At 43.4% G+C, this 71,266-nt stretch overlaps 2 protein-coding genes across 5 annotated transcripts; one reads left to right on the forward strand and one right to left on the reverse strand.

The window, feature by feature from the left end:
- Positions 1–323: 323 nt before the first annotated feature.
- Positions 324–39,626, forward strand: LYPD6 (LY6/PLAUR domain containing 6). Of its 4 annotated transcripts, none has more exons than XM_074873836.1 (5): positions 324–441; positions 28,730–28,891; positions 30,406–30,504; positions 37,344–37,474; positions 38,799–39,626. In XM_074873836.1, exons 2-5 carry the CDS (start codon positions 28,774–28,776, stop codon positions 39,000–39,002), a joined length of 552 nt encoding a protein of 183 aa, XP_074729937.1. In that variant the 5' UTR covers positions 324–441; positions 28,730–28,773; the 3' UTR covers positions 39,003–39,626. The 4 variants fall into 4 exon arrangements, with proteins under 4 accessions (XP_074729937.1, XP_074729935.1, XP_074729934.1 ...); XM_074873834.1 differs by lacking the exon at positions 324–441 and adding an exon at positions 532–987; XM_074873833.1 differs by lacking the exon at positions 324–441 and adding an exon at positions 4,769–4,891.
- A 13,193-nt stretch (positions 39,627–52,819) lies between these two features.
- On the reverse strand, positions 52,820–66,562 carry MMADHC (metabolism of cobalamin associated D). Its single transcript, XM_074873832.1, has 8 exons — positions 66,497–66,562; positions 66,193–66,243; positions 63,521–63,665; positions 63,062–63,279; positions 60,464–60,569; positions 59,820–59,950; positions 56,779–56,865; positions 52,820–55,453 (listed from the first exon to the last, which is right to left on the reverse strand). Exons 2-8 carry the CDS (start codon positions 66,199–66,201, stop codon positions 55,259–55,261), a joined length of 891 nt encoding a protein of 296 aa, XP_074729933.1. The 5' UTR covers positions 66,202–66,243; positions 66,497–66,562; the 3' UTR covers positions 52,820–55,258.
- Positions 66,563–71,266: the final 4,704 nt, after the last annotated feature.

The following is a 71,266-nucleotide window of genomic DNA, read 5'->3' on the forward strand; positions in this document are numbered from 1 at the left end:
GCTAGTATGTGCAAACAAAAGGCTGGAAGTCACAGCTTTTCTTCAATATTTTATCTAATCTTTGCATTCTCAGGGACGGGGCATTCCTTGTTATCTAAAAGCCACTTAACTGAGCTAAAATGTGATGTCATGCTTCTCTAAATATGTGTAGGTATTTATGCTCGGTCTGTTGAGAAACAGGCTTGAATATAGTGAGATATACGTAATTATGTTCTTTTAATGATAACAAAACCCACTTGAAATTGGCAAGAGATGAAAACCCACAGCCTCCTATGTGGAGTTTTGCTTGAGTAAAGCATTCTGTAACATTATGCTGGGATAAACTGGCGTGATTCATCGCTGGAAGGACACTCCCAGCTGGAGCAGATAGAAATCACTCGCTATTGACCCTTGTGAAGAGCGGCGTCAGCCCCTCCGAGCGGAAAAGCTGCTGGGAATAAGGTAACCCCGCAGCCAGGAGTGTTTCTGTTTCATATTCGAGTAGTGCTGGCGAGGCGCTCGGCTTGCTCTCCGCTGCGGAGGGATGCTGTTCCTCTTCCCGTTCCCCGTGCTTTTGAATTTATGCTTTATTGTCCATAGATTAATTTTTTTTTCTCCCCGAAACAAAGACGACTTGTGTAAGAGAGTAGAATAACAACATAGTTGTTTGATCTGTGTCTATATATACGCTTGAAATAATCCAGCATCTAATTTTTAATGAAGCATGAAAGAAAACTAGAGCTCAGCACAATGCGTGCCCGGCGAAGATCCTAATCTTCCCTTGCCACCCGAGGAGAGCCAGGGACAGGCACGCTGGTCCCATGCCCCGGGAGGGTGACCGAGCCGGCAGCCGGGGCTCCCACCACCGGACCCGGGGAGCCGGGTCACGGTAGAGAGCAGCACCCGGCCGGGGGGCTCCGGGGAACACCGGGCTCTCCCCCCACCGGCTCTGCTGAGGGCGCGATGGAAACCCCCTGATCGACGAGCCAGAAAATACGTGCTGCAAAGGTACATCTCTCTCTTTTCTAAAAAATGGTGTTCTCTTCTCTCTAACCTTTTTCTCTGTTACAGAAAAAAAAAAAAAGCGGTGTTCTCGGTCTAAAAGTCACTTCGGTTGACACGTTTAGCAAAACCTACCGTGTGCTGTGGGAGGGTAAAGCTAAACCTGAGCGTTTGCAGTCCCTTCAACTCTCAGTCGAGTTATTTAAACTCAATATCGGGATTAGTTGTTCCGTGAAGGGAGCAGACCCGCACCCCGGAGCTGCGAGCGGGGCAGGGACTGGGGGGGGGACGGGACGGGGGGGGTGGGGGACAGACACGACACTGTCCCGTCGAGCCTCTCCTGCCCACCCGTTTTGGGGTGGAGCCCCCCCTCCCCACGAAACACCCTCCCTTTCCGCAGCCTCAGTTTTTTTGGCTTTGTTTTTTTGTTGGTTTTTTTTTGTTTTTTCGGGGGGGTGGGCGGGAGGGAATCGAATTTTTTTTTTGGATGAGAGCACGCCCGGGGGGAAGCCGGGCTCAACCCGCGGTGAGGCAGGACTTCAGGGCAGAGTCGTGTGTTGCTTTGGGGTTTTTTGTGGTTTGGTTTGGTTTTGTGTTGTTTGGTTGATTTTTTTCTTCTTTTTAATAAAATGGAGTGTTTTGGGGGGGCACTTTTTGCCAGAAAGGGGGGGTGATGGGGCGGGCAAGGCACGGTTCTAAGCCTGGCTGCTCCTGCCCTGCTCCCCAGTGGGATCACTGGGATTTGGCAGGAGACTGTGGGTGTGATTTTTCATCTGAGAGCCTGCTTCTGAAAAAGCAGGGCTTTACAAATTGCTTTCCAAGTAAAAGCACATGAAATAATTCTGTATGTTGTGAGGCTGCAAAAGAACACCATATCACTGACGCAAAAGAGCTTCCCACTCTAACTTGTTATTTAAAAAAAAAAAAAAATCACTATGTAAAAAATTAATTTCTTAGGCAGAAATGGTTGTGTTTCCAATAGTAGCCGGTGCGTGCGCTCTTTTCTGCTAAAATAAGCTTTCTTTGGAGGGAAATATCAGCAGTTTCTTAATTATAATGACAGTCTATAGCTAGTGTGCTGGAAAACACTAAATTACATCACTTGCCAATAAAATAGGCAAGCTGTATAATTCTTTCATACATCCACAGGATTTCTTTTATATTTTGGACACTTTTCTTTGGTAATGGATATTGCCAGGTATGAAAGCCTGCCCAAACTGTGGGGCTACCCGCAGGAGTATCCGTTGTGTTTAATATGGCACGTTGTTAGGTGTATATTTGTTGATTTTTATAGCAGCAGAAGCCCAGCCTGTGCAAAAGGGCTGCAGTTTTTCAGTCTGTTTGAGATTCGTTGTAAGGCCACGCCAGAGCACAGGGCTGGTGGTTATCATGGGTTGTGAACTTCCAGTGGGCAGAACTGGCACAATATATGTATTCTCTCTCAAAAAATAAAATTATGTTGCCTCCGAGAGCTTGTTCTGTGGAAATTAGTGGTAAATAACAAAAGATCGCAGTGTGAACTGGGTGGAGATCCCCAGTGTGGCCATTAACATACCTTTAGAATGATCTCTGTTGAATTTTTGTTGCTTTTATTGCTGTGGAAACCCCGTTTTGCAAGGAGATACGACTATCTCAATGCATCAGAACTCAGGGCTGCTGCTGGACAGTGCTGTTGGGAGGCCAGACTGGCTCTCGCGTCCTGCTCCGGCTTCACGGCTGCGGAGCCGCGAGGATTTCAGACCTCTGCGCTTGGCGAGGAAACGTAATGACTGTCCGCTGTGTAACAAGCCCTTAAGGAAGGATAGCTGAAATGAAAAATATAAATATTTCTGCTTTAGTAAGCGGTGAGCTTGCAGGCCTCATGCATTGGTAGAGAGGTACCGGGACGAGGTTTCTCCACTAGATCCATGTTTGCTTTGCTGTGGATCAAAGTAAAAATAAATCATTGGTGAGGCGCTTATGGGTGGGTGATCACTGCAATAATAATAGTGATTTAGCTCATTAGTACTGCTCAGCTAAAATGATTCCTAACACTCAACTGATTAGTTATGCAAACACCGAGGACAGGCTTTTAATCAGGCTGGTCCTTGGGTCTAACCCTGCTGCCTGCCATAGAACCCTGGGAGGTGCCAGCAGGGAGGGAATCTGACCCTTACAGTTTCCACTGGATTTTTTTTAGGCCAGTACTGACATAAAAACATTTGAAAAGTTATCCTGGTTGTATTACAGTAGAAGACTTGTTCGCTGCAAATCTCAAAATTTATTTATGCATCAGTGATCTGCTTGTTTAATTATCTGGCATTTGCGTGTCTGATCTTGAGTCTGATTTCCTCCGACTCTCTGGTGTAAAGGGTGAAGTGTAAGTTACAATGTAGTTTGGAAACAGAATAAATTATTTTTTCAGTTTTTGCTCGTGAGCAGGGCTGGGGTTTTCCATTGGAAATCCAAGTCTGAATCACTTGATTTGTCCCGGCTTCCCACTGCCATTAGAAACTGGATTGATGGGCAAGTATAGCGGTTTAAGGAGCACTGAAATAATTGCTGTACATCTTTCAAGATGCTATTTAGTCATGTATAAACCAGACCACAGTAACCTATAACCCCCCCCTCCTTTTCCTGGCCCCCACATTGCACGTAGCGTCTGTCAAACTGATGTGATGGAATAGGCAGGACAACGCGCGGGGGTCAAGTGGTACAAGAGGCGAGCTCGGGCGGTGGCGAGCGCTGCAGGAGAGATTGAAGTATGGATTGGTGAGCCTGATGGTTTGGTTCAATAAAGCTCAATAAGACGTATTAAGTTAAAATGAACTCATTTACCTTGAAAACAAACTCTTATTTTAATCCTAGGGCGGCTGACGTGGTCCCTGGGTAAAAACATGGTGTGTCTCGATTGCTGATGGGTATCTTCCTTTTGTAAGAAGATATTTACTCAGTGAGAGTAGCACAAAGTAGGGGGTAAGGTAGAATTGCTGGTACTTCTTTGGCGCTCTGAATGTTTTTTGACATTAGACAATACCTTCTTGTGATATAATTGGTGAGGAAGGACATGAGTACAAATATATCCCGTGTTTATTTCACCTTTTTTTAAAAAATTATTTTGGATTCCATGATTTTGTTGGGGAGGACAGGTTACTCTGAACAATAAGACTGCCTGCTTGTTGTTCAGCCTTTTTTCTCTTATAAAGTGACTAATTCTTCATAGTTTTCCTTGTTGCCAAGTATTATAGCTGTAGCAGACCTTAGATGCCCATTTTTCCCTGGTGAATTTACTGTGCTCTTCATTATGTGGTGTGACCTACTCGAAGAGGAGTGTAGTTCTTAGCCCTCAGTCGCCATATGTTTGCAGCAATAATCATCGTTTTTCATAAGTGCCAGTATTTTGTCTGTTGTGCATACATGGTATTTTATTGTCTCTGATACAGTTTTTATAAAGCTCCTGTTGAAATTGGGGCTTTCACGGGAGAGGTGTATATGTGTAGGCAGGACCATGTATCATTGTTAACTTCTTAAATACTTTTGACATTTGTATACCAGATAAAATCACAGTTTATCACTTGGCACATGTTAAAAAAGGGAAAAGTTCTCTATAAATGGCGCCACCATTTGTACGTTGCCCAGCTTTGCGCCTACGTGAGCCCCAGTTCAGACCCTTCTTTAGTGCTGCAGGGTGTGATTGGGTCTGAATCCACAATATTGCTATTTATTTGGCTCACAGCGATGCCAAGGCAGGGTGTTAAGACTCGGGTCTCTCTCCAAAGGGACACTGCAGATGCGCACAGCAGGAGCTGCGCCTCGTGCCAGGACTCCACTTTGCTGCGATGCACAGAAAATTCTTCGTGGAAACCTTCAAGTTAAATATTGGGATGTACTTAGGATGAGGACATAAAGTATCCTGTGTGCTCGTCCATCGGTGTGTATTTTGGAGTAAGCTGTTGCGGGGGCTCGCCTTGCTGCCTTGCCTGGCTTTATAAACAGCTAAATATGCTGTATAAACTGCTAAGCGTGATAGGAAGGGGTGGGAGGAGTAGAGTCAATTATAATTAAAAGTTTTACTGTATCCTTTTTTCTTTTACGTGTTCATATAGTATATAAAATTCCTTGTGCATACTATTTAAATTCAGAGGGTTTTATCTGACCTTTCGTTCTCTTCCTATACAATTGCCTTTCCTTTAATAGAATTACATAAATTACTGTCATCAAATTCTGCCTGCAATTACTTTGTATCAGTCAACCTACTGCTTTTGTGTGTATCTTCTCTCATCTCATTAGCTGTTGTACAGACGAATTATGACCTGTAGGTAGTTGACTGACGAGCTGTCGGATGATTCCTTTGTATACTGAAGGTATTTGGCTGGCAAAATGTTAATGTAAATATTCCAGCATTAGGCAGGTTTCAAAAATTACTGGGGTTTGTATTGACAAGGGTGTTTCTATACTAAGGGATTTGCTGTACAAAAGAAGAGCATGTAAACAGATTAACAGACCAAATTATTGGGGTTTAGAAAATCAGTTTATAGTGCAGTGAATGAAATGATTCTGGGAAACTGGAAGTCACACAAACAGGATATTTTCCTGGTATTTTATATTCAGAAATGCTGAAAGCTGCATATTCATGACCTTCCCTAATTTTGACCTTATTAGATATGGCTATTAAGTGCCCAAGGGCAATTAAAAAAAAGTTCCTAAAAAAAATAGCTTTTCACAGGAACTTGCATGAACTGCTGCTGTATTAGTGTTGGTTGTTTTTTTTTTTTAATCCCCCCCGTATAGTTGGAAATTTCTAACTCCAGTCCCCGTTCCCTTTCACTGTTATAATTTCTTTATTCATGCAGAGATTTTCAGATGAAATAACTTTGCAGTGTGAGTCCACGCTGTTTTCCAGCACTCGTACTGAAGCACAGTTGGGGTGATTGCAGCTTGTCCTTTTATGCCACGATATTCATGTTACTGTTATGAAAATCAATAGGGTTTTTTGTCTGGGTGGTGGAGGGAGGGGCCTGACAAGCTCATTTCTGCAGTTTAATCAGCCATAGGATAGGGTTTTTTTAAGTAAATAATGCGTCTACAGTTGTGCTTTGGAAGATAAGGTACGGCTATGCCATAAAGATTTCAGTCACCTGAAAATAAGGTTGGTAGGAAGGTGAAGGACAATCAAACCAAAATATTGTTCAGTTAAACCACTGGATTTCTGTTTGCCAGCTCCAAGCTTTCTTGTGCAGATTTTCATTTGTTTGTTGTTTCATACTGATGTAGGTGATTTTTAAAGTAAATGAAGTAGATTCAGTTAGGTTACTTTTCAGATGTTAGTTTTGAATAATTGAGTACAAACTAATTTAGGCAACTGTGTGTATGACCAGTTTCCCAAAATAGTGCTGATGTGAGTGGAAACAATAGCTCTTGTCTCCAGAATAATGGAAGTCCTTGATAAAATTTTAACATCTTAAGATTTCTTTCTGTGCATCTGTTGCTTAAGTCATACAGTCCCATGAGCTTCCACCCACCAAAATCCCAAGGAGCAGCAGTTTAATTTCAGCATCCCAAATAAACTTGAACATTTTCACCTGGCGGTCTCCTTTCCGGTGAGTGCATGCGCTTTATTTAAACACAGTAAGCAGAAACCATATCTGATTGGGTGGCCACTGATATGGTGTGATATGTTTAGCTCTGTTTCTCAGGCACGTTGTCAGGGATGAAACGTGTTTGGTTTGGAAATGCTTCCCTAAGTCACAGCGGTGCTCACCTGGTTTGAGTTGATCGGTAGAGCGTGTTTAGGATAATTGGTTTGATAGTTCCGATGTGTACATGTGGTTGATTTAGACTTGATTCATATATGTTGTATAAATACCCATCTCATGATATTTGCTTGAGTGTCCCCATATAAGTTTTATGGCACTTCTGTAGGTCTAAATACATGAAATAAAATAGATTATTTGTATTTTCATAAACAAGGCAAACCTTCAGATAAAGATGGTTTTGACATGAGCACTAGTGGGCTTTCATGACCAGTTTGGCTAATACTGTTATTGTGGTATTGCGTATGTTTCAATATTTAATGGTGTTTAAGTTAGTTTTATATATTTTATTTTTCCTACATCTGTTGAGCTCTTTGGTTTTGTGGATGCTAATGATCAAAAGCATTCTCAGACTTTTCTGGCCTTAAATATTTAGCCAAGGGAGTTTGTTTGCCTGGGATTCTTGTGTTAATATAACAAGAGTCTAAAGCTAAACCAGTACAGGCCTGGATTTCATTAGAAATCCCAACTGGTTTTAGAGCGCTCTACCCAGACAAACATTTGGGGCTAAACTGCCGAGGAAGCAGATGCCAGTCTGCAGATATTAAGAGTTAATATCTCTTGAGATGTGTTCATTCTCTTAAGGAGCTTCCAGCCGTCAGCGAGATCAGAGGGGCTGGCGAGGGCGGTGGCCAGCGTCTTCGGTCACAGTGTCGCGCGGCGCTGGAGGAGCGGGTGCGTGTAGGGTACGGATATATCTTTCGGAGCCAACTGTAAATGTTGAACTCAGACTCCAAAGACTAAGAGTCCTTGTCCTCCTTGTTTGTCCTCCTGTCTCTGCTGAATGAGAAGTGTGTCTGCATGCTTATATATGTGTATGCATGCTTACATGTACGTGTTTTTGTGTATATATATATAAAAAAAAAAAGTATATTTGTTAGTTGGTCTTCAAGGATTGAAAAGATTTTAAAGTTGTTTTATCAGCATCAGGCAAGCTGTTATGTAAGTATGAAAGTTTCATTGCTATTAAGTTGTTTTCAACAAGAGTTTAGCTTGCATATACCAAACTGTACACTACTTTAACATATAATAGAGTACAGAGGGGTTTGGGGGGTTTTAAAGTGTTTTTAAAATTTATATCATAATTTTTTTTCTTTTTCCCAGATAAAAGAGGTTTTAAACAGCTTCTACCTTGGTATACCTTGGTTCTAGATCTGATATTCAGATAAAAGAGGTTTTAAACAGATTCTACCTCGGTATACCTTGGTTCTAGATCTGATATTCAAGTGGCAAAAAGGAAGAAGACTTTCTCATTGGTTTTTGTTCTCATGAGTGTTTTTCTGTGGCACTGCTTTATTGAGCAAATTTCAGTGGAGGCAGCCAAGAGCATTGTTAAACCAGTGAATATTTACCTGCTTAACAAAGGTAGAATTTTATGTACGCTAAAATATTTTATCTGGGAATAACATTTGGTATTATTTGGTTTGGTGTTCAGACAACCAATTATTTGGATTGTTGTTCTAGAACTGATGAAATAAAAATCTCTGAGTGTGACCCAGTTTGACAGCAAACCAGCCAGCGATGTGCCTTGCTCCAAGTAGACTGTGAGCCCCATGTCTGATAAAGCCTGTTTTCTTACAGTTTTGTGTCTTACGTTGGTTTGTGGTTTGTAATTCATTTTTTTCCGTGATCAGGCCATCTAAAAGTTTTCTCTCTTTCGTTCTCTGCTGTGTTTGATTGTTGTGGTTTGGGTTTTTTTGTTTGGGGGGCGGGGCTTGGATTGTGGTTTTTTGTGTTTAATGATGTAACTAATGCAAGCTGCAGTGTTTCCTTAACTGAGGCACTTGGAGGATGTTCCCAGTGTGTGTTCACTAATTTCTCAGCCTCTACCTTCATGTCCAGCCTGGCCGAATGCCACCGATGGGTCTGAGCGATGCTTTGGATGGGGGAGGGAATGGAAAGGCACATAGTGAAACACGGTCCCGTATGATGGCAAAACCCTCCTTTCCCTGGGAAATCATGCTGAAGACATGATCAAGAGAAGGATGAAAAAGAGAGAGAGAAGCAATAGGCTGCATCAGATTGCTTTTTAGCCCGTCTCCAGTGAAAGGGTACGGGAGTGGTAGGTAACCGTTGGGTGACTCCATGAGTGTATTGGCTGGTGGTGGGATTTGAGGTGGGAAATCCTCCCATGTGGAGCTGGGGGGTGTTTCCCTCACCTTGAGAGGCTGATGTCATTAAAACTTTTTAGCACTTCTAATAATAGAAAAATATTTCTTTCCTAGCTGGCTCTTAAATGTCTTTTAGTGGATTAGTTTGAATCACATCAACTAAGAGCTTGATCATCTGCCAGCCGCTAGAGTTGGGCCAAAGCTTGGTAAATTAATGAGCTCAAGGTGATTAGTACAGGTGTTAGTGCTTTGGACTGTGCACCAAATTATTGCCATGCGAGGTGTGTAGCACAGTACACTCATCACTCTTTTCCTCTTTTAATTCTTATGCTGTGGGGATGTTTGTCTGGCTTGACAGTCAAAATAAACATGAGAGGCTCTGTCCATGATACCACAATGAATGAATTTTATATTGAGGTTCTAAAAAATAGGATCAACATTATAATTAATGACTGCTTTGTTACAGAGATGCTTATTGCTGTGATAATTCTGACTCTGGTTCTGATTCAAGACCATTGTGTGTTTAGTGGGTTGTATCTGGTATCCATTCACAGGACGTGTTACGGGAAGGGGTTTTCAAGTCTTGCAGTGACACTTCTGTGTTGCTTTTGTGAAAGGAAAAAGGTCTTTGTACAAATGTGCTGGTACCTCTGTTGTATAGAGCTGTGGAAGCTACACAGAGCTTCTGTGGGCAACAGCACATCTTACTGATTAACTGTAGACTGTTACTGAATCAAGGAGAGAAGTGAGCGGTTGCTGTCACCCAACAGGGCAAGTTCTGGTGATGTCTTTCACGCACACATTGTCTGCAGAATTTTTTAAAAATATAGGAACTTTCAGTAAAATGTAGCTTGCTTTGTAGGCAGGAAAGACTCTTGCATTTCATGAGCTCTAAGACGGCTTCGGATGATGGAAAAATGATGTGCGCTGTATCTCCAAATTCACTCTGGCATTTGTGGTCCAGTGACAGTTTGATGGATTTGGCAGTGTATGCTCACATTTCTGAGGCTAATCCCAGACCTGCCTGCTAGCTTGTATCCAGCATCTTCAGGAACAGAGAGCACTTTCAAGCCATTTGGTTGAGTTTTGTCCTGTTTGGTCCTGTGTTTGTTGATGCCAGCCTTTGTCTTCACTCCGTTTTTCTCTCTGATCAGCACCCATACTATATATAATTGCTTTTCCAAGATATGTACAATCTTCCTCTTTCTGTAGGTGTCTGAAAACGGTTTACATTTGTTGGATATCATAAGCTTTCTTGAGGGAGGATTATTTTCAAGGTGATTTGTCTTGATTATATGTGCTTTCAGCAACTGTCAACAGCATCTGGCAGGGCTGGACCACCAGTTAGCAGTCTTAACTAGATCTGTCTGAGCACCATTCATTTGTTGGATTTTTTGCATTATTCTCAAGTGTTTCAAGTAAGACTTTAATATCTGCTTGTTCTTTTCAAATCCAAAATACCTGCAGATCTGTGTGGTATTTCTCAGGGCACTGTGTCACACAACAGTTCCATTAAAATTGGTTCATTGATGAGGAGTGAGGCTGTAACTGTGGCCTCCAGTGGGGCACTAAGTCTCCTTGTACCTCCAGGAGGTGTAAGTATCTATTTTGTCAGATGGTTGCCCCATCTCCTGGGGTTCAGGTTCATCTTGTCAGATTCATTGAACATGGGACATACTTGGGGTCCAAAGCATGATTGTGCACGCAGCAGCTCCCTTGTTGCTGCTGGGTGGCCTGAAAGAGCAGCCAGGTGCCATTGAAGTACTAGAAAAGACATGTCCCATGGACAGACCTTGCAAGACATGAGACTTGACTGTATAATACACCACTTCCTGACATTTTTTTGGTCCTCTGACACTTAAAACGACACATTAAGGTTGCTTAAAGAAAACTTTACCAGATCTTTGGCCATCGTTTGCTGCTGTTGCTGAGCCCAACTCAGGCTGTGTGAGATAAACCTACAGAGACCAGTCCCTCAGGGGTGGCATCCTCCATGGCCCATGCCTGGGGTCAGCTGGGCAACAACAGAGCGTTTGTGCAGGTAAAATGCTGTTCAAGTCAAGCAGCCATTGGCCTTGGTGTGAGTTGTAGCATTCTGCTTTGCAGATTCTCTCCAAATCTGACCCACAATCATACTCTTGGTTATAACTTCTGGGTGTCTACAGCTATCAGGACTGCTTGGCGGTGGTGTTAAATTAAGATCTAAATGATTTCTCGTGATTCAGAACAAATAGTAACTCCTCTGTCTCCCATCAGGGTTTGAGATTACGTCTTCTACCCCGTGCTCCACGTTTGGGGAATGAGCAGCTGGGCAGGACCGTCCTGTGGTGGGCAGATCTGAGCTGGTGACTTGCTGCCGGCCACTGGTTTGAAGTCTCTCCCCGTCTGTCTGCACTGACTTAAATATAGTCACGTTATGTAAGAGCCCACATTGTATTTTTGTTCTGTGCCTGTAGAAGCTGATAGTGTGATAAGATGGTAACTGTGCCTTGAGTCGGACATATGTATTTCTATTAACCCTGAGGGTAGCGTTGTAAAAGTGTTCTTTTGTTTCCAGTTTAGCACAGGAAGCTAATTTTGGCTTCATTTAATGTTACTGCTCAAACTGGCAGGGAATCAGAAATTTAGTTACATGACATCATATCTCTGGCACAGCAGCATGGCTTGGAGCTTCATAGAAACCAGCCCCCCTGAGAATAAATCAAAAACTGAAATATCTGTGCAAGTCTGTCATAACAAGAGAAGGTTGTATGGTGCATTTTTTAATTTCTTCTCTTCTGCTTTGAGAAGACAGATAAAATTTTAGATAAAATTTTCTGAACTGTTGCAATGACCTGGATACCAGAGCATAAACAAGCGCAGGGGATGGAGTTACGGAGTTTGTGCTCTGGGGATGGGGGCCTGCTCCATCCCCCGCTGCTGCTGTCAGGGCTGAAAATTCACCAGCGTGGTGCCTCCGCTTTGGCCTGGGTCTGCCGATTTATGGCAGAATGGTCATTGTGAAGACTGCACGTGTTTCCACTTATGCAAAAAAAAAAAAAAAAAAAATACGCTGGCAGATAAAAACAGATGGCAGTTTAGCTTGCAGGAGTTGTAGCTACTTTGTTTCTAGTGTAAAGCTGATTTTTTTTTTTTTTTTTTTTAGCTGAAAGAATATAAAGCAAAAACTTAAACTGCCAATTACTTTGCTTTCTCAGGTGAATAATTCTCATGGCTTCGATGTGCAAAGTTTTAGGGTTTATAGTGGGTAACCCTGGAAGAAACAAATCACTGTTGGAGGGGTGAGACCTTTTCAGCTTTCCTGTTAATTTTATAGCATGAGGGGGAAGCACGGATGTGCACAGAGAATAAATATAAGAGCAAGCTCTACAAACTTTTATCCAGTATTTTTTTTTCTTTACTTCTCTAACATTTTTATCCTGAGCAATGCTTTTTTTATTTTATTTTTTTTTCCTCCTCTGCAGGAGTGTACATAGAGCAATAGGTGTCAGCTTGTTCTCGAGGAGTCAGGTCTGGTGCCCGTCTTCCTTGTAAACAAAGCTGTAGCAGAAAGAGCAGACACCTGATCAGACGTGGAAACCTGTTTTCTAATTAATTCCTGATGCTTCTCACGCTGCTGTATAACTTTATAAGGAGTTCAGAGAGATACTGTTCCCCTGGTTCGGGAGGCTTGGTTACTGCATGCCTTATCCTGACGCATCTCGGCAGGCCTAGATTTCTTCGGTTACCTGTCTCTTCTCTGCAGAAAGGTATATTTTTAAAAGCACTTGTTGTATTGTGTGGGGTTTTGTAGGCTGCAGACAAGGGACCTGGCTGCTGGTGGGTGAGAGTGTGATGATTTCTCGGTGCCAGACCCGACGGCACTGCTTTGGCTCCAGTGCTTGGATGAGTGGGGTGTGAGCAAACTATTTTTATTGCGTGTTCATAATTGTGGCGCTCAGAGCTGCAGCTGTAATTAGGAGCTTATGTGTAAAGGTGGTGTGGGTGGAGGAAGTGCTGGGTCCGGGTGGGTGCCACAGCTCTCTGCGGGAGCAGGGCTGGGCTGGCACCCGCCTTCGCTCGGGCTTTGCGGGAGGATGCTCGGCTCGCCCTGCAGAGCCACAGTGGCCCTGTGGAGCTGGTATTTGAGTTCAAGGGAAGGTTTTCTGCTGCCCCAAATGCCATTGCACTGAGGGCCAGAATACCGGAGGAAAACAGAGCAGGTGAAGTGCCTTCTCCTGAGAATTTATGGTTTCTTCACATTTTTGGAGTTAGCGAGGCTTTATGCTTAAATAGAGAAGCAAACTCTTCAGACTTCCACCGAGAGGAGTGTTGAGGGTGTCATCACTGAGATAACCACACGTTTTTTAGCTTGTGTACTGCTGCCAGTGATCCCTGTGTGCAAATGCTGGGCTGGAGCAGGAGCTGTGTGTGCACACGAGTGCCCAGGCGGTGAACATCCTTGCATGGTGCAGTCTTGGCCGCCGTTTGCGCCCGTGGCTCTCTCAGGCGATAGCCGGGCACAATGCTGGGTTGAAGGAGGGCCACACGCTGCTGACTGGGGGTGCTTGGTGGGTTGTCATCCCTTCTTGGCCTTCTCTTGGCCCACTTCACCCGTGGGGCGTAGGTGTAGCCCCTGTGTAGAGAGCAGAATCCACAGGAAAAGTTGTCTGTTGACATAACAGTACAGATATATGTATATATCTTAGACAGTATGCTTCACATAAGCTTAAAGGGAGTTTATTTACTGCACAGGTGCTGACTGTTTGTTGAAAGTGTAGAAACACATGAGAGACTGCTTTATTTACATCTCTAGATAAGCAGTATGTCTTTTTTTTTAGTCCAGAACTCTTAACCCCACTGATGGTACTTTAGGGAGAATAATTACTGGAAATGGGATCTACCCCTCAAGGAATTGTGGATAATGAACTGCTTTTCATAGGAAAAAAAGAAGGAAAAAAAATAGGAAAGGGGAGCAGGAGTGGGATGACTCTTCAAAAATGGTATGAAAAGATTGAAGTTACTGAAGGGGAAGGTTCTCTGGTCTGTTTGGAGGTGGCAGATGTTGGGGTGAATGGGCAGCCGATGGTGAGCCTCCCTGCCTGGGCACTGTTTCTCCTTGCTCCTGTGGCCCCTGCCCAGGGTTATAACAGATAATCATTGTCACCAGCAATGACAGGCTAGCACGTGCTAACGCCGGGCCTTCATTTTTGAGTATCACCAGAGTTGACTTTGTCATGAGTTGGGTGGGAATGGTCAGGGCCCAGAGCTTGCAGAAGGGTCCCCAGTGCTGTAATTTCCCTGTAGTGCTGCAGAAACTGGGGGCTCTTCTCTGGGCATAATAGGTTGCCATTATACTTCCCAGTGTGGCATTTTATCAGATAATCTTGCTATTTATAATGCTGGCTTGCTCCATAATATAGTCTCATTTTTTATAGTTCTTCTTTTAATGTCTTTCTTGCATTGGTATTTTGAGATATTTACAGCTAGTGCATGTTTTACTTAAAAAAAGAAGTGCCATTTTTCTTTAGTTAGAACCCAACATGGATTTAAGCACAAAGATGGTTTTACAGCCAGTGACTGGTGACATAATCAGACAGTATGGAAATTAAATTAGTCTTTCAGTGCCAAAATGTGTGTCTCTTGGTGAGTATGGTGGGGATGATGATAGATGTTGTTGAATAATCTGTGTTTTATCTGTAATATTCTGGGAAAGGCCATCATTCCCTGTAAGAACCTTGGCCTGATTTAATTTTCTTATGAGGTCTCAGTTACATATAAAAGAGAAATTAACTGAAATAGTGCCATACAAAGCAATCTGGAATTCCTCTCATCAGACAGTAAGATTTTTTTCATTTTCAGCCCATTTGCTAGTTAGCCTTTCTGTTTGCTTCAGGGAGTAAACTTCTTTTTTTCCAGCTTTTCAATAATCTGTAACATCTTTCAGATAAGAAGTTCTTACTAGAGCTGGACTTATTGTCTGGGTTGGTTGTTTTTTCTTTTCTTTCTAATAATGGTGTGGTCCACGTTTGCTGGCCTGGTTGTGCTGTCAGCTCCATATCTTGCACAGCAGTCCTGGCTGTGCTGAGCCATGGGCAATGCTTTGTTAACCCAAAGGATCTTCAGCCTTTTGGAGGTGGTTAGGGAGGTCTTTGCTAGGAGAGAATATGAAATATAATGATATTGGCCTAGTGCTTAAATTGGAAAGCAAACTTGTGCAAAGTTTCAGTTCAAATGTTTTAAAGAAAATGGTTTTATTTCATCTTAAGTATTCCTTTGTATTTGTTGTGGTAAAAATACAGCAGTGTTATGGCTATGATTGTGGAGTGTCTTTTGTAGAAGCCTGTTTTCTCCCAAGGCTGGAGGAAGAGATGTCCTCTTGGGCTCATTATTTATAGTGGTATGTGCTTACTGTTAGCATTGGAAGTAATTGTCAGAAAAGGTCAATTTTAGAGAAATTAGTAGATGAAGAGTAGTGTATTTTAAAGTCAGATCAACATTTCATTGATCAGACGTGGATCCCTCAACGAGTTGGGGGTAGCACTGATTGTGGAGATCAGGTCTAATGAAAACCAGTAAATCATGGTCTTCCAGCAGTGAAAATGTCAGCGGTGACATATTGAAAGCTATATATCGTGGCCTGTGGAATGCCAGATGATTCATGTGTGAAAATTAAGCAACTGGTTAAGTCGGGGGGGGATGGGGGACGGGACACATTTTGAAAACTGCATCTGCTTTTAGCATGTTCTGTATGTGAGTGTTTAAGGCAGATGAGTTGAAGCATGATTTTGAGGTATTCTTCAGCTATGCTGGAGATAACATCTCTTAGCTGGCAGACACTGGAATTACTGATGATACTCCATAAACACTCTGTACCTTGGGAAAGTGGACTTTCTAATGCCAAGATGATGAGGCATTTGGATCTAGCAACAGGCACAGCAGATGAAGAAATAAACGAGGGAACAGAGGAGTCTGCAGTGAAGCTTGATCTCTGGGAGGTGAGAGGTTTGATGGAGCAGGAGGAGGTCTGCCTGAGCTCCCAGTTACTGTTATCAAATACATTATTTAATGTCATCTGCAATATTTTCCATCCTGTGAACTAATGATATTAAAGCATCCCAACCAAATGAAATGGAGGGTGGCAGAGATGACAGTGCATGGAAAGGTGGTGGGTGGAAGGCGTTAACAATGGTGTTAGAGCAAATGCACGAGACATCAGGCTGGGGGGCTGGTTACAGCTGAAGACAAAGTGGGAATGAGGATGTCAGAACCCCGCAGAGGCTGCCTGACCACCCCGCATGGGAGCCTGCCCCAGGCTAGGCTCATCAGAGGCACAAGACCGAAGGGGTGACAACTCCCACATTGTAGAGATGTTCCAAGATGGAGGGAGAAATTATTTTTTGAAGTTTAAAGCTTAACTAATAACAGGTAGGGGTTATGTTTTAATTTGTGTACCGGAGATTGGTAAAGTTGCCCAGCAATACATACTGTCCCCGTGTGACAAGCTGCAAAATGATCTATGGAGGGGCATGTTCCAGTTTACCCCAGTGAAGCAAGTCAAGCAAGACCCGTACCTGTTCGTACAGGTGGGCCTCTGTGCGAGCGGGGCCAGAGGCAGGAGAGCAGGCCCGCTAGCTTCTGCGTTTGCCTCATTTTCCTGGGGGGTGAAATGTAGAGAGATGTGGTAAAAGTGTTCAACAAATGTGTTTTTTCTCTCCATCCTGGACAATCCAATCTCTTCCCTTTCTCTGCTGATCTCAGGCAGTGTACATCCCTGGCTCCCAGGCTCTGGCTTTAGCGTGCTTCACTCTCCTGATTTTTGGTTTGCTCTGTTTTTATTACCAGAACCAGGGTTTACCTGTTACGATGGGCACCGGGTGGTGGTCCCATGACTCTCGGGATCGAGCCCACCGAGTCTCCTTGTAAGGTCCTTGGTGCTCTTCCTGCCCCTTTCCTCTCAGCCCTTTTTTAGGTAGCTTTATTCATGTATCCGTTATTTCTGCCATGAGACAAAAGTAAAGTGTTTTGGGTTTTTTTTTTTTTTTTATTTTGGGAAAATATCAGCTAGCCAGGCACCGTAGTTTTAGGGAGATTCACTTTTTCTATCCTTGTGCTCTGTTGTAATTTGAAGATAACCATGAATTCACGCAGTAAATAACTAGCAAGCTCCAGGTAATTATTTCTGGTGGGTTAAAGTAACAAACGGAAGAAAAAAAAATAAACAACCACAAAACAACAGCAAAAAGAACAAAATCCTTTTCTGACATTGCCTACAAATGAGCAGGTCTGTTTTTGTGAGAAATCCAGAAGGATGGGAGCCTGGTTTTGTGCTTGCAGTGACTAGGGCAGCAGTATTTACTGTTATTAAAAAAGAACAAGTATAAATATACACATTAGCTTTGTGACATGTTAGCAGACAACTAATGATCATGGGGATGTTTTCCTGTTTAACTGTGTATAACAACAGTATTTTTGATGAGAATATTGTGTTATGCCCATACCCTTGCTTATGTGATTTGTACGCAGTAAAATGGAGGAATGATTGACAGTCATTAGCTATAAGTGAAATGTAGGGAGGGTGCAGAGCTTGTCTGAAAACAGAATGAAAAATTAAATGCACAAGGAAACAGGTACAAGGGGGAATGAGTGTGTCTCTGCTTTAGTCCTGGAGTTTTCTGCCTACAGTTAATTCGTTTTATAAGCAGTTGCCTCCAAACTGAAGTCCGAACAGCAGAGTGGTTCCAGATCACTTCAGTTTCAGAAAGATAAATTAAAACTAGCATTAATTCGGCTGTTCAGTGAACAGTGCGTACCAAGGCACTGCTCTGGCAGGCTCAGTCTGAGTCAGGATGAGCTTTTTGTCTCTCTAAATTGGAATGGCATTAGCAAGAGGGGGTGACTGTTGCAGAGAAGCTTTCTGTACAAGCGAGGGGTAAAGGACTTTCTGCAGGAAGGCACGTATCTACTGCTGCTCAGCCTCACAGCCCACGTCTGTGCGGGTGCGTACCAGGGAGAACACCGAAGTCTCCATCTCGGAAACAGCCGCTCAAACCCATCGGTTGCTGTGCTGGAAGCTTGAAAGGGTCACAGGAGTGGTGGCTAAAACGAGGATGGCAATTTATAGCTTCCCATCATGGTGGAGATGATCGTTTTCTTTTAATTGGCTTTTTTTTCCCCCCAACAAGTTAGAAAAATAAAGGAATTACATGGCTTTTTCTGGGAGGACAAGTGCCAAATAATTAATTGGCCATTCAATTCAAGTAACACTTGGAAGTCTTATGAAGCAAAGAGGGGGTTGTTTGTTTTGGCTTATGCTGGGTTTTGTTTTTCTGGAAAAGCTATTGAAAATCTGAATAAATTAATGATGGTAGTGTTTGTTTACTCCACGGATTAACTAGACAACTGAAAGAACACTAATCGGTCAGTTCTAATTTGGTTTTCTTTTACATGACTTCACTGATACGTAGCTTTTCTAATGTTTATACCAAATGTACATTAAAATCAGAGGGGTGGCAGTGGAATAACTTTGAGTAAAGCTTTATGAGAAAAGTATTTGAATTTCAGTATCACATGATAGAAAATATGAAATCAGACTAATTTTGCTCTTTTAATACAACTAATTATGGAAAGTTCTGCAAAGAGGGATTTCCTACAAAGTCTGTTCTAGTCTTTGTGGAGCAAAGGGTGGCTGTACAAATAATAAAATAGAGCAAGAGAAAGGTCTTATTTATTTTGATGCACAAACCAGGCTTTGGACGCCACCTCTGACTCGGCTACATGTGGACACACATAAACATGAGCTATTTTTTTTTCTATTGAGAGAAAAAATGACAATGAGATACTTATCGAAAGGATTGTTGTGCGAGGCTCGGGTCGCTGTGCATTAAATTTTGTGTAGGTGCCGAAAGCATATAGCTGGGAACGGCCAACCCATTCCCAATTGTTTCCCTGAGGGTTAGCTGCCGACATCGGTGCGGTGCCTTCTGCAGCCCGGTTTGAGACGTTCTCTTTGGAAATGAGCAAAAGCAGCCGTGTTTCCTCGTACGTGTCCCCCTCCCTTTGTGGCTTACTGGTATTTTTGATGTCTTGTGCCAACGGGAATTCACGTGCGGGTCGGGAAATAAAAAGTAGCATGAACTCTGGGTGAACTGCCAGGGGAACAGAGCCCTTCTGCAGCCTAATCTATGTGGGTCTGCGGCTGAAGCAATACCACCTGGTGTTCATTAACTACTACATAAATATGTTAAATTGTTTGGGGAAAAAACATGGCGCTACAGTGTGAACGGGCAAAGCAAGGGAGTTCATTAATATTTCGCCCATCATGAGGAATAGTAACGTCCCAATCCGGTTTACATTGATTTTGGTGACAAAACTCTCTTCAGTGGGGAAAAAGCTCAAGTTTTGAATTCATTCATAATAATAAAATCTCATTTTCACAATATCGTGTTTTCAGGGCTGATCTCTGAACTTCTACAAAGCTGGCTTTGGGTCGATGCCGAGCAGTCTGCGACTCGGTGCTTAATCTAGCATGTCAAATGTGTGGGGTGATGTCCGAGAAGAACTGTCACAAATAGCTCTGGAGAGCTGAGGGGGAAGGCATCAGCAGAGCGAGGACACAATGGTGCAGATTGATGTATGGTTTTATTAAAGCACAGTTTGTTGCATGATGGACAAGCATTTTGGTTTACACTTTAACGTCTTCTGCGGCGTTTAATACAAGAAGTCTCTTGTTGTCGATACTTTTGGTACAAAAATGCTGAACCTAACCTTGTAGGAAAGTGGAGAAAAAAAAGAAAAGTATTTTCATTTGAAGATGTCCTTTTCACCAATTAGATTTTGAAATGTCACTAAGCTGTTTTTTTAATTTGGCCCGAACATGCTTGGTTAATTGGGTAGAACACATTTTTGTAATCAGAAGGGTTTGGTGCTTTGGCTCTGCTTTGGTCTCTCCCCAATTATTCTGTGTAACAGTCTCCTTTCACAGCCAGAGCCATAATCATTTGAAAATGACAGGTTTGTTTAGAGACGTATTTTCCAGCAAATGCTTTTTTGCAAATTTTTACAACTTGAAATATTTGTTGCTGTAGCACAAATAAACTGTTCTGTGAGTTTACCCGGGGCTGACCTTAGGCTGAGCAGTCGTTCCTTTGATCCTTTAGAAATACTGAGTTTGTGCTGATGATCTTCCTGGCCTCTAGACTGTCTCAATTTTCTAGACTTTATAAAAATGTAACCTTAAAAGCTCAGTGGAATGATCTCATTCTTTTAAAACTGCTGTGTATATATATCTGCTAGCCTGGTACACAGAGTAGAAAACTATTTTATTGAAGAGTTTCATGTCTTGGTTGCAGATTAGATCATTAACCCACCATCTCTTCATAAGCGTGCAATACGTTCTCTTGTTTTGTTTGGTTCCCTCGTCTCTTTGGCATCTCTTACTCTTTGGCTACATTTTATTTGGTAACATGCTGCAATATTTTTCCCTTTTTCCTAGCAGATGCATTGCACAGTTGTATTGTCGGTGCTTCCCTGTGTTTTAACTGGAATATTCTTGCTTAGTGGGTTAAATGTAAGTAGGAAAGATGATCTAGGATGATCCCAGTTGCTGTTGCCATACGGAGCCTCACCCAAATTTAACGTACTGCATAAGCCCAGGACCTCATTTTCCTTTTCCCTGGCAGAGCACCACCACCCTGCCCACTGCCAGCGCTGTTTCATGGTGTGGCCACCAACCCTGGACCGGCAGTCGCAGCCTCCTGGGCCCGAAACACCCTTCTCCAGGCACCCCGGGGCCGGCTGCATGGAGCCTTGCACCTCCTTTTTCTACAGAACTTTCACGAGGAGCAGAAAGGAGCTGTATGTAACACGTGATCCACACCAATAGCATCCCCACCTTGAAGAGAGAAGCCCTTTCTATTGCCCCAGTGAATGTTTATTTAGGAAATAATTTAAAACCCCCCCCTCCCCTTTGCAGAGGGGCCTGGCCACTGGAACCCAGTGACTGGGTTTTTTGCTTCTTATTAGCAGGAAAACCCCAGGATTTCAGTGCTTACACGTGGTTTCCTTATCCTCTGTCTGTGTGGAGCCGGGCTGTCTGGGGGCTCCCTATGCATCGAGGTCAGCCCATCTGCCGTGGGACACGGGAGGGGCGAGTGCCGGCTTCCGAACTTCCCAAACTGAGCCGGGTCCTGATCTTCCACATCCCGTCGAGCTCACGGCTCGCTGCCCCTGCTGCCTCCTTTGCACGCCATGCAAAAACCTGGGGGAAAGGTCTTGAAATGATTTATCAGATCACCCGTGTCCATCTTCCTGCTAATTCAGAAGTGTTCATAGTCACGCTCTTGAATATTAGGTCTAATTAAAAAAAAAATAGTCGAGGCCCTGTGCCACTGTGTGTTACATGTGCTGGAGTGAAATGGGAATGAATTATGTCTGACTATCTCTCCTTCTTGGTTTGACAATTAATTTGCATAAATTGTATTGTCTCATATGAACATCATGGCCTGCCTGATTTTTAAGCTAAATTTTTTCTGTCATTTTAGGCCAAACACTAAGCATCTGAAATACTCAAGTGAAACAAATCTATTTCATCTCTTCTGTGCTTATCTGAAGCTGAACTATCCCCTGGGGATGCATGAATAGAAGTGATATTTTACTACAACTCATTAAAAGATGAGGAGTTTGTACAGATCCTAAAAAAAGTTAAGCTTTTGCTAGTTGGACTGAAAATATAAATAATACAAGTTGAAAATAGAAGCAATATGGGACTTCTAAAATAATCTTGAAATCCCATCTTGTTGAAGATTAAATTGCATCTGAGGGAAGACGGCGTGAGAGGAAACATATTGTCCCCCGCTTCACTTCCCCAGGACGTGGGCTTTTAGCTCAATGAACTACAGGCTTTGTAATTAGCAGCAAGGCGATTAGGTCATCCACATTTCGGAGAGTAATTTGTGCACTAATTGTGTTTGATTGTTTAATTACTCTTGTTTACTGTAATTGAGGAGAGGTAGTGAACCCCTTTGCAAGAGCTCCTACAGGTTCCTTAGATAGAAGTTGCATGTGCTTCACTACATCCCGTATTATCAGGAGTATAACGTATATTTAACCATTCCCAGGGCCAAACTGCAAAGGAAATTCTCTAAATGGCAAGTGGAAAGAAGCTGTATTTGAAGGTGATTCAAATGAATTTCAATTTTTGTTCAAAAACTGTGACGTGTGGTAGGAACTAAAAGGCAGGAAATAAACAGACTAGACAACAACAACAAAAAAAGGAAGTAGTTAATATTTCATCAGGATAGAGATGGAGGGAGAAAATTACAATTAGAGCTGGAAGAGTTGCAAATAGTCTCTGGGATTGCTGTCTGAGATCCTGCACAGCTGGTAGATGGGAAAACTTGCATTGCAATTTGGATTTGTCTTTGGACAGCGATGACGTTACACAGACAGATTTGGGGTTGAGTTTTTGAAGTTACAGAGAGATGCACGTGAATACACATATCGTAGATTCAGTAGTAGAAACTCCAATCTTGTAGTTTTACGTGAACTGGAAGAAAGGCAGGTGGGAAATGTAAAGAGCAGTGAATTAATTCTTAATGTTATTTGGGAAAGTCACATTGGTGATGTGCGTAAGGAGGAGTTAGTGAGGTAGACTTTGCATCCAGGACAGATCTTCCAGCATTGTCACACTGGTTGTAGCTCCTTTGACTTCATTTATCATATCACTGATGAATAATTATTGTCACATAGTTGAAGGATGGTCCAGCTGACCTTGCACAGTGGAACTCACAAGAGCAAATTACTCATGCTCTGGTTTCTGCCGTTTCTCACAGAAGTTGTTGCTTTGGCATGCCGGGCTTGATACTTTAGGGCTGAAATGTCTATTGCCTGCTGAGAGGGAGCTTTGCTTTTGCTATTTTATTTATCTGGAGGAAATGTTGCTTTAGGGTGCTCCGAGATGGACGCTCTTCCAAGTGAAAAGATAGCAAATGTCTTCAAGACGAAATGAGGTAGTAACCTGTAAAACTTGGAGATGTAGGAGGAAGGTGGAGCTGAGATGTCAGCAGAAGCATCAGCCTCCTGTGAGGCTGGACAACCTCTGTCTGCATCAGGGAGAGCAGGGCAAGACTTCATCTCCCACAGGACGGAGGTGGAGGGGCACTGAACGCCACGGCATGTGCTCACACAAGGAGGAGAACCACAGAAATGTCCACAAACCAGGAATTCCTTCATGCCTGGCTTTGGCTAAAAGGTTGTACAGGAAGATTTGGTGTCTGGCTCTTTTTTTTTCTTTTTTTTTTTTTCCTCCTGAAATGCAGCAGCATTTCCAGGTCCCTCTGGATGGCACATCCCTTCCCTTTAGAGTATCAACCACACCACCCAGCTCGGTGTCATCCAGAAACTTGCTGAGGCTGCCTCAATCCTCCAAGGATGTCTCCTTGCACCTGGCAGCAACCCAGCTGGTGGCCTTCAGCCAAGGCCAGCTAGCAGATTTCTACTGGGCTTGTGAAAGGGGCAGGAGGGACAGATATGTCCCCACAAATAACTGTCACCTCTGACAACGTGTCTCCCGGAGAACCGGAGGTCTGACGTTCAGCAGCACCTCTGCTCGAGGGCTCCTCAGTCCTTCCTTGGTGGACGGGGACCTTCCATTGTCCACGGCGCTGGTGACAGCAAGGACGACATGTTGCCGCCCTAATGCGACCTGACAAATGGGCAATAGGGCTGCTGCTTAGGGAATTTAATGGTTAATTTCCATAGCGCTGTGTCAGGGCAGAGGGCAGGAAGAAGTAATCCTGCTGCAGAGCAGGGATGGGGATGCCTTTCTGTCTGAAAGGTGCTGGTGAAGCTAGAAAGATTGAGTTAACTAGAATTTCTGTGTCAGCGCCCAAGACCTTTTATAAACAGACTGTATGATCTAAATACCATGTGACTATTTCCCCTAACTGCAATCCGGTATCAAATTCAGAGCGGGCCATGCCATTTTCTATTAGCGCATTCTGCAGGCGTCCTACTATGCACGCAAGGCTACTACATCTGGAAAGGGGCTGAGTTAATTCAGAGGGAAAAAATGTGTGCCCGTACGCTGGAGAACAAGTCTGCTCTGCGAGCAGAGGTTTAGCCCTGTAGTAGCCAATACGTCAGCAATAACTGTTTGAAAAAATATTTTTGTACAATGTTTGGTGGTTTTGGCTAAGAGCTGTGAACTGGAAGGGGCTTGTGAGCAAAAGAAAAAGCCTTCGTGCCCTCGATGAAGCTTCTTAGGGCTTGTAGGCTTCATGAAGAGAAGCCATCTTTGCAGGAAAATATCGGTTTGGATGATTTGGGGAAAAAAGTGAACTGAAAACAATTTATTTTTTTTTTTCAAACATCTGCAGGTTTTAAGGCAGTGCATCCACATATATATATATCTATATCTATCTCCTTCCTTTAAAAACAAACTGTAGTTTTATGTGTGGGTGTAAAAGTGGAGAGAATGAGTGTGCTGAACAGTAATTATTGAATATGTTTGATTTTATTTAAAATAGTTTTTAATACTCCATTCTCTGTGTAATATCAGTATTTTATCAACAGCTCCATGTCTCAGTGGAGAGCAGTGACGAGTGGCGTCCTCAGGGGCTGGGGCTGTTTAACATCTTTGTTGGGGACATGGACAGTGGGATCAAGGCACCCTCAGCAAGTTCCTGGATGACACCGAGATGGGTGGTGTGGTTGATACTCTAAAGGGAAGGGATGTGCCATCCAGAGGGACCTGGACAGGCTGGAGAGGGGGGACGTGCAAACCTCATGGAGTTCAACAAGGCCAAGGGCAAGGTCCTGCCCATGGGTCGGGGCAATCCCCAGCACAAATCCAGGCTGGACGGGGAGGGGATTGAGAGCAGCCCCAAGGAGAAGGACTTGGGGGTGTTGGTGGGTGGAAAACTGACTGTGAGACAGCAACGTGCGCTGGCAGCCCAGAAAGCCACCCGTGTGCTGGGCTGCACCCAGAGCAGTGTGGGCAGCAGGGTGAGGGGGGGGATTCTCCCCCTCTGCTCCGCTCTCATCAGACCCCCCTGCAGTGCTGGGTCCAGCTCTGGGGGCACCAACAGCAGAAGGACACGGACCTGCTCGAGCGGGGCCAGAGGAGGCCACGAAGATGCTCGGGGGGCTGGAGCACCCCCCTGTGAGGACAGGCTGAGAGAGTTGGGGGGTTCAGCTGGAGAAGAGAAGGATCCGGGGAGACCTTAGAGCGGCCTCCCAGGACTGAAAGGGGCTACAGGAAAGCGGGGAGGGACTCTTGATCAGGGGGGAGGGATAGGATGAGGGATAAGGGTTTTAAACTGAAAGAGGGGAGATTTAGATCAGATCTAAGGAAGAAATTGTTCCCTGTGAGGGTGGTGAGGCCCTGGCACAGGTTGCCCAGAGAAGCTGTGGCTGCCTCCTCCCTGGAAGGGTTCAAGGCCAGGTTGGACGGGGCTTTGGGCAACCTGGGCTAGTGGAAGGTGTCCCTGCCTGGGGCAGGGGGGTAAGAACTAGATGAGCTTTAAGGTTTTTTCCAACCCAAACCAGTCTGTGATTCTATTACCTTAAACATCAACAAATATTTTCTCAATTGGATGTAGTATATTTGTACATGTATTTTGCCCCCTGTGAAAGACAGAATTATGTGTACCCACACATCCATACTCAAAATATTTGTGAAATATTGAGCATTCACCTGAATGGTACTTCTATGTACACAGAAGTACCTATTTTTATACTGCCAGTGTGTGTATGAAATGACCAGGCAGAACATGCCTGCTGCACAGAGCAGTGACTCTAATGGTGGCAGGTGTTTTGTTCAATAATAAGTATTTTCTACTTCAGTAACTGCTGTAGTTGAAAGCAGCGGCCAGGCTGGCCTTGCTGTCTGCTCAGGATTGTTCTGTAACACAGGGGAGGGGGGGTAATTTTAATTCCTTGCCTATAAATAAATCTGTTTCAAACATATAAAATGGAGGTGGGGAAGTGAATTCTATATATTCATTTGTAGTTCTTGCAACTCATAGGAAGTGGTGTGGGTAATTTAGTTACTTGTAATTACAAGAGGCATGATGTGAGTATTTTTAGCGTGCAGCTGGAGGATTTCAGGCAGGACTAACAGCCACTTGTCTTCTGAATCTGATGACTAGGCAAGTGCTAACAGCTACGCACAGACATTTGGAGCTGGGCTGAATAAGTGCTCGGTCCCATAAAAGGGAGCGTGTAGGATAGAGGGAAAACTGGTGTCCTCAACTGGAAGACTTTGATCAGCACAGTAAATACAAAAGTTTTTTTGTGATTGTGATGAGAAAACCCATCAAATTCTGTTCTTATTATACTTGGGAGGAATTCCTGCTGTTATCTTAATTTTGCTGTGTTTTAACTTAAAATATTGCTTTTAAAATATTGTCCTTTATGTTGGTAATATAAGTTAATCATAGGTTGCTGCTGAGGGTTAGTGCTGAGCTCCCCTCTTTGGGATGGGGGAATCCTATTTTTTTTTGTACTGTTACACAGGATTGCTGCTGAGACCATGTGAACCGACAGTTTCACTGCAAACTGCTGATTCCTTGAAATGAATAATGGGACTTGTAAAATCTGCCTTCTTCTGTTTGGGATAAAAAAAAAAAAATCCAAAACTCCCTCTCTCCTCCAAACCTTCATTATCTTAACAGTACGAATATTTAGCAACTTCCACAGGTGAAAATCCAGTTGGCGTTGAGTGGCTCTGGTCTGGTGAGCAGAGAGGCTGACGCGTGGGGGGTGATGGACTGCTCTCCTCTTGCGTAGGAGAGGAGCTCAGGCATCCCAACACATCTTGTTTGCTCGTGCTGAGCATCACCTGTGACTCGTGTTACATATAGAGACGTGCCCTGAAACCAAACTCACCAGGATTGGAGCGTGTCTACGCGGTGCTGTTGCTTGTGTGGCTGGTGGCTCCTGTTGGCCTCGGCTCAGGACCATCAGCGGTGGTGTCTGGCCAGCTCGCCTCGGTTGGTGCGTATTTAGCTGTGAGGAACTCAAAAATGTGAATAGTCCTGAATCCATGTGCGTAGCTGGCTCCCTCACCGGGGTGGGCTCCAGCTGGCTTTGGCTGGGGGCTCTTCCTCCGGACCCCACAGAGAGCCGCCGGTCCCATTTCTTTCATCTTTCACGTGGCTGGGAGAGGTTTGTTTTATTTCCTTTCTGCTTCTAATCAGGATTTCATTTTCCCCTGGCTGTTACACATCTGTAGAGTAAACCCAATGGAAATTGGCATTTCCCCCTTCGTAACGTTAAAACAACAAAGTTTAATGAACCATGCAACATCTTATCTGTTTCCCTCACTATTTTTATGGATTTCATGGTGTTTTAATAAAAGGTCTGTTTTCAGATAAGAGCCGAGCATAACGACAGCCCCCCCGATGGCTGTTGCGCTGCTGGTCCTGTGTGGGACTTGACTGCAAGACAAACATTTGCATCCAGAGGTGGAAGGTTGCATCCCCACCCTTGGAACATTTTTTTTCCTGGAAAAAAACAAAAAATTGATTTATAATAGCTACCACGCTTTTGAAGTCGCTTAGGAATTATCTGGGTATTGCAGATTTCTTGGTCAGTCTGAGTGGAAAAAAAAAAAAAAAATCCCAACCCTGTGTGTGCTGGATGGACGCCAGCAGCCAGGGGGAAACTGGTGGCTCCTGCCTGGCTCAGCAGCCGCGTCCTCTCAGGGATTTCCTGTCCCACTCGGTTTTTGAGGCACATTTTCATCATTTTGAAGGAATTGGAATAATATCAGCTGTATTTAATGATGCACTAGTGTTGTCTGTTCCTGGATGGCTCCCCACAGCCTGGGTACAGGGTTTGGGACACTCCTGAAAGCTGCTGGTTTTGGGATGGCTTCATGGGTGGTACTGCAGCGGGTATTTATTTCTGCTTAAATTAGTTCCCTTTGTTCAGGGATGTGTGAAAAATACACTGCCTCACAGAGGGAATAAGACCCTTTGGAGCACGAATGAGGAAAATGCAGTAGTCGCTTTATGTTATTAACAGCAGCTAGCTGAAGATAGAGACAACCTGCAGCAGCTGGAGCTCCTCGCCTTTCCTGAGATACATGGAAAGCAAAGTGGAGCTTCTGGTTTGCCAAAAAGGTGCATTTTTGCAGGGTGAGAGCCTGTGTTGGAGTGTGGCAGATCCATCACTGCTCTCCTGGACATCCCAATGGGTCTCCAGCTACCCCATTTCCTTTCTTCCCTGTCCAATTCTGCAATTTTCCAGCGTTCTCTAAAAGAAGCAGTTAAATCCTCTCGCGGTGTAGTCTCTGATGACTTTATCAACATCCTACTGAGGTTTTTGCAAACCAGTCACTGACCAGTTAAATTGTAAACGATGACAAACCCGACCACCCTTCCCTTCAGCTCCCGTTTGCAGCTCTCTGGCTGAGGAAAGGGTTTCACAGAATCACGGAGGTTGGAAAAGACCTTGAAGATCCTCCAGTCCAACCATGAACCTCACACTGACCATTTTCAACTCCACCAGATCCCTCAGCACTGGGTCAACCCGACTCTTCAACCCCTCCAGGGATGGGGACTCCCCCCCTGCCCTGGGCAGCCCATTCCAACGCCCAACAACCCCTTCTGCAAAGAAATACTTCCTAAGAGCCAGTCTAAACCGCAGAATCACATGCTTGAGTCCTTTTCCCAGGTGGTGCTGGGAATGTCCCTGAAGCCGAGCCCAAGTAACCACACAGCGCCTGCCCCCACGGGAGGGCAGCTGAAGGTTCACGGGAGCGTCCTGGTTTGGGTGAGGTTGGGTTGCTGGGGGCCGAGGTGGTGGCTGGGCTCCTCGCGGGTTTGCTCTGCTCACCCTTTATTCTCTGCTGTTGCCCAGGTGAGTTTTTTTCGGCTGCCGCATGAGTACGTCCTCGCCTGGCGATGGCCTCGCAGCCCACACCAGGGTGGGTGCTGCTGCTCAGCCTGCTGACCGGCTGCCTGCCAGCCGCGCAGCCCCGGGACTTCACCGTGAAGGACATCGTCTACCTCCACCCTTCCAGTAAGCCACCTTCCCGCCGGCTGCAAAGCCACGGGCGGCCGCGGCATGGGGGTAAGGATGAGGGTGAATGAGCCTTAAGGCAGCAGAAACATCGGGGTGAGCTGAGCGCTGAGTCAAAAATTAAATAAACATCCCCAGCACTCGTAGAACCAAGTTGATGTAAAACCAGACTGTTGTTTCCTAAAGGGATTAAAGGATGGTTGGGGTTATAGGCAGTCGCTGAGTGTGTCAGGAGCTTTTTGTTCTCTATTTTCTGTTCCTCAAGAACCTCTCTGGCCATGAGAACAAGCTCCATGGCCACGTGGTTTCTCCAAGCACGTCGATAGCTGTGAGCAGGGGCCGAATGCAACCGTTAGCAGCCATGGCACCAACCCCTCCTGGCATTATTTCAGTAACTCCCTGAAGCAACGCTACAGCAAAGTTGTGCATGTTTGGATCTTCCATGGACTCTCCTTTTGCTAGTCTGTTCGCTTCATCAGATACAAACTTATTTAATTCTAGCAGTAGAGCACTGTGCCTGCCATCTGTTCCCAGTGAAAACTCGCTGCCTTTCCAAATTTGGCTGAAAAATTTATACTCTGTACAAGAGAACTGAAATTCCTGTTTTATGCCATAATCACAACCTGCTAGAGGTCCGGGGTGAGAGGGGTGAATGTAATTAGTGCTGTTGTGTTGTCCTACCCCAAGCTGTTCCTTGAGGGCAGCACCAGCCCCACCAGAGGTGCTCCCAGGTGACTTGCTGGCCCTTACCCCGCAGAGCCTGGGGAAACAAGCAGCGAATGCCTCTTGCTTCACCTCTTGTACCCAAACGGGGTCTGGCCCGGAGCCGGTGGGCAAGAGGAGGAGGTGGAGAGGAGGGAGAGGTGGGATGTGGCCTGCGGGGGTTCAGCTTACTTCGCCCCGTGGAGATAAACGTGACCTGTTCACCATTTGGCTTCTGAGAAGTGGCAGCATCTTGAAGATGTATTGAATGTGCTACAGAAGCCCTGCCAGGAGACCACTTAAGAAGTTACGCTCTTTGTTTGGCAAGATAAATTAGGACAGAGTCTGCTGTTAAAAACTGGACGTTCAGCAAACTGATTTTTCTGTCCTTTGGGGACATCAGCCTGGCTTCAAAAGGGGCAGCTCGCTGTCCTCGGCGGGACAGTTTCCAGAAGTATTTTAATCCATCTGATATTTTGTTATCAGCACTGATAAAGTAGCAGTATTGGATATGAGCTCTGATACCAAGGCAATAAGTACTCCTTGCTCACATTAACTCCCTTTGAAGTCAGCAGTAGGCACTTTTTTTAGGTAAACACAGCTGAACTGAGTCATTATTGTATTGTACGTGCCTTTCCTGCATCGCTGTTAGTGATAGGATTTTTATAAATCGAGACCAATTTGATGAAGCTGACAGCTATACTTGTAGAAAGATATGTCTAAAGAGAACAAATGTTGCTGTGTGCCTCAAAAAGCATAGGAGAACCGGATTAATTGGCTCATTTTAACTGCATATTGTCTGTTCCTTTCAGCCACACCGTATCCTCATGGATTTAAGTGTTTCACCTGCGAGAAGGCAGCAGATAATTACGAATGCAACCGATGGGCTCCGGATGTCTATTGTCCAAGAGGTAACCAGCCGCATGCAAGTGTTTAATTTAAACCCACCTTACAACCACCATTCGCTGTCCCCCCCTCCACCGGACAGCACTGAGCCCCCATTATTCCCTGAGCGTACCCGAACACTGGGGATTGCTGCTCCTGCTTGTAAGCCTCCTCAACAAGAAAGATGTGTAAGCGATATGAGTAATCCTTTAAGCTTTTCTGTCTCTTTGCGGTGGGTGAAGTTTAGGACTTTCATCTACTCCCTATGCTCCTCTAGCTCAGCTGGAAATTAAATCAGGGTGGTGGTTATTTAAGGGTTGTATTTCTCTTACTGGATGTCACGACCCGGACTGGAAGCCCAGAGAGTCACAAGGGTTCTGTGATCCCCTGGGATTAAATTAAGGTGAAACGACACCAAACAACGGTTAAAATGTTTTACTTGCGGTAGAGGACAATTTAAACTTGGAAAAGGATAATAAGCAATGTGGTCTCTTATAAATCTTTAAGAAAGAAAAGAAAAAGGAAAGGAGAGGAATAGAGTCAAAGAAATCCTGATCAACACCCCTGGATCCAGCGTTGTCTCAGGTCTGGTAATCCTGGGTGGTGGGTGCACACCCAGCAAAGTTTCTGTTGCCCTTTTAAGTTCATTTTATCAGCTGATTTACACATGAGATGAGGAGTGGCAGGGATTTCACAAACTCATTTCCATGAGAGACGAGGGAAAATATGGAGCGTGGGTTCTGCACATGCATCGAGTCGGTGGTCATACTCACCCTGCCCACCTTTGGTTTTTTGCTCTGTTCCCACAGATTTTTGCTGAATTCGTGCTTCTTGAGCAGTCATCCCGCTCTTGGGGCAGAAATGCTCCCCTCTTGTCAGTTCTTGTCACCTCTTCAATGGCGAAGGTAGAGCCAGAGATCAGTGGTACTTGTGCTCGAGGGGAAACATTTGGTTTTGCTCAAGCTCTTTGAGGCTTATCTAAAGAGTTTGTCAATACAACTGCAAGGGGGTGGGGGGTGCATCCTTCGATACCCTCCCGCTTCCTTGGGTGACGTTCCTTAGACTGATCCAAAGGCCACAGCTTGTCCTTGAGGTTCTCTGTGTCCATGAATGTTTTGAGGCATTTCTTCCTTCAGTTCCTTACACTGGTGAGTACAGGACTGGTTCTTGCTTTGTTCCCTTTCCTTCCCTGTGGCACAAGCCACGCTTTGGGGCAGCTGAGGCTGCCTCTTTTCATCTGACATCGAGATATTTTCAGTACTTGAGCTCAAAACTCCCATTGGAGTCTGAAGTTGGGAACAGCTCAGAAAGGGCTTTGGCATACAGGCACCCAGATGTCAGATCCAGGTATCAGTGAGATCCCCAGGTCTTCCCCTCTCTTACCACTTCTCTTTTGGAGACACTCACAAGGTGTTAAGGTTGTCCGCAGCCCCCAGTGCAGCCCTGTTAGCTGGGTGGGACACAGGCTGTGTCCTCAGCGGTGTGGGGGCTGTGTGTGGGCAGGGGGATGCTGCCGGGGCTTGCTGCTCCCTTAGTGCTTTCGCTGGGCCCAGCGGCCCTGTTCAGCTCCAGGATGTCTGTGGTCTGTTGTGAATGTTACAAGCGCCAAAATATTTATTTTGGACGGAGACAGACAGTGACCTGCACTGCAGGGACAAGACAGCTGTGTTTGCAGCCTGTGTCAGAGCGTGTTATCTGTCTGAGAGTTTATTTGCTTTGAGCTGAAATCAGCACAACGTCCTCAATAAAAGAGATCAGGCTGGCTGGCACCAGATGAGCCCAATCCTCACAGACACTCCCTGTTTTGACAGGAGTAGGTGGTATTTAAACAGCTACCTGTAGATCACTGTGCAAGGAGAGAGGCGTGATGCCAAGGTCTGCCTTTAGTAGCAAGCAGCAGAAAAAAACTGTGTTCAGTTTTGGGCCCCTCACTCCAAAAAGGCCATTGAATGACTCGAGCGTGTCCAGAGAAGGGCAACGGAGCTGGTGCAGGGTCTGGAGCACAGGTCTGATGGGGAGCGGCTGAGGGAACTGGGGGGGTTTAGTCTGGAGAAGAGGAGGCTGAGGGGAGACCTCATCGCCCTCTACAACTCCCTGACAGGAGGGTGCAGAGAGGGGGGATGAGTCTCTTGAGCCAAGGAACAAGCGCCAGGACAAGAGGGAATGGCCTCAAGCTGCGCCAGGGCAGGGTCAGACTGGCTCTTAGGAAGTATTTCTTTGCAGAAGGGGTTGTTGGGCGTTGGAATGGGCTGCCCAGGGCAGGGGGGGAGTCCCCATCCCTGGAGGGGTTGAAGAGTCGGGTTGACCCAGCGCTGAGGGATCTGGTGGAGTTGAGAATGGTCAGTGTGAGGTTAATGGTTGGACTGGAGGATCTTCAGGGGCTTTTCCAACTGAGATGATTCTGTGAAATGACTTGACCGAAAAGAACAGCTAATCTGGAAAGCGAAGTTAGTACATAACAGCTGTTTAGGGGAGGGGAAAGCCATGCTTTGGTGCGTCTCTAACTCGTTGGCTGCGTTCACCCAGATCAGAGCTGCTTGTTATGGTCACCAGCCCTCCTGCCTGCTGGTACAAACACCTGCTGGACGTTCATGAGGTAAGATGGGGGTTTAGCCATGAGCTGGGGCTAGCTGGAAATCTGAGTCTATCTTTAATCTTCAGCACTGAGGACTTCTCATCTCCTTAAACTGGAGGGATCCAATAACCTCGGTGATTCTGCGATGCAGACATCAGCAGCATCACCCAATGGCTAAAACGCACGTTCCCTGTGGGGTTCCCCTCACGGGTGCCCTCATAGACCCTTAAAAGAAGCACAAATGAGGAAACCAGCTACTGAAACCAGAAGTCACGGTGCAGGACCAACAGCCAGGCTAAACATAAGCAAACCAGCCCCACATGTCGGTACCCAGCAAGGCTGGTGTGTGTCTCCAGGAGGAGAAATGGGAGCTCTCTGCTTTAAACCAAGCAGGGAAACACCAAATCGGGTATTTCAAAGGGCCAAGAGTCACACGTTGACTTTTGAGAGCCTGCTTCCCAAACCACAGCCTCCAACAGCGCTGGAACGTCACCTCGGGGGTGGTGGCCATCATCCCCTTCACGAGCTGTCAGCCTGCCCACAGGCTGTCCAAAAATAGAGTACTGGGAGTATTTTGAGCGCAGTATTTCGAGCGCAGTATTTCCATACAAATTGGATCACTACCACAGTTTCTGCTTGAGCTGGAGCCAATAAATAACAGAAAACAAGGCTAATGCATAGCAGGAGGCCTGCCTTCTAGGAAATGCTTTTTCTAATCTCTGTTTTATACAGGGATTCATGTAGAATTAATTTTGTTATACACAAAATGTGGTTCCCTTGAAGTCCTACATATAGTTAATGAAAATATTTTGTTTTGCTTGGTTTTAATAGCATTCTGTCTTAAAAAAATAACAACAGCAGGATAGTTTTCTTGTTTTCTCCCCCCACTTAACCCAAGCAAAACAGCAAGGGTTCGGATCACTGCAGCGAGGGAGGCCATGCCATAAGCATCCTCCTCTGGCTCCCAGAGATAAGGTTATCTACCTGAGCAGATAACCCCAGCCCCCAGAGCACGCCTGGAGTCATGCCTCAAACCCCAGGCTTGCATTTCTGCGGCTTCCTTACCCAGACTCAAGATTACATTTGAAAATTAAAGCAACAAAAGTAAAAAGCCCACCTTAACAAAAGCTTTCGGATGCGGGGGCGTATCGGATGTGAAGCTAAGAGATGCCAACAAAAGGTGACAAGGCATCCCAGAGCAGCGGCTGATTTCTGCAGCGTGGGGAGCAATGGCATTATCAGCTCTGCTTCTGGCTTCGCATCCCCTTTCCCCAAGGCCCTGCTCCTCTCCAACACAGGAACAGCAGTTACTCCTTCCTGGCTGCACTGGGGGGGTCCCTGTCCCAAAGGCCATCAGCTTTTGGTCCAACTCCTTTCAGGGAGTTGTAGAGGGCGATGAGGTCCCCCCTCAGCCTCCTCTTCTCCAGACTAAACCCCCCCAGTTCCCTCAGCCGCTCCCCATCAGACCTGTGCTCCAGACCCTGCACCAGCTCCGTTGCCCTTCTCTGGACACGCTCGAGTCATTCAATGGCCTTTTTGGAGTGAGGGGCCCAAAACTGAACCCAGTCATCGGGGGGCGGCCTCACCAGTGCTGAGCACAGGGGTAAGATCCCTTCCCTGTCCCTGCTGGCCACGCTATTGCTGATACAAGCCAGGATACCATTGGCCTTCTTGGCCACCTGGGCACACTGCTGGCTCCTGTTCAGCCGGCTGGCAATCAACCCCCCCAGGTCCCTCTCTGACTGGCAGCTCTCCAGCCATTCCTCCCCACTGCTCCCGGCAGGTCAAGACTGAGGCAGGCTGTTGTGTATAGATGTTTGGAGACACCTCGTAGCCGAAGCGCATTGTGCAATGTTTGCAAGACAATTCCACCAGAGGAAGGAAAAATACAGAAGAAGAGATGATAATGTCACCTGTCACACTGAGGGTTGGTGTAAATCGACAGCCCTGAAAATATCCCGGTTAATCACATAGAGCAACAATTTCATTTTCAAATGCTTTTGTAATGGAAGGTGTTGCTGAACAGCCTGAATATTACACCACAGTCAGCCTGGCTCTCGGGTGCCTTTAAGACACTCTGGAACCACAAAATTTAGGAAACATAAATCCATGCTTTTCTGGTATGATACCACCGAGACCCACAGCCGTACTGCTGCCTGGCTCGGGCACCACGTTACTCAGAAGCATCAACTTTCATGCTGCAGTTTTATTTTAATTGGTCTAAATTTCTCTGTTATTTTCGCTAGTTTTTTTATAGCGTTGGGCCTGTGTTCTTCACGGGCTGAGCTGGGAGTTCCTTCCCCATCCCTGCAGCAGCCAGCCTCCCTACCTGCAGAGCAGTCATGATGGGTTAGACGTGGTGATGTTCCCCACCTCTGCTCTGCTCAGGCCTCTCCTAGTGCTCTCTGGCCCAATCCTTTTCACAGCACCTGTCCTCAGGATGCTCAGCCTGCTCTGAGAAGAGAAAAAAGTTAATATTAATTTGAGTGAGTGGGTTTTGTGGTTTATTATGGAATTCTGTAGCTGCAGCCTTGCCTTGCAGGGGGTGCCAGCCAGCAGTGATGGCTGTGTGAGGAGAGGCATGCTCAGTCCCCCCTGTGCAGGGAAAATACATACCTCCAAGGTGATTGCACAATATTTTCTAAAAACACATTTGGAAGGAGGAGTGGAACAGCTTAAAAAGAGTTATGGGGTGCTGGAGGTTTTATTGGTTCCATCTGGGACCTGTCAAGGGCGAGCACTGCTGCTCGGATGGAGCCATTGCGGGAGAAATAAAGCTCCAGCGATGCTCGCATGGATTTGCTGGGGAATGGCACTTCCCAGCAAGGTCCTGGGAGAAGCTCGAAGCTGTGGCATGGAGAGTGCTGGGGAGAAACAGGGAGCTTCACCCCTTTGGGCAGGAGAGCCTGGAAAACACATGAAAAGGTGGGTGTCACAGCTCTGGCCGGTTTGAAGGAAGGCAGCATGGCGAGCGTCTCCGGCTTTGGTGATGAGTTAAGTCTGTTTGCTGTGGCTATCACGCTTGAGTTAAGAGCAGATCAAAGATATGATGGATGTCTGAGAGGTTTTACTGCCTAATGAGTAATGCGTTCGGTCGGCAGTCTCGCTCAGCTGTGCCAAATGTCTCAAACATGAGAAGAATGCAGGGCTTTGCCCATCGGAGAACAGGAATGTTCACTTTAAATTAATTACGCTCCTTTCTTCCCTCCTGTGAAAGCAACAATTTTATTAATAATATGGTTGATTAATAAGAAGCAAGGTATAATTTAGAGAAGAAATACATTATGGTGTGTTTCCTGCGTTGAAAATCCAGTGTTTTCATCTTGGAGTGCCAGGAAGGGGAACAGCACCTTCAACTTCCCTCTGACAACTAAAGCATGAAATAAACCCAAATTCCTTTGTGCCTGAGGATAACCACAGTATTAGTCATCCTGCTGTGAATTTTCTGTGTGTTTTACAAGTGTCACTAGAGAAGTAGCTTAAAAAAGGAGGAGGAGGAGGATGGTCTCCCTTGGGGATGAGGGATCCCCCAGGAGAAGCATGCAGAAGATGTGCTGGGAATACCAGGGACACAGTCCATTTCATGGTGCTTTTTCCAAAGCTTGGGAAACTGAGAAATACATAAATCCTTCCTATTGTTCTGCTGGTATTTTGGCATTATTTTATAGATGATAAAACTGAGGGGATAGGGAGGGTGAAGGATCTTTTCTGGGCTGTGCAGGAGCTGTGGGAGAGCCAGGGTCAGAGTGTGAGTGGCGAGGAGAGCTTGCAGGGGCTGCTAGGATAGAGGGGAAAGCATCTCCAATGTGTAATGCTTAAGGTAGTTCTACAGAATTAATTAAATTTAAAAATTAAAATTAAACTTACACAAATGAAAGTTAGCTTCAGACATAAACAGGTATTGTGAATGTTTTCTTCTTTTAAAGACAATTCCTATAAAACTAACGGTGCACAAGATTTGGGGTGTTTAGCTGAACCTCCCTCTGTAAGTTGATGATCCAACGTGCGTGTGTTTCTTTATCAGTAACAGAGAAACCCACGTTAGTATTGGGAACAAATCTCCGTGTTCCAGGGTGCTTTGAAACCTCAGGTTTGTGCCGGAGCTTGGGGTGTGGGGGTATTATTTAGTGAAATTTTTGTATTGAAATAAATACATCAATTTTTTTTTTTTTTTTTTTTTTAAATCCCAAGTTTTGGAAAAAATCTAAGACTTCTTTCCTATTTCTTCTTATTTGTAGACTATCACAAAACTCGAATTTGACAGATAAACACATTTTTCTGTCTTTCCAGGCACAAGATACTGCTTTAGTCAACACACAATGAAAGTTACTGGAGAGAGCGTATCCGTCACCAAACGCTGCGTACCATTAGAGGACTGTCTGTCTACGGGATGCACATATGTAAAGCATGAAGAATACAAGGTATAGGATAAAAATTGCCTTTTTCCCATATGAAAACAGGGCAGAATCCTTCCACTAGAAGTCTGACTGGTTCAGTGGGTAAATCGGCATCCTCAAAAATTAAGTTTCTCTTCTTAAAGCTCCAGCTCGTTTCCATTTGTTACAGAAACACAGGAATAATCTCTCCCAGAAGAAGAGAATAATCCCTTTAAATAACTCTCATGCCAGCAGCTCAGGGGAGCAAACCACTCCATTCTGGCTCAGGAGTGCTTTGCCTCCAGACCTGCACCGTGTTGTGTCCCCTCTGCTCTGCAAAGGATTCTCACCAACCATCTCGTGGCTTTCTTGCTGAAAAGAGTGGGAGAAAGCCCCGAAACCTTTGGAGCAAACATTTTATGTCTGAATCAAACAGTTATTTATAAAAGTTTTTTCTGAATAGTTGACCTTTTTGAACTCCAACAGGTTAAAATAAAAGAGCTTTTTGAGCTGCCAGGCACGCTGCAGCCCCATCTCTGTTTTGCACATAATTTTACACTCTCTTGGCCTCGGGTGCGTTAGTCTTGTTGCTCTAAACCCGCTGGAACGGGCCCTTCCCAGCCCTGAGAAGGCAGAGCTGCATGTCCTTACGGGCTGGCACAGGGGCTGGCTGTCACTCCGGTGCCTGCACACTAGGTGATAGGCAACAAAAAGCCCCTGTATGAATAAATACTGATTTTTTGGGTTTTTTGAGTTCTGGCGTGTGAGCTCTGCTTCAACCAAACAACACAGGTTTTCATCAATTTGCTTTTCTGGGGTAGAAAAGAAAATAAGCTCTTCAAAATTGGATGTGTCCTCCTTGTGCTAGTCAATGTACTGTTCCTGTATGGGGGAAATTGTTCTCCAAGTAGATGGATTTTAAAGGGGGGGGGGGGAAGAAAATGAAAGGGGGGGAGGAGGGGGGGAAAGGAAAAAAAGTAAGGAAAATAAAAGGGGGGGAAAGGAAAAAAGAAAGGAAGATAAAAGAGGGGAAAAAGGAAAACGAAGGAAAATAAAGAAGGGGAAAAAGGAAAAAAGGAAAATAAAAGGGGGGAAAGGGAAAAAAAGGAAAATAAAAGGGGGAAAAAAGGAAAATAAAAGAGGGGAAAAGGAAAAAAAGAAAGGAAAATAAAAGGGGGGGGGAAAGGGAAAAAAAGAAAGGAAAATAAAAGGGGGGGGGAAAGGGAAAAAAAGAAAGGAAAATGAAAGGTGGGGGAAAACCAGACTGGCCACTGGTCTCCTTTGCAAATGTCGTGTTGTTTTCCCTACATCTTTATTCAGTGGTCCTGGTATTTTTCAAATAACCAAGGTCTAACCCGGTTTCTCGCAGATCTGCACCTCCTGCTGCGAAGGAAGCATCTGCAACTTGCCCCTCCCGAGGAACACAACAGACGCCGTATTTACAACCCTCTCTCCCCTCAACAAAACCCAGAGACTCTCCCCCCCGGGCCTGCTGACCACGGCGTGTCTCTGGCTGGGGCTGATGTCCCAGCGCTGGGTCACGCTGCCGCGCACCGCCCGGCCCGGCACCTGAGCTGGGTGAGAACGTCGGCATCAGCCCTCGACCTTGGTGGGTGTCTGAAAGACGGGTTTTCCTCCTGATTCTTTTGTTACCGATGAACTAAGTGAGCCTGGGATGCAGACCTATTCGAAGGGGGTAAAACCATCATGTGTTTCTCTACTGTTTGCTGAAGAAACTCATGCCAAAACGTTCCCTGAATCCACGGCTGAGACTGAGACTTTTCTTAATGCCTGTCTCTTCTCCGTGAAGAATTGTTATTTAAAAGTACTATATCGTTGCCAGCTGCTATTATCATCACTTACACGTTTGAAACTTCATTATAATTTGTCAGAGCACTAACTCTAGTGTCTCATTAACCTGTTTTGAGAAGGTAAATAATATATAGTCAGGGAGTCTTTGCAGTCTCCCCACATCTCCTGCTCCTCTCGGAGGGGGCCGGAGGTTGTAGCGGGGCAGCAGTAGCTGGAAGGGGTTGTCCACCCCTCTAACAACACACACTGGGGTGGGGCAGAAAATCACTTTGGTTTAGAAACCGAACCAGAAAAACTCAAAAAACTCTGTTCCTGAAGCATGGCTGGAGTGGGAGGGGGGTGGGTGGTCCCTGACCCCCTCTGGAGAGGAGGAAGGCGTATGGAGAACTGGGGGGTGTCAGGGTTGAGGGGCTGGTGCCCAGCAAGGTCCCAGTGTTTTGGGGCTTTGCATATTTTCACATTTTGGCCCCCAGTCCTACGGCGTGAGGGAGAATTAGTCCTGAAGAGCTTCTGTTATTTTATTTGATGCGCTCCCACTACGGAGTATGGACTGTTACTAGCTACAGCTGTATTTTGGTGACCTGTGCTGCTTGTTTTGCTCGGAAATCATGTATGCAATATTTATTTTTGTATGTTGAGTAGGATCTAAAGTGTTTAAAAGATTCTTAATGCTGATTATTGCCAGGCAAAATGGTTGTTTTGCAAGTGGGTAAGGCTGTAATATATAAATTATCATAAATATATATATATGTAATGTTTTGCATCACTTTTAAAAGTGAATCAACTTTGTTTTGCAAGGTCAGTAATAAAAGCAGGGTATCATGGACTTGCTTTAAAGTTAAACCAAACTTTTTTATATATTCTTTTTTTTAAACTATAGTCCTAAATTGTTCTTTTATGAGCTAATTTTTGGCTACTCGTGCTCAGAGGTAACTTGTGCTTTATCAAGTTACAGTATGTTTAGGCTCTGAAGTGCTTTTTTCGGTGAGTTATACAGTGAAAGGCAGCTGAAGGAAGCCAACGCTGGAATCCAGATGCTTTGTAGAGGCTCTGAGAGTACCAGCAAGCCCTGGTCTAGCAGCACCCGTGTTGGATACCATTAATAGTGAGAAATCTGCAGCTCGGAGCATGCAAAGGGGCTGTCATGAGTGTTGTGGCCTCTGCTTTATTGGAGGCAAAGGAGGACCAAGAGCAGCACTTGCTCCCAGTTTAGTTTCAGATGATTCCTCTGGGGAAGGAAAGCAGGCTGGATGGAAGCTTTGGTGTGCTTTGCCGGGTGATGTTTTTTAAAAATTTATATATACATCATTGTGAAAATTGAACTTCAAGCACTGTTTCTTTCCTATTTTTAGCTTTTTATATCAAACTTAATACTTTTGAGGAAAGGCTTAGCTGACCTCACTCACATTTTGCTGTCCTTTCAGATCTTCTGTGACTTGCTCACAGTATTAAGAGGGTAGTTGCAATCTGTTATATTATGCAAGTTAGACCTATCTCTGGAGACCTTGAAAAAAAATCAACCTTGCAGTCTTTATAAAGCCTGTCCCCCTCCTCCGCAAGCTCCCTCGAGCAGAGCTGGGCAAGGTACTTATAGGTTGGGGGAGAATGAGGTGGGAGGGGTTACAACTTCTACAACAGCAATTTAAATATTTATTATTATTCTGTGAAATGGAAGAGTGTAAGTCTGGAAGGGTCTTGCTACTCTCCTGTGGTGGGGGTTAAACAGGTTTCCTGCATTGGCTGAGCATTTTGGCAGCACTTTTGGGCCGAATCCAGGACATGCACTTTGAGAAGAGGTGGTAGAAAGCCAGCGCGATGCATGGGAAATCTGGGAATACTCATGACCGTCTTGCTTATGGGTTCAACTGAGGTGAGCTCGAGCCATATTGCCCGTGGGCAGCAGTAGCACCTTGTGGGTAGCTCCCCACTGTCTCAGGGCTCACATGCTGGTGGTGGCAGCTCAACTGGACATTTTAAGGCTTTACATTTTTACTTTGGGCTTTGCAGTGAAGCACGTGCCTTTAGGAGTCACTCAATAAGATTCCCAACCAGCAGCAAGAAGCAGATGTTACCTCCTGACCTGAGCTGGCTGCCCTGGTCAGGTTTCTGGCTGCATTTTCTGGCTTCTCCGTATGTTGTCTCCCTCTATTTACCATCTATTTTGCAGTTTCATTGTTATTTAACAAGCCTAACCTGTGGTAGGATAACTCTGAGCTAGATATGTATAACCACCTGCAGGACTGGCCGGATTTCTTCACAAGGTGTTGGACTTTTAGGACCACTCCCACCACATGAAGGTGCCTGCAGTGAGATGACCCAGGTGCCAGTGCTTGCTGGCTCCTCGATACACTAATAGAAATGATCTTCACGCTCTGTTTAGGGGGACCTCAGACAGAGCAGAGACCTTTTTGGGTAGCTGGTAGCACACTTTACCCACCAAGCCTGGGATGTTGCTGATCAAATCTAGTTATCAGTGTTGTAGAGGTATTAAACCAGTTAATTCTACTCCCTTTGTAGTCTAGGGAGGAAAAAGTGGTATTTCAGGGGCCGATTTATCGTATGCTGAGGTGGATGGTTAAACTGTCTCAGCTCAGGCACACAAGGGACATGCCTAGGAAAAGTAAGTACCACATCCCAGCGAGGGTATCCAGCTGCAGCCACACTGTTAGGCCAAGACTGGTGTTTTGCAAATACCTGAGCAGGAGCTGCTCCTAAGCGCCACACCAGCTTTGCTCTGACCGTGATGCTGCTGCAGCTGGAGAAAGTCCCAGTTTTTGTGCTGGGCTGGTCCCTCTCCCCCACCACTGTGCCACAATTGTGCTCTTCAAATGGGGCCTCCAGCTTTACTCAAGGATTATGGACACTGAGCTTAAAAAAGCAAATTAAGGTGACTGAGACCAAGCAGGGAACCCGCACAGGATCCCTCCCTGGAGCGGGTCTCTGTGCCCCAGCTGCCTGTGGAGCTGTTGGGGGTTTTTTTTAAAGCACATAAATGCTGAGCTGCACCCTATTTATTTTTAGGCTCTATATACAGTGATACCGCTTTTAAATGTCTAATTTTTTAACTCTTGTAAATGCCATACCTTTGTATAAATAAATGTTTTAAATATTCAGATGTGTGAGGTGGCTGATAACTGCACGCTTGCCATCACCAGCCCTGCTCTTCAGTGCGGTGTCACCCCCGGCGCTGGGACACTGCTCTCTGCTTCCCTGTCCCCTTTTCCCTTCTCTGATGTCCTGTTAGCAATAAATAAATAAATAAAGCTGAGCTGTATTTAGAGCATTTTGTTTTAACTTCCCCTGTAGCTAATGAATCTTCCCCTTGGTTTCCTCCTGTTGAGCTCCCATGGTTATTTGTTACAAATTGTTTTATATTGGGCATTTAATAAAACAAGTCTGAGGAGGTTCCTGTTTAGTTTGTGAGCCCTGGATCCTCCTTTCCCTCATCCACTCTGGGAAAGCTTTAAGTTTTCCATAATTGTGCTGTCACACTAATTTAGTCTCAGGGTGTTCTGGGGCTTTTCAGGCAGTTATTTCTAATTTCCACTCCTGAAACCAACAATTACTTGTATGTAAACAACTTCATGTAGCTAATGAAAGGTTTCAAAGTTATGTGTGGATAATGTGAAGCTGGGGGCAGCCCACAGTGTTTCTGCACAGACCCAATTCCCACATCTTTAAGTTGAATAAATGCAATTCACAGGAGCACCATTAACTACAGTATATTGACTCCTGAACTTACCCTTATAGTCCTAAAATAAGTTTTTCTCTGGTGGTTTGGTGCTTACAAAAATGCCTTGAAGGACGAGGCTTTGTTACTGCTTTTCAAGAGGTGCCTCTGGAAGCACCAGTCCTCAGGATCAGGAAGGGGATAACCCCAGGGCACAAAGCCTTGCAGAGTTTCTCTAGAATTACTGATTTTCAGCTCAGTGAGCTGAAGGCAGATGTTTGTTAGTTAACAACACTTTGTTTTAATTTCTGCAAAGCAGTTGAATTCATTGTCGGTAAAAACAACTCCTCTCGACTGCATAGCTCTTCTCCTCCCCTCAAACACCACTAGACACAGCCTTTGCCTGCGTTCTTGGGCAAAGCTCAAGCAGCCCAGCCCAGCTTTCAGCAACTCAGTCCGGGCAAAACCCACCCAGCACCAAGGCAGCCAAGGTGATGCTGAACTTCCTGAGTAGCTGTAATCCCTAATACCATTGTTTTTTGGTTTTTTTTTTTGACACCGCAAACCTTTTCTCCATTGCCAGCCAAAATCCAGCAGAGTCCCACAAAAACCAGTTTGAACTAACTGGCTGGGCAAAGCTTTTGAGAGAAGTTTTACCTCCTTAAAGAGGCTCAAGCAACCAGCAAAGGTTATGCCCCAAGTAAGTGTCTCACTAATGCCCAGAGGTTCCCGTATATTCCTGTTCAAGGCTGGGGAGAGGACTCTGCATCACAATGTGCTCTTTCCACCAAGAAACTGCCAACAATTTCAACTCTGAGTCTGGTAAATGGCATCACCATACCTATACATATGTAGCTGGAAAGGAAATGGCAAATGTTCTTAAAATACGTGTATTACAGACTCAATGGCAAGCGTAAGTTAACCCTCATGATCTGAAGGTGCAAACCTTGGAAATGGCGATGCCCAAAGCAGCATCAAGTCTGACTTTAAAAACCAAGATCGGAAGCAGCCCTCTGAATCAAAGTCAGTCCTCGCACACCTTGTGGCATTACACTCCCTGCCACGTGTCAAAACAGGCTTCCAATTTTTGCTGCATCTTCCTAATACATGTTTTATGATGCCAACTTCATTAGATATTTGGTTCACTTATCAAATTCTCTTTGCTCGTCTGTGGGTGGAATTCCCCTTGACATTAACCCTGATATCCACTTGGATTCCTCATTAGCCAACTATCAGCCAGTCATTACACAGCTTTAGCTAATAATTTCGTTCCTTTAGCACAGAATCACAGTTGGAAAAGCCCTTGAAGATCCTCCAGTCCAACCATGAACCTCACCCTGACCGTTCCCAACTCCACCAGATCCCTCAGCGCTGGGTCAACCCGACTCTTCAACCCCTCCAGGGATGGGGACTCCCCCCCTGCCCTGGGCAGCCCATTCCAACGCCCAACAACCCCTTCTGCAAAGAAATACTTCCTAAGAGCCAGTCTGACCCTGCCCTGGCGCAGCTTGAGGCCATTCCCTCTTGTCCTGGCGCTGGTTCCTTGGGTCAAGAGACTCATCCCCCCTCTCTGCACCCTCAGCCTCAGTTGTAGAGGGCGATGAGGTCTCCCCTCAGCCTCCTCTTCTCCAGACTAAACCCCCCCAGTTCCCTCAGCCGCTCCCCATCAGACCTGTGCTCCAGACCCTGCACCAGCTCCGTTGCCCTTCTCTGGACACGCTCGAGTCATTCAATGGCCTTTTTGGAGTGAGGGGCCCAAAACTGAACCCAGTCATCGAGGGGCAGCCTCACCAGTGCCGAGTCCAGGGGTAAGATCCCTTCCTTGTCCCTGCTGGCCACACTATTTCTGATGCAAGCCAGGTATATTTAAAGCATTTTAAATATTTCTATTTCAACTTATACGCACTTCTGGGGTTCAAGGTTTCCTATCCCTTTTTTAAGATTTCATCAGGTTTTAGACACATCACAGTTACGCATTTCATCTCACTGAGCTCAACCATACAAAGGTCAGGCTAAAAAAAACAGCAGAAGCAGAGTATCTTCACCATGCTGGACCCTATCCACAATAAAGGCAAACAAACCCAACATGGGGCTGATGATACTGGAAAAGCAAAGAAAGTGATAACAAGCTGTCAAAAAAAAAAACCTCCCCGAGGTTTTTTTATGCCAAGAAGCAACCTGAGCAAGGCAGCTTTGCTGATGTCTATAACCATTTCGCTACTGACCAATGTGAAATTAGGTTTTAGTTGTGCTGCAGATGTTCCTATCAAGCTTTTCTGAAGACAGGCTAAACCTCAGCTTGTGTTAGAACTGGCTAACCCCAACCTCCTACCCAAAAAGCATTGATTTGGGATAGCAGCAAGGGGCTGCCAGCCAAGTCCTTTCAGCTGCTGGGTGCTGGAAGAAGAATATTTTAAGTAGGTAACTATTTTAAAGCGCTAACTTGCTCAGGTTTTTCCTGTAAAAATGTAAATAATGTTCCTGCTGTGAGGCTGTGTGCCATGCAGTGCTGTATCTGGACAGCCAAATAAAAGAGCTGCACCTAAAGCCCATGGCAGATGTTGTGGGGAGCAGAAGAACACGGGGCTGGTTTTACTGACCCCGTGCTGACCACCTGGAATGGGTATTTCTTACTGTTCACAGCCAGCTGATGACTTATCAACCGTAAGCACAGGTAGGGTGCAACACGTGTGCCCATACGTGGCTTTTTCACAACCAAAATGACACCAGGAAACATCCCACTAACCAAAATTTTGAGTTTTCTCCAGGGGAAATGTATTCCAGGAAGTTCATTTCCCAACATTTTCTACCAGCCATCACTTAGTCTCTATTGGATAGTGCTGTGTGTCTTTTAGACATAAACCCCTCCCCAAAGTCCAGCCCTCAGACTACATTTGCTTTTCTTAAAGCTTTTCCAATCTGCCAGACGCTGCAGTTTTAGCAGTAGAGATTAGTTTCTCAGTGAAGCATAACACCCAGCTGCATGAAATTTCAGTCTCATAATCCTGTTAGGTTTTCCCCTGTCAGACTCCACACCGATGAGACCTTTGTGTTTGTGCAGCTCCTGAAATCGCAGCCTGAGCCTTGCTGAAAAAAAACATTAAAGCAAGAATTGCCATTGCCAAGGTGAAGGGCTACTATTTTAAAGGCACCGCAGCAACCCACAGAAGATAAAAGCCACAGTCAGTTTGCAACTATTATTTAGTCTTGGTTTTTATGTGGATTGTGGGTTTGGGTGCCGGGCTCAAAGCTCCAACACCAGCCTTTGGCTTTTCTCCAGGTGAAACCACGGTTTCTTTCCTTGATGGATGATGGCAGCAACACTTGTCAAGAGAAAAAACACCATCTATTTCTTATCGTCACCGAGTGTTCGTGTGTAGCAGAAAACCTCATTCATTAGACTAGAATTCTGAGAATAATAGATGCTTTTTCACTTTAACTAAGACACTTTCAAAAGGTTTTCAGAACCTTTTTTTTTCCAGTGGGTAGGCAGGAGCAGGAATGGAAGAGGTTAATTTTATTGACATTTTGCTCATGAACATTTCAGTGTCTTTCCAGACTCCCAGATTTGCTAGCTGACCCCATAGGGAGCAGGGGATGGACCTGGCAGCCTCCTGAGGCCCCTTCCAACACCAAATATTCAGCAAGTCTGCAGCAATTTTCCAGCATCAGACCCAGCAGAAAACCTGAACAGTAAGAAAAAGCAGGTGGAGAGAGGAATTATTCTAAAATTGCCAATGTGGCGTACCAGTGAACCTGATCTATTAGTTTTGTTTGTGAAAATCCTCCTTTATAAAGGATTTCTATGTTCAAAGATAGATTTTTTCAGCCTCTGACTATGTGCATGCATGTAAAACCTCAACTCATGTAAGACCCAGGCAAGCACACTACTCTCCATCTGTCTATAAGTACCATAGATATTTATATACAGCATATGCCATGCACCTCTCTCTCTCTCTCTATATATATATCTATCTATCTATCTTCAGATAAATGAAGACAAGACATGCGTGTGGAGGAGTTGGTCACAGACCATTGCTGAACATGCACATTCTGTAGTGAAATGCTACAGTCCACACAGCCCAGGATCCCTGCACTTAAGTGCCTAATAAATAGTTTTCCAAATAGAACAACTCACCATATAGGTAGTGATTATTGAGGGTTTTGGTAAAAAAAAAAAAAAAAAAAAAGGAAAAAAAACTGGCAAAAGCAACAGGAGGTGTGTGGCTCTCATGTCTTTAACAAGATTAGTTGGAACAGCAGTGGCCTTGGAGGGCTGCAAAGATCAAACCCCACGCGCTGGTGGGCCCCGTTCCCGTTTCTGTGGAATATTTGGGTCATTAAATGGGACATGTCACCTTGGGAAGGGACAAGAGAGTAATGGCTGCACAAGCAGTACTCTGCTGAGCAGTTTTAGGAAGGATACGGTCACATTTTGTGTTGATAGTGGGGATTGAGAGGAGCGGCAGGAGGAGAAGGGGCAGGAACAGGGGTCCCATCACCCAGACTCTGTGGGCACAACCAGGAGGATGTTGGCTTGTAGGGAAATCCCTGAGCTGAAAGTCATGCATTGCTCTGGACAACTGTCATAAATAACAGGAGGGAGTTAAATACCTGGGGTACCTTTGATTCCTACAAGTAAGAATTACTACTATTATTATCTATGCTTTTGTCTCTAAATCCCAAACTTTTCTGATCTCTCTCCCAGACTCCAAAGCACCAAGTCAGCAACAATCCTGCCCTCTCCCCTCACACACTAATTTTGTTTTCCACACCTCTAACGCAAATATACTTCACTTCTGCACCTCTGCATCTTCTCATCTCACTATTCATCACCAACCTCTATTTTTCAATATTCTTGAACTTTCATGTACTTCTGGATTTTAAAACACACTTGCCACACAACACTCCCCTTTAGAGGGAGCAAAGATCACTGGACAAAATAAAAAGAGAAATAGTATCTAACTCCTACAAGTAAACAAAGCAGTCCTGGAAAATAACTAACCACGTTTATATTGAGCTCATCAGCTCCATTCCAGCATTTAAGTTCTATTCAAATTAGTAAATTACTTGGTTCAAGATTTCTCAGCTTCAGGTTTTCTTGAGCTAAGACACCACCCTGGTGTATCAGCTGGAAGCTCTGGGGCTGAGCAGCAGCCGTGTGGTCTCTGCAGCAAAGTCAGCCCTCAGGGAAACCCCAGCTGGTACAAAACCACCCAAGTATTTTAGCAACACTGAATATCTCGAGGCTTTTTCTCCTGTCATCACACCACATTCTCAGCAAAGCCTGCATCAGATGTCACACTTGGGTCTCCTTTTTCAAACTGCTGCTCAGAGGGAGAGCAGGTTTGCAGCCGCCTGCAAACCAAGACAGAATTCATGTAACCACACTCAACTGCCTTTCTCCTGAGCCATGTCCTCCCCCCTCCCCAGCACAAGTCCAGAAAAAGCCTCTCCAAAACCTGTAGGACATTTACAAGATCTTCACTGTCTTGAGACCCAAGTACTCATAGAACAATTTAAATTATTTTCACAGTATTGTGAGCTGAAAGGCCAAGAGCATCTCACAGACACAACTTACCCACGTCGAGGCAATACATCATCGACCAAATCCTCTCAGAAGAGGCAGGATTAGTTCAGCAGCTCAGCAAAGAGGCCCCACTGCAGGGCCGTGCTACAGAAGGACAACCCGGGCAGGGCTGGGGGGAACCAGCTGCAGCACATTGAGCCTGATTACCCACCTGCTAAAAACCTGCCTCCCCCTTAAGGAGTGGGTGAGGGAGGGGGTTTTCTGTTTAACTAGAAAATGGGGTTTGGTTGGTGTCTTGCAGCAAATCCAGCTTTGCTGTACTGCTGCTAGAATTTGTTACTTTAAGTTTCTATGTTTAAGTGTAATGTTTAGGATGGGATCGTGAGCAAATGTTTCACTCAGTCACCTGGTTAAGGCACATGCTGGTGTATGTACCTTAAGGTTAAACCCTACATGTTAACAGGGCACAGAAAACCCTCACATGGCAAAAATAAACTTTGAATCTCCAAAACAGACTTAAGGGAGGATATATCATGCATCCCCCAGCAAAGGTCTGCTCCTGAGAAAGGCTGTCAGATGCCATTATTCCCCTGGAAACAAAGAGAATTATAACAGAGCAGGATCCTCTGAAAAATCCAACACATAACTTATTCTTGCAGCTGATACAAACTGTTATTGTTGTCGTCAAGCAGCTGCTGCGAGCCTCGGGTGCGTGTGTGCATATGGGCATGTAGCTCCTGGACAACTTCCAGATTTAGGGAGAAGCTCCCCTATGCCAGTGCCAGCCTGCACGAAAACTTAAGGGCACAAAAGGCTCCAACCGACCTGCTTGGAACAGCAAGCAGAAAGCACACACGCATGGCAATGTTTAACCTTCCTTGATGCATTAAAGTGGTGGAAATTACAGCAGGCCTGCTGGCTTCAATGAAATAATTTAAAACAGCTGGACAACTGCCCCAAAAAGTTAAAAAAATAAAAAAAGTCCAGGTCATATCAGTGGCAGTAATTAGTGCTCAGGTGTAGCTGAGGTCTTGATGGCTGATGGAAGTTCTCTGGCCATTAATAGCAGGGTCAAAACGTTTGTACTTCACCACTCTAACTGCAATTAAAATTAGCCTTGCTGAAGTTATGCTTGAAAAGGGGAGGTGATCACTTAAAATAAACGGCAGGAATTCTACTCTGTATTAATATCTTATCTGTAACTAGTTTCCTCTGCTGGAAATTCTGACTAACCTTAGTGTTCCTGACACAGCAGTTGCATAGAGGATACTTTTTCAGACCAACCATCACGTTCCCTTTCAGAGCATGCCTAGCTATATACAGCACCTTCCACCTGATGCTAAAAAAAATATGAAAAACACAGAATTGCATCCAGTTAGAACAGTGACGTACAATGAAGTATTGATACTAAAAAGCAAAACAATATAGACATCACCTGAGTATATGCTAGTGAAGGGTTTCCCCCCCCGATAGCACACACAAGCCCGGCCCGGAGCAGCAGAACTACTGCACTCTGCCTTGTCTTCCGTAGGAAATAATTCAGTGACACTATTTTGTGTTAGCCTGATTTGGAACTAATCAAAGCTCTCTGGTAACAGGCAGATACCTTAATTTCAGCAGGAGTTAGCAAACTCAAGCATACTGGTTGAATTTGCGCTCCAGATCTACACAGCAAGACTTGGTCAGGAGCCACGAAGGCTATGGAGACACAAGCTGTGAAAATGCCACTTTTCAAGCTTTGGGTTGTCTCTATGGATTTCCTCGTGGGTCCTGACAAACCAGTGTAAAATCTGGCTGTTTAAAAGTGAAGCTTAAACCAGATGTTTTCCTGACCCTTTATGTGCATAGGGACAGCTCAACTGAAAAAATAAATACTGATGTGGTAAAAACAGCTGTTTGAGGACAACAATTTAATAATTGTGTATGGATTTTGGCTTTGTGCAAGAAAAATGTCTTTAAAAAAATCCAAAAATGTGTGGACACTTTGTGTGAAATTGTCTTATTTTTGCTAGAAGAATGATTGTGCAAAGATACCCATACACGGGATGTTTTGCTTTGGATCAAGTGAGGTATTTCAGCCCTCAAGTTATCGACTTGCCAGTTAATGCACACAGATATGGTTTATTCTCCTCCATCAGCCAGCCTTCCACACCTCTGCCGCGATGCCAACAGGGCACCTCTGACAGTCGTTGGCTATCAGATGCAGGGGTTGTTATCAGTGTTCAGCCAGTATTAGCTCAAAGGGAGGGAATTAATTTATGTGGTCACACGGGCAGCTTTTAAGTGGTAACACTGTGGTTTAATCAGTTATCTAAAGTGCATGATTTCAGAAATAGATATGCTGAGTGTCTCATAACACAACATAATAACAATAACCTCCTTATCTCAGACATTTTAGACCACGCACCCACGACAATCAGCTCCACACGTGTTTTGAGTCAGCAGCTTTCCCATTTCTTGCCGCCCTGCAGGCAAACTGCACCGTGAGCTGCTCTACTGTTGTCTGAGGGGGGAAAAAAAAAAGTTTAGCAAGCGTGTTCTGAAGTCTTGGATCATACAAATCACAAAAATCGTATCGCCACGCTGTACTTATTTCAAATGGTTTGAGCAACAGCATCAGCACAGGCTCAGTTCTTCCAAATTCATGTGTTTTTTTCACTATATATCCAGATTTCTGCAATTAGTTTAGCCTGACTGGGCAGAAGCTTTTAGAGTAAGAGAAGCTCATGGCCCAAGTTTTATGTATGTTACCCTGACAAAGTCCTGCGGCCTCACCTTTCTGGATCAGCTACCCGGAGCTGTCTAAAGTTACAGCCGCGCTTTCCTGCGGGTTTAGGAACCAGAGTATCTCTTGTTGAATGACACCACAATTAGCAAAAAAGGGCATCAAGCCTGCAGCCAAGATGGCGAGCAAAGAAAAGGGGCCCTCTCCCCCAAGAGGTATCTCTGACTCTCTGAATTGTTTCGAGGATGTTTTTTCCAGCCAGGTGGCTGCTGGTGGAAGGAGAATAGAGTTCTTCACTACCGCTGCTCTTATAAACAAGAGCCATTTGACTACCTGGCTTATTTTTCCTGGTCTGTATAAACATATGCACAGGGAACATTAGTTTTTATGACAATTTTGAGGATGCAGAGTAAAAAAAAAAAAAAAAGCTGACAATAAAAAAAAGAGGCTTTAAAAGGACTATGCACATAAGGCAATTATTTTGCTATTACATTTCATTTATCATGAATAAATCAATGAATTCACTAAACTGACCCGAAGTGCTTGAGTAGAAGATCTGGACACAAGCCTCAATCTGTTAGAATACAGTACCTCCATCCTACCCACCGCACTCATCTAGTGTTAGTTAGGTAACAGCACAACTTTTACAATCAGCTCTTACTGTAGCCCAGCTTAAACACGAACATTCATGGCACTGAAAACCACACGTACTTTCCACTTACTGAAAACAGCAACTTTTTTGAAAGTACTTGCTACTTCAACATTTCTACCAGAGCCTGAGGAAAAGCTATCACTGAGCCTAAACTTTAAGAGTCTTTAGGTGGGAAGAGAAAAATCCCAACCACTGCACTTAAGACCTCCAGATAATTAATGATTTCTCTGTACTGATTCACCCAACAAAGCAATATCTTCCCATTTCACTGAGCTCAGACATGCAGCGAGGGCTTTCATCTTCCACGGGACAGAAAAACACCTTTCCAGCTCTGAACCAGCCCTTTCTCAATATCTTGTTCTGCATATTTATCCCTATTAAACTTTTAAGCCTGGTTTCACATTTATTTTTGTAACTTAAAAGCCTGTCACCACTACTGTCCTTAGCAGTGCTGCCACCAGCTATTTAGGAGATGGTGCAGAACTTCACCAGGGTAACAGCTCACATAAGATTAGTACTAAGATATTTTAGGAGAGCAAAAGACAACTCTGTAATTTTTCTCCTCACCTTTATTAGGAATTCTGTGGAAAGATTTAGCTCAGTTCCTCATATCTTATGGCACCTAAATAACAAATATTTCACCTATAACATTTCTTTAGCCTTTTGACCACTACAAGTAACTTCTAGACTTGCACTATTTTAAGCATGTTCTCCATGTATAGTACTTGCAAATGTAACTACACAAAGACAGCACTGCTCTTCTGATGTTCAGCATCACCACTTTAAGTTTCTATGGAATTTACTGCAAAAAAATAAACTCTGGTATGTTTAGTATTGAATTAATAACATCTAGAAATTAATAGCCTCTCTGAAATAAGACAAACAGTACTCTCACACAGCAGCAATCTTTGCTAAGGAGGCAGATGGGGCCTTACATACAATAGCTCTTCTCATGTGTTTGTTTCTTTACCCTAGAAAGGAATTCATTTTGTAACACTGAAAGTTGTTTTGTTTTTTATTATCAGAAGTACAGTTACACTGTATTCAAGAACTTTTATTTCATAGTAGCAAATTAATTAATACACAGTATAGCTCTTCTGATGTGAAGGAAAAAGAACTGGAACAGTTCTAGTCTCTGCTGAGAAGCAATGTGTATGAGATTTTATTTAGAAAAATATCAGGAAATCATACCTCCTCTCAAATTCTAGCATGAAACATTAGTATTAGTGAAGTCAAGGCAAAACTCCCACTATTTTCAGTGAGATTTTTGCCTCAGGTTGAAGCCATTTGAAAAGCCACTGTAAAAGCCCTTTACAGGACAAAACTTGAAGGAACATGAACTCAAAAACTAGCATTTGAATAGCTGCCTGACAGCTCCCACCCTTTCTAAAAACACAGAAAGATAAGTACAGCAAAGTCATCTGAAGGAAAGATAGCATCAAGAGTCTTCAAGATAGTTAAAATATATGTGAACCATTTCACAGAATTTATTTTTCTAATGTTTGTCCAACAAAGTTCTCCAGGAGTGAACTCTACTGTCCAGCGAGACACTAATCCTCTTTTATCAAATGAGCTAATTCCTGTTCTGCAAAATAATTCTATTTTGCAAACAGACAAGACACAGTGCAGCTTCTCAAGCTTTTTTAATCCTCTTGATGAGAATGAGGAAAAAAAATATCAATAAAAGACTCTGAAGTAATACAGCCTTCTTGAACAGCAGAGTGGAGATCAAGAACTTGGGCTCTGGAAATGCAGCACAAATTCCATGACAAAGCGATGAACAAGTCCTACTTCAACCTCGGAATGTGCGCAGGCTAGAGCCACCAGCGATGACAGTGACAGCAGGCAAGAAAAATAACCTCCAAACTGTGGGTTCAGTGAGTGAATTTAGGGGAGACCACACTCACTTCTCCAGTGGAAAGTCTTCCTCCCTTCCACCTCCGTGATCCGGCAAAGTTATGGGCTTGCAGCGATCATTAACAAGGACGGGTACAGGCACTTGGTAAAGGATCTGGTTCTAAACTCATTAAAGCAAATGAAAAGACTTTGGTGATAACTGGCTTAGACCCTGAGTAGGGAATAGAAGTAGTATACAAACTTAGAACAAGTTTTAAACCCATAATTGTTAGTTCACATTGGAAAATGACAAAATGATTAAAATCCCTAGCTATCTGAAAGGAAGCTAAACCTCTTGGATCGTCGTCTTCTGCAGCCATTATCCAGACAAAAGCTGCACTACATTTTGATGGAGTCAAGGCTGAAGGATTCCCATTGTTGCACGAACTGGCGCAGCTACTGCAGGGGTGTCTTAACAAATGGCCCCGATAACTGACTGTGATGAGATTAAAATCTAGTTAGTTAGTCTGTCTCTGTAGAGAGGCAGCTGACACTGTTGCTATTTCAGGTGCCTTGGATTTTCGTCACTATTCTCCCTCCAGTAACTTCAATGACCTGATTGTTTTTGATACCTGGAGAGACTGACTAGTTTACTGAAACCTTCCTGTTGAAATATTTTTATAATTGATCATAATTGCAATAATTGATCATAATTGCTCTTCATGCAGGCATTTCAAAATTCCACAGAGACAAGTCTAAATCGCATCCAAGTACAGGAAAACAATGATGATATCCAAGCATTTCCCTGTTATCATTTTTTTTCCCACAACGTATTTAATGACCTAAGTTACAAAAGCAACTTTAAATTACATTTACATATATAAACTAATTAAATATATTTAGTTAACACTGAGAAAATAAAACCCCTAGCAACATGAAGACAAAAAAAACATTGAGATGACTGATTCTAGAGTAATTTAAGACTTTTTACTGAGTCTCTGGATGTAGCAATCAAGTGAACACTTCCCTACTGAAGTATTACTTGTATGTAGAGACCACTGAAAGCTTATCTCATTATTCTCATTTTAGAACAGCAAATGAGTGATTAGTTCAGCGTTAACTTCTGCAGTTTTTATTAATTCCTATATTCTGGGAGAACAATTTTGTTACTTATTCCACTTTTTTTGCCACTTATTCTGGTAAGCGGCAAAATTCCTAGAAACTTCAGTGACATCAGGGTTTTTAACACTAAGAGCACAGATTTGTCAGACACTGAAAGACAAAACGGTTAAGAAGTGTGGCTTTTAAGATAGTATTAAAAAAAGGATATGCAGAGAACTATGTACATGTATGTTCAAACTCATTCAAGATGAAGGAAACTCACAGCTTAAAATTCATGTGGCACAAAGGTATCTGTTTGAATGTTGTCAATTAATCTTCTAAGTCACATGTGGTGAACACACATTCACAAAGACTAAAATAAATAACAGCTATTTTATTATCTAAGAATACTTTCAAGTGTGGCATTTCCTGACAAAGCTTAGAGAGAATCACCAAGTAAAAGAATGCAAAGGTCGTAAGAACTTGTGAAGCCCCGATGACTGCTAGTTTCCACTTAGTTTTCTCATGATAGGGCTGTCAGGTTCAGCATTAGTGAAAATACTTCCTACAACCACATGAGTACCCCAGATGTTATGACGAATAACTTTGCAGCAGCCAAGATCATCAACAGAAAATCCCAAGTGGCGGTAGCGTTCATCTGTTTCGAACAGAGTGTTGTTTGTGTAAGGTCCAAAAAACTAGGTGGAAAAGAAAAAAAGAATTTTTCACGTGAACATTTCCAAGAGGATTTAAAATGTCAGAACTACCCCTTTTTAAAACAAAACCTAAGCCCAGAAGTGCCAGTTACATCAGTTGGAGGAAATTTTACGTACAGTTTTATTCATGAAATCTACACAGGAAACTAAGCAGAGCGCCTCTGGTTATACTGGTACCCCATGTTTAAAGATGTTCTTTTGCCACTGACAGAGAGCTGAAGGCGTATCAGTGAATGTCTAATCAATCATACATACAAAAAAAATCTCAAGGGCTTTAGAAAGGTTCTGCTACTTCTACAGGCATTAAGGATAGAACCATTCTGTGAAATAGCAAAAATAAGACACATATCTTTTCAATGAGCACCCTATAAAGATGCTTTGAAGAGCAAAAAATGTGTGTAAATTGGAAATGGGTATTCCAGTTGCTTTATCTCAGGAGGAGGCTTCTGACCAAACAGGGTATCGGTAAGGACATTACTACTGAACTAGAGCCCAAAGACAGAACCCTACTTTCATCAATATGTAACTATTCCTTAATGCATGGAATTTCTGGGAAGCTTTTAAGCAGTACACACACCTTTCAACTGCCTGTCCACCTTATAAACATCCCCTATTAAACCTATTTGCCTCTGTTGATGCAATAAATCACTGCCTTTCAGAGTTTTAAAATAAAAACCCCATAAACTGAGCTTTGCCATGATTATGTTTGACTATGGTATGGTTTTAACACTTAATTCTCAGACAAAAATACATATACACTCATGCTTTGATAGAAACTGTCTCAATTCTAAGTTTGAAGATTATGTTTCACAGATGTCTTGGTAAGAAATGGTCAGCTCTCCAGAGAACTAGTGTCATCTGAAAATGAATGCCAAAACTATTTAATAGAAACAAGCTATTCATTTTTTTATTACATAACAAAGATATTATTAACTAGGGCAAGGAGATTTTTAAAAAACACCCATCTACACAGATAGGTGCCAGGACTCCCAAGTTACCTTTGGAGGACAACCCAGCTTCCTGTGCAGTGACCAAGAGCTCTTGTGCATAAAACTTCTACAGTTATTTAAAATTCAACTTCATTGCTGAAAAACGTTCTCCAAAGTACCAACTGCAATGACAGCTGACACAGTACGGGAACTGGCTCGGGGTTAATATTTGATCTTAATTTATAAAAGGAATTATCCTATGGCAACAGCTTTTGGGAAATATGAAGAAGTTGGATTCAACCCATAAAGAATACAAGTCCCACTGCTAGTTAGAACACAACAGCATCTATTGCATATTCCACACAGCACATAACTTACTGCCAGTCCTGAGGATGGATCAATGAAGTCAGCCCAGTAGCCTTCAGAACAAATTGCATAGCAAATTTCCTTAGCACCATTAATGAACTTAAAGAAAATAAAAGGAAAGAATGATATCAAATGAGATTTTTGTTATATATATATACACACACACACATATTCTGAAAATGAACAAGCACAGATTTCTTTTGGCCTCTACTAATAAATGAGAAATTCAGCATACTTTCAATAAAAATATTAATAACATTAAGAGGATTAGAATTAATGGCACACATTAGGCTACTCCAATCATGAGAGATTTACAAGTGTTCCTTGTGCCAGTCAGTAATGGATTAACAGCTTGTGCAAGAAATAACGTAATTGCTTTGATTATTCATGCAGCTTGTAGTCATACCTGTTATCCTCTTTAAGAAGTCAACCATTACTTCAGGTTGTTATTTCCACGAGTAACTCCACAAGTTTGACACTAACTGTAGCATTAAAATATATTTTTACAAATGTATGAAAACCAGAGTTTTGCTGTAAGGTCTTATCTCAGCCAACAGCACAGTAACATGCAATTCTTTCTGCACTACAAATGTTTAACTGCAAATGATTTTAAAGAACGTTTTAGTTTTGCATGATAGCAAACAGTTCCATAAGCACTTGACTTTTACACCAGTCTACACCAGTTCTCTTGTTGTAATGAACTGGTGGTCAGGATGAATCACGACTTCAAACTCTCCCACTGTTTGACAATCAAAGTTGTAGGTCATGTTTCAATTACACTGGAGGACACCAGCTGATGTTCCTGAAAACACTATTTTCAATTAAGCAACATGCCAAGAAGTTCCCTGCTCTGTAACGCATCATCTAAAACCGCCCTTCTCTTACAGAATCTGTTTTTTTCATAGCAAACTTTTCACATCAGCTAATTTGAGAAATTAAGCTTTTGTTTTGGTATGGGTTTTTTTTAATCTTTGGTGTTGAGTTGCAGTTATCTGCCTGTCAGATACAGAAGAAAATTCAGCCAGGTAGATTTAAAGCTGTGCTCCTGTATTCTGACATCACAACGCAAGGCACAAAATAATTATATGACATACAGATTACACAGCACATTTTTTCCACAGATAAATCAGCAAGTACAGGAGACCTCAGTTATGTGCTTTTAATCACCCAGACTGGCAGTTTTCAACTTATGTTATGAGGGCCAGCAGGGGCCCATAGAAAGCTGCGGAAGAAACATGCAAAGGTGAGTGAGAAAAAAAAAAAAACAAAAAAACACAAAAGTCGAGATACATGATGGTTCTAAAACCATCCATGCACTGAGAAAAAACATGTCCAAGTGCAAAAATCTACACAGCTGAATGCGCTGAGCACAAACAGAATTCACACTGCTTCCTCAAAATTATGAAATTTCCCTATCTCATAAAAAAGAAATATTTCTAACTTCAGAATAAATGTAATACTTTATTTACTTAAAAATTGGATTGTTCTCTGTAATTACTGTCCTTAGGAGCTCAAGATTTCAAATTTATAGAAATGTTATTATAGTTATTCAGCTTCAGGCCCTTAACAGTCCAAAATAAGGGAGGTTTATCCTTTACAGTAATCTGTTCTGTATTTTGGGGTTTGATGGCTGTGACGATTAATTTACAGCTGAAACACAGTTAACTCACAAATATAAATAAGCCATCTAAAGACAGCATTTTAGGCGTTACATTTCTGAAAACAGTACATCTTTTGATGCAGTGTTGTAACAACTCCTCAGCAATCACTTCAGAGTGCAGTTAATAAACACTCGAGATTCACTACTGTAAACACTTAGATTTGGCTGTACATAACCCTCATTACTTTTGCACAAGCCTCTCACATTAAATTAGTATTTTTAAGGTTACTTCTAACTGTGTATGAAGCAAACAAACAGACCATTTTCTTGTGAATGTGCTGTTAGTAACCTTTAGGCCGGGAGGTTACATCCAACATCGTAACACCCCTACAATGACTCTATTAGACTTGACAGGGAGGTGCACAAGGAAGAAAGATGCCAATTAACATATAATTAGACCAGATTACAACGCCAAAGACCAACAGACCATAAATAATTCAAAGAGAAGAACACACTAAAATGAAGGGAATTTTAATTTCTGTGTAATCTTTACGTTGATTCTTCAGAATGCTTCTTCCTTTTTTTTTGTGGAAACCCTTACACTGCTTTACAAAGGGCACATTTGCAATTTACAGGATTGAAAAAGGACATTACCAGACTATTTTCAAACATAAATATGACCCTCGCTATACAGATGAAAATCCCACAGGATGATTTTTGCTAGTTTTAGAAAGATTATAACAAATATACAGAAACACTGTATTTTGAGGTGCTAAAAAAAGACTGCCAATGGTGGTGAACACTGACACCTGCTGGAATACACACAAAAAAAAAATCTGAAAAATGTGAAATAAAGTGATTTTCAGAGACCTCTAGTGGCAACTGATCAAGAAGACAAAGTTCAAGAGGATGGTTATGATGTAATACATATAACTGATACCCAGTCCAAAAGCATTAAATATACCCATCATCAGAACAGAGGAAAAAACAACCCAAAGACCAGAGCAACCACTTTTTACCAGTAAGGACATGCTTGCGGACAGACTCTGTACTGGAATCTCAGCTAGGTCACGGAAAAATAAAGAGAGCAGTGAAATCCTACAAAATGCATCATACTAAAGTTGAAATAAGGTGAAAAAATAGTTGCTGCCTTTCAACTGAAACAGGACAAGAATCAAGTGTCTTTAATAATTTATTGTAATACTTCAACATATTTTTGACTCACTCCACTATACAGAATTTAATAGTTCTATGAGACATATAGAGTTGTCAAAAAGCTACAAAGCTGGAAAAAAAGTTATGTCCATTTTAGCAGTAAGAGAACAGAGGATTAGCTCGAAAAAGTAATACACTATGTCACTACCAGAGCTAGAAATGGACTGAAATACACAGATAGTTCACGAAAGATTAATCTATAAACAAAAATAAGATGATGCTACTGTCAGCTACTTACGTTTTCTAAGAGCATTTCTCTCTCATCCTCCACTTCTTGACTCCATACAGTCATATCATTTTTAGTCTTCTGGGTGACAGTTAATACCGTTAAGCGGTTAGCATTCACCTCTGGAAACATTGACTCAAAGTCTAAAAAAGTTAAACCACCATGTTATGGCTTGCTCTTACAATTTACTTATGGCTTTCTCAGTTTTAGATGAATTATTGACCCTATCCAATTATTTCCTTCTTGAACAAATTAAAGATACAAAACCAACGGTTTCAGAAGTTTCTTAATTTCAATTTGCTATTTTACTAAGAAGCAGTGCCAAAAAAATCTGATTTTGTCACAAACTGGTTTTTGGATAGGGAATTAGGTCCAGAGTCTACCTGACACTAAAGAAGCAGCTGAAAGTTACTCCCCGCCCCAGCTGAATTTCAATTTAAATGGCATTGAATTTTATATGAAATACTAAGTAATGTCAACAGCAAAGTTTCAGTTTTCATTTTACAGTATGTATTTTTCTTTTGTAAAACATCAGTTCTGAATTACCCTTTTCTACTACACATTCTGTGGCATCTATTACATCAAAGTGTTTACTTACATATTTTTTACATTTTAAAGTTATAACTTCTTAGCTGTCATTAAAAGTGAAAATATACCTTTTCGTAACAGCTCGGGACAAGCTTGTACTGCACATTCTACCTTTGCATTTTCAAAGTAAGTTTCAGCGTTATTTATTTGCTGTTTCTGTGGAACATCAGCCCCCTGAGAAAAATGAAAATTATAACTTTCTAATTTGTTAATATACAACAGGAATAACTTTGTACACCAGACTATGTTTTTGTGACTAAATGTCCACTGATACACTCAAGCAGGTTCACAGAAAGATGATTTGCAATGAGACTTAAAATTTTTCAAATATTAAAAGTGGAACAGATGTAGGTATTATCTATTACTTAAATCTACACAGAAATACTAAGTTTTGTATTTTATTGTAACTGTATTATCTCAAAGCCTTAAGCAATACAGAACCTTTGAAAAATATCTTCTGAAACAATGGCCTTAAGTACTCAATACAACAGCAGTTGATAGATTTCAGACACATTACCTGAGCCAGAATTTAAAGTTACACAAGAGTTCTAGAGCTCTGAACTTATCAGTATTTTTAGCTTTAGCTGTTGCAGCTTGAAAAGCAGAAAGTTTTCCAATAATAGCATTTTTATTCTTGACAGTTTTTTAGTTCTACAGTTTCTAAAAAAACCCAAACAAACCAACCAACCCAAAAATCCAAACCACACCCCAAACCAAAAGCAACCCCAGATTCTTGTGGGTACACTACAAAATATGTTAGATATATAGCATTTAAGCTTAAAATGCCCTTAAGAAGGAGGTAACAAGAGCTGCCTCCTTTGGAATAGAAATAGGCACAGAATGCCTTAATACAGTTTTCCTAGCTCTAACTATGCCAGAATTTACAAGGAATTTCAATAAGCTTGTCTAAGACTGATATTACAATGTCGAGTAATACACGAAGTCCTACCTAACACTCTGCATCTGAAAGTTCTCCCGAGAGAAAACTGTAACACTGAAAACACAGTGTGGTTACTGTTTTTATTCTAGAAGTTGACAATCAAGAACAGAAAATAAAAAACAAAACCAAATAATCAGAAACTAAACATAACAATAGACAAACTAGAGACAGTACCTGCAGTTTCAATACATTTCCACATGTTGCATTATGATCTCAGGCATGGGGACTGATCAGTTGGTGCTTTAAGCCTGACAAGCCATGCATTATGCCGCGAAACCCCTTCTTTTCTGCCTAACTATAGGATGCTTCTCTTACTAAGTTCATCATGATTTCTTGCCTACTACTCCCATTCTAGCTGGCTAAACACCACTTACATAGTCCATATGCTTACCAGACATCCTATCATCAAGAGACTACAGCCATTTTCCAAAGATCAATCCGACTTTCCGATATTGATAGGTCAGCAGGCCCACTTACTCTGCCCAGATAAAACCAGTACATGAATCTCAGGTACACAGTGTGCCATTTCTCTGGGTGGATCAAGGGCTGGTGCGCGAGCTTCACCAGCACTGAGCTTTTCTCCTGCTTGCTGCAGCAACCTACGGGAAGTTCCTGCATTCAGATGATCCCATCATTCAAATTTGGATCCTCTCCTAAAGTAGTTTATGCATTTTTGTTCACTAAATGCTGTTCGTGGATTCTCCTAAACACCATCAGTATGAAGCAGAGCTGACTCCTGTTGACTGCTTTCTGAATACCAGTTGCAAAACCTGTCTCTGCTCTTTCCAGTTTCTCCTTTCCATTTTGGGCAGGAACAGCTGCACCGGGCATTTTATTATACAAGAAATCTTGCTAAAAAGCAGGCACGAATTCAGTGCACCTGGTTTGCACTAAATGCACTGGACTAGAATTTTATGTTGGGCTTTTTTTACGGAAAGTACGATCCACATGAGCTGAAAACAGAATCTGGGGAGCTCACCAGAAGCTTATGTTTTCTGAACACTTTGGAATACAATGCTACATTTACAAAAAAACACCATACAGTGTTTTACAATGGAAATTTGCTAGTTGACCTCCGAAGTCTGAGCACGTCATAAACTCTGAGAACCTAGAAAGTTGAGTCAGCAGCTAGTAGCACTAAACATTTGTTGAAATGCTGTGATCACGCTAGCAATTATCAAGCTGCTGCTTGTTAATAATGCATCTGACTCGCTGCAAGCTCTGCCATTGCCAAAATGCAGTCTTGTTGTGAGACCTGAGGTTCAGGTATGTTCATCTGCTTCTCCTGTGTGAATTCAGTGGTTGTCAGAACTACACAGGCAGATTTAAACACTGTCCAAACTATTTAAGTCCAGATCCATTAAATGAAATACGGAAGAAACTACCAATTCCATTTGATAAAAGGTGGTAAGACTTGGTAAACAGCAAGTTCTGAAACTGAAGTTTTCTTTTCCCATATCCATATAATTAAGTCGCTACTAAAATGCTTTTTCACTAATCACTGCTTATTCAAACCCACCCCCCCCCCCCCCCCCCCAAATATTTCTTTCTCCTAAAAGAAAAAACTTCATCTAGGTTTTGTGTAATCTCTCACTCACCCCAGCTGAAGTTCATCTTTCAAAACCACCTAAAAATCAACACTATCTTTTTTCAGGAAGAAGTGAGATTAGTTATGTTTCTCTTAGACAAGAAATATCAGTTTCACATAGAAGCAGCCTGTTCTTACCTGAAATTCATTTATGTATTGTGCCATTACAAATTCATGCCTTTCACTTGCTGAAGGCTCTGCTAATATATCAGGCAGACTTGTTGAAACTTGGCTTTTCTTCTGAGAAGCAGTGCCATTTAGGTGACAATCAAAGCCAATATTACCAGGCAACTGGAATCTCTGGTCCTGAGGACCAAATGGACCCATTACTTCATCTGGCCATACAGTTCTCGGACCTGCAAAAGTCAAAGCCTTGCTATAGTCATCACATCTACAAAGAAAGAAGGAAAAAAAAAAAAACAACACCCTCTCCCATACAAATATCTGTATTTGATCACAATCATATATAACCAAAGTAACCACAATGCACAAATAAAAGGGTCCTGACATAAAAAGCACACTTCAGAATTCCCAAATTTATATGGGGTGCAAAGTTCTGATACCACACAAATTCAAAGAAAATTTGCTTTTTCTTACATAAATCAGGAGGTGTAGCAGCAACATGAGGCTCATCTGAGCCAGAGGAACCTGCTGTAGAAAAAGCCTTGGGATTTACAACTCTTTTGACTAAGGAATAAAACCCTGGTAGGTAGGTGACCAATCTTGCTCTGTTACAGAGCACCTGAGAAGACAAAAACAAAGTTAAGTATTACATACTGCTAGCAAAAATATTAGTTTAAGTATAGCTTTGTGGGTCTGAAGAGAAATCCTCACTTGATAATTAAATTACAATTTTAATTATGATCAACAGTGTTTCTGTAAAATCAAGTTTGATAAGTATTTTATTATTTCTTTTACATTTATACTACTAACAGTATTCTAAGGGAAAAGCCTCACAAACACTTACTGAAAGGCCTCCTCACGTGAGGAAGAAACCCTGGGAAGTTTAAACAGCACCACTGAAAGCCCACAACCTAAACCAAAGTTACAGATGAGGATTGTTTCCATGATCATTTCCATGCATGTCATTATTTCCACGATTGCCACAATTCAATCATGGCTTTGATTATCAGAAATACCTAGAAATATGGTTAATTAAGTAAATGCTGATATCCACGACATTTGCCTTGAAAGCTAGCACAGACATTGGCCAGCCCGTATTCTACATCTTAAAAGGCTGGAGGGAGACACAAGATAGCTACAAGATGAGTCTGGAGTGATACTTTCATCTAGAAGCACGCACACGTGTGTGCTTACACACATTTCTCCACCCTCAAAGGACACAGCCCAACAGCTCTGAACTATGCAGGGAGATACGCCTATCAAAACAGGCAGGGGTGGTAATTTCAGCTTCTTTCCTTTGCTCTCGAAATACGTAGACATTTAACACGTGCAAAACTGAAGTTAGCGCAGCCAGTGTTATTTACTCGTATATTTACAAACAAATCTTACTGCAAACAGATCAGTATGGTTGTCAGAATGCCAATAAGCCATAAAGCCTTTATGAATTCCGTAGTCTTGGAATACACCAGAAAATCTGCTTCACACCACAGAGTTGTACTGTCAACATAACCTTCAACTGCTGAAGATGATTCTATCAAACTGATTCAGCCACACAGTAAACAGAAAATGATGCAATGCTATCTCCCTGAGCATGCAATGGTCGCAGCAACAGGGCTCCACAGAGCCAATGGCTCCTCACCGCGAGGATTATGAACTCTGAGACCCAGTGACAGTATCTTAAATAGTAATATGAGCAACTGTTACTGGGGTTTTGTGGTTTGTTTTTCTTAAACACAAAATATCCAGGTGAAATGATTAAACTAGAAAGCCTTATCTATTTTTTTATACTTTAAAAACAAACTGACAACTGTCACAATGCATTTACATATGCATAACAGAAAAATAACTCAAAACGTAGAGACAGAAGTATAACTTTAAAAAAAATTACAGCCTACTTAACTCCAGCAAAAAAACTGCTCATACTCTTGATTACAGCTGCACAAAAGCATGCATTACTGGAAAATGTAAATCCCACCTGCCATAGCACGTGTGCTTTCACAAAAGCACATTATTTTCCAGGTGAGGAAAGAAATTCTTTTGAGAAACCTGACATAAAGGGCTTTTCCTTAAGTGCTGTATGCCTGATTCTATAAAAGTTTACACATGTGTTCACCATTAAATACATATGCAACAAGATTACTTAAAAAAAAGTGAGAAAATGGTATGTTTAAGATAAAAACTCTATTCAGAGTATCAGGACCTAAGCCACTAAGCATCAGTTTCTCACACACCACCTCTGCGTAAACATACAATGTCTAGTAAGTTCTACCAACATCATGAAGACTCAAAAGCATAAAAGCATATTTGATTTTCTGACTCAAATCAAGTATTTACAGGTAAGGCCTTAAGCTGCCTGTTCTCAAACACCTCTATGTTTAAAACGTTCCTGTAACAACAACAACAAAAGTCTGCTGATTCCACTTGAATGTTTTTTTCCTCTGTTATGTAAAACCAGTAATGAAATTAATTTTTGCATAATGATTACATTACAGATAAACCAGATGTAAACAATTACAGCTGACACATAATTACAAGAAAAGAGCGTTTTCTTATAATCAGGATCACTTAACATGCAGATGTTAGTGTTAATTACAGGTATGTTGACTGAGCTCACTTATGCAAATATTTACACACCTAGCATTACACAAGTGAAAAAACACCGCTGAAATCAATAAATTATTCATGTCTCCGTAGCAAGACTAAATCAATAAAGCCTGTTTCATTCTTCAGTCTGGAAGTACCCTGGTGAACCTATGTATTTCATCTTAATTCATGACATTAAAAAACCCCAAACAAAACAGATCCTACTTAATCCTCAATTCGATTATTCCCACAATATCCACGGAAATTGGCTTCCAAAACTTAAGATGAAAGGATGACGATACCACTCCCTTCTCATAAAAATGTACCTTGGTATAACTGAGGTTTTTATCAATGACTCCCCCCTAAGCGCGGTGATTCAAAGACAGCTTTAAAGGGGAAATAAAACTCAAGCGTCCCGCATGACAGGGGAAAGTGCTCTCCTTTGCCTTCTCATCGGGACGAGCCGCAGGAGCGGGTTGACAGCCACCCCCCTACCGCAAACCGCCGGCGAAGACGGCCGCGACAGCGCTGACGCCCGAGGGCCGGCGATCCGCGATACTCACATTGGCCATTGCAGACGGCGGGCTCCCTCTCGCCGGCAGGCCCGGCTGCCCCTGCAAGAGAAGCGAAAGCACTGGCCTCCGAGGCACTGCCCGGCCTCACCTCCTGCCCGCCCCTCACACCGCTCGGCGGGGCCGATCGCCCCTCACGGCCGTTTCCCCGACAACAGTCCCGCAAGGCACCGCGGCGCTGCCCCGCTCGCTACAAGCCCGGCAGCCAAAGCCGCCAGCACCAGCCGAGGGGACGGAAAGGGAGAGAGAAACCCAACGGGAGCACCGGAGACCGCGGAACCGCCGCACCCCTCACCTGTTCCTGCAAAATGGCGCCGGCCGCCGTCCCCCGGCGCACCCGCGCGACGGGCGCTCGCCCCGCCCTTCCCCAAGCCGAGCAAGCCGATCCACCGACACCTCGATAAAGCGCCTCGAGGGAGCGGGCAGCGAGAGGGCGGGCCGAGTCGCTCGGCGGTAGATTGCTTCGGGCCGGGTATGCGGCGGTGGCGCGGCCCGGTGGGCAGCGGCCAGCGCCGTGGGGCAGCGTGAGGCGGCCCCTCAGGGCGGCCGGGTGGGCCGGGCCGCCGCACCCGAAGAGGGTGTTTCTCCCGCGAAGGCCGCTGCGGGGGTTCCTCAGGGTCGTCGTGTCAGCACCGGGTCGCCCGTCACCGGCGGTGCAGTACCCGTTGGGTGCGCCAGGAGTCAGTCACGTAATGTAAACCGGGCTGCCATTACACCTCCCCGCCGCCCCCAGCCCCAGCACTCGGCTGGGTCTTGCTGGGGCCGGAGAGTACAATAAAGTCGAAAGTGAATAAAAGAGGGGGTGTTGTTATTGGAAAAAAATGCAGGGGGAGCTGCTCAGCCACCGAAAGGCCGCTGGGCCCGGGGATTTCCTGGAAAGTCCCATCAGAACGGGAAACATAATGCCACTTCTAACAAAACCAGTCCTTCAGGGGTGATAGGTAGTTCCCTCAAATAATTAATACAAACGTGCCTTGATATAACTGAGGTTTTTATCAGTGACTCCCCCTTAAACACAGTGATTTAAAGACAGCTTTAAAAGGGAAATAAAATGCAAGCGTCCTACATAATGGGTTAGTGCTGTCCTTTGACGGTCGCTTTGCCTTCTCATGCGGACAAGCCGCAGGGGTGGGTTGACAGCCATCCCCATACCCTTTTCTACAAAAATAACTGTTTTACAAAATAAGAATAAAGCCCTTCTTCAATAAACTAAAGACTTCTCTTTTTTTTTTTTTTTTCTCCTTCGTTGTGAAAGGGCTTCCTTTCTCCACCTTTTCTCCTTGGGCCTGGTTATTGGGTGAGGTTTGCTTACAAAGCTAGCTTTTATTTCAAATAAACTTTTCCATTATGAGCTCGATTGAGGTAATTCCATGGGCAGAGCTCATAAATATCTGTTAATTTCTGTACTTGCTGCTACATAAAGTTAATTAACTGCAGAAGTTATTAACGCAAACGCATATGTACGCGTTGAAAGCATTCTCCTTTGTGTGGCGACTGAGCGGCTTGGCGGTAGGAGTGGGCTGGAAGCCCAGTGCAGAAAAACTCTCCAGTGCTCCACAGCAAAGAGAAGGGGTCATGGTTTTACTCCACTCTACTCACCGTCTGCAGCTGAAGGTGCTCCAAGCTGTGTTTGTGGGCAAGTCTTTGTCGCTCCAAGAAAAACGAGCAATACAAAGACAGGTTATGTTTGGTGTTGGGCTGTACTGGCTGTGTGGGTTCTGCTGAATAGATCGCTCACTACCCGCAGAACATATGTTGAATATATACACCAAGTCAGCGAGGCTCAACTAGAGCACTGATTCCAAAGCTACGTCCCTGCGCAGGTGTAGAGCTCCTGCACATCCTCCCTCTTCATTTGCAGAATGGTCCTGGTTTTCCAGTCCATAACATGGGTTCAAATCACCGTCCTCTTTTTTTTTTAATGTCTCCTGGAACATGGCACGTTTGTCCTCCTCTGGCCTGAAGTGTATTTGTAGGAAGCATCGTCTTAGCTCCTTCTTTTTCATCTTTGTATTTGCCTTTTTCCTCATCCACTTCAAACACTTTAGCCATCATGCCATGTCTACCAAATCCATGACTTCTCATAAGCTATATCTTTTTAGCTTTTCTAACAAAGCTATCTTTATCAATTTTCTGAGTCCGGAATAGCTTTCCACAGGCACTGTGCTGAACAACCTCATCATCTTTGTCTTCAAGTTCAGCCTTTTTTGTTTGCCTTACAGAGGCGATCATCCTCTGTATCTTGCCTTCTCGTAAATCTTGGCAGAGATGGAAAAGGGAAGGGAGAAAGCTTTGCAGCTAGCTTAAGACTCAGTATTGTTTTCAGGTACCTTTTTTTGTCATTTTTTCAATATTGTGGTTGAATTTAGATCACGAGTTCTTTGAGGCAAAAACCTCCCTACTTGCATATGTGGAAAGTGCTGTGCATACTAATGCAACTATTTAAATGCTGAATTAAAAATATCAGGGGAGAGGTGCCCAAACCCAAATCCTCTTTAAAGCTAATATAAAAGAGCTGTATTGCTGTTGCTTCTGCAGTAGAGGGGAAACGCACACAAGCCATGTTGGAATACTAGGATTAAGACTCTTCTTTCTTATTTTTTGCCATTTCTTTGCTGTCTGTTCAAAGCAGCGATGCTGGTTAAGCAAAGGGAACTTTAATCTCTCGCCTTCAAAATAAAAGATTTGGCATTCAGATCCCTCTGAATGTGCACATGGCCTTTAATTTACTTTAGTTATAGACCACATGTTTCTGGAGAATTTTTTTTTCTTTGCTGCTGGGTTATTAGCATAAACCTGTTCTAAAGGTTTCAATACATAATAGCTAAAAATCAGAGCAAGAAATTGGCTTTGTTGTTCATAGTAATAATATTCACCCCTACAATGTCCTTACTGCATTTAATAGAATTTCTGCTTTATTTTATTAGGATCAAGAGAAAATTCTTATATCCAATTCTAAACAATATGATATATTAGATAACTATAATGTTGCAATTTTGATTGTTGTATTTTTTCATGAGAACCTTTGCTCACTATTGCATGCTACTCAACTATTTTATTAATTCAATGTTAACACACTTAATTCTCATTTGCTTTCAGATTAAATATTCATGTCAAATCTCTGAACTTCAGCAAAAAAAGGCTGGAGAAATTCAACTTTAACTCTTTACAGAATGTAATTTATTTCCTTTAATGGGAAAGCACTCTGGATTATATTCAGTCTGTATTGACTTGTCCTTAAGCAATCCCAATTTATCTTCTCTCCAGGGTTAGCACTTCAAGATACTCAAATCAATCAATGAGTTATCATCCCCTGAAGTTTGTGGCCTGAATTCATAAAGATTAATTTCAATAAAGTTTCTACCTCTATTCAAAGGAGACTGCAAAATCAAACAGTCCAATTACAGATTTATCAAATATTAATCATGAAAATCTTCCAGATCCTTCTGATGCCAACATTCTTCTCCCCTGGTGTCAGGAAAGTAATTAGCAGCTGGCTTTGATTAAATTCTTCCCTCAGAGATTACTTTTCTCAGTTTGGGGGAGAGGAAGGAATGCATACAGGATGATACCTAATTCCTTATTTTAGAGTCTTTTCTGAAAAATACACATAGGTTCAGTTAACTGGACACTTCTTTCCATGAAGATGGAAGAAACTCATACTCTGCAGCAGTTTTAATAGTGAAACCTGAAGTACATGACTGGCTTTTCCTGTTGTGTTACTGAGATGCTCTTTTTCCTTATCTGTCTTTTTTTTTTGGTGACAGTGGCTTCCTCTCAGCAGTTTGAAAGGGATGCAGCATGGGGAAGAATCTCAGCAGCTGCAGCAACTTCAGAATGAGAGGGATGTGAAAGGGAACTTTTCCAGTCACCTCCACCTTCTGCCTGAAAACTGAACTCTAAGCCCTCGTTGTTGTTCTCCTTCACCATCCCCAGACTGCTGGATTCCTTGGTCTGCAAGCAGAGGAGTCAGAGGTGCCTCTGGGAAGCTGTTTTGGTGCCTAAGACAAGAAAAGAGTGAATTTTCAGCCCTTCCCCACTCTGCTCTTCCAGGGCCAAGAGAAGCTGTGGAAATGCCATCCTTGGAAGCCTTCAGAACTCAATGGGATGAGGTCCTGGGGTTGGGCTGGAGACCTCCAGAGATCCAGCATGGAAATGTGGCTTTTCCTGTGATCAGGTGCTTCTGTGTTCATGAAAATCAGAGGGCTCCTCTCACACAAACATCCAGTGCTCCTGGAGAGTTCAGTGTTTGTCAGCCAGCACCTGCACTGGTACAGATAGACATGGCATCTCCTGTATCTGCTCAGCTCTGTGGCACCGCTGTTGTAACTTGTTTACTTGGATTATGAGTGATGGACCTGGATTCCTGTCCTGTTCAGTACGGGGGAAGTTTGTCTTGATTTCTGCAGAGAGCCATGTACTTTTCCTGAAGCATGGACGCTGCTATATAAAGCCCAACCTTGAGACAGTTCTCCTGTCCTCTTCACTTGTTGCAGGAACAAGAACTTAATCAAAACCTCTTTGTCTTCACATTTATTCATTAGCTGAAAGGTAAAATTTTCTTAAGCCTGTCCAAATAGAGGCTTTTGGAATTCTTCCATAAGCATTACAGTTGCAGCGTTTGCCTGTTTTCCCAAAGCCAGAGTTTCATCCTTAAACGTGGGTCTTTGCTGCTTATATGGCCCAGTTCACCCTGCGGTTAATCAGGTGTGATTAATCTGGAGGCAGTGGAATTGTACTTGATTATGAGAACGGTGGTTTTTCGTTTGTAGGTGCTTATCTGAGTACTGCAGGAGCTTGTTAAGCGGTCATAAAAATAACGAGATATTCTTTATTCTCATTGTACTTATATAAGAAACTTTAAAATGCGTTTTAAAGTATCTCCATTTCTGTGCAATGATGGATAGTGCTGGCGCTTGCAATTTACCTAATGGCACCCATTAAACTTCATTAGGACTTTGTTAAACTGAAGTTAAAATCGTTGCCATTGATTTTTGATCTCTAAAACCTGCTCGCAGCAAATCAGTAACTGAGCATACCAAAAGCCAGCCGACTCTCGTAGCAT

This window comes from Strix uralensis, chromosome 6 (genome assembly GCF_047716275.1).
Source record: "Strix uralensis isolate ZFMK-TIS-50842 chromosome 6, bStrUra1, whole genome shotgun sequence".
Taxonomy (NCBI): domain Eukaryota; kingdom Metazoa; phylum Chordata; class Aves; order Strigiformes; family Strigidae; genus Strix; species Strix uralensis.

Bases quoted from the DNA above. Each gene is read 5' to 3' on its own strand.
- LYPD6 (XM_074873836.1), top strand. From the start codon at position 28,774: ATGGCCTCGCAGCCCACACCAGGGTGGGTGCTGCTGCTCAGCCTGCTG. The intron at 28,892-30,405 runs GTAAGCCACCTT...TGTTCCTTTCAG, and splicing joins CGTCTACCTCCACCCTTCCA to CCACACCGTATCCTCATGGA. The intron at 37,475-38,798 runs GTATAGGATAAA...GGTTTCTCGCAG, and splicing joins TAAAGCATGAAGAATACAAG to ATCTGCACCTCCTGCTGCGA.
- MMADHC (XM_074873832.1), bottom strand. The intron at 63,280-63,520 runs GTAAGAAAAAGC...TGACTTTTGCAG, and splicing joins TGCTACACCTCCTGATTTAT to GTCCGAGAACTGTATGGCCA. The intron at 59,951-60,463 runs GTATATTTTCAC...TAACTTTTTTAG, and splicing joins TCCCGAGCTGTTACGAAAAG to ACTTTGAGTCAATGTTTCCA.